This window comes from Humulus lupulus, chromosome 6 (assembly GCF_963169125.1).
Source record: "Humulus lupulus chromosome 6, drHumLupu1.1, whole genome shotgun sequence".
Lineage (NCBI taxonomy): Eukaryota > Viridiplantae > Streptophyta > Magnoliopsida > Rosales > Cannabaceae > Humulus > Humulus lupulus.
Window position 1 is genome coordinate 93,360,099 of NC_084798.1, and position 72,089 is coordinate 93,432,187.

The following is a 72,089-nucleotide window of genomic DNA, read 5'->3' on the forward strand; positions in this document are numbered from 1 at the left end:
CCATTCAGTCAAATTAATATTTTCCAAGTGATATCCCCTACAATCCATGGTTATCTCTTAATAGATTAACTCTCTCGCTCTGACTCATGTTGAAGCTTCCATACAACGAGCTCTATTGTTCTCACTACAAATCTCTTGATTACTTGTATCCCAAATCCTCTGCCAGAAGTTTCCAATTCCTCCTCAGTAAATACTACTTTCTTCAGCCTCTCGCGTCGTACCCTTGAGGCATACTCTCTCTATGTCTGAATCTTTGTTGAAAGATACTCAACACTGAACTCTTCCAACTTGTTATGTAACCAGGCATTCCAGTCTTTTGTTTCCCTCACCATGGGAAATCCATCCTAACATATTAAATTATTTCGTGTAGAGGTCATGCCCTCACCCAACATCCTCTCAAGTGGCGTCCTCTGCCTCAGGTGCATACCAAATAACCTCCCTGGTTCCCGCCACCATCCTGACAACTATCTTTTCAGCCAGACCCCTTTCCTATCACAAACTAGGTGCCCAAGAACTATCCGGGGTCCTTTTACCTCAATAATCGAGAATCTGTCCTTACTGAATTCTACCAATAGAAGTACAATCTTCTGCATCCCTTGCCCTGCAACATTCATGCTCTATATCTCATTCCACAGATCTCAAATAACATGGCCCTCTCTGTTACTCAAATGCAACCGAAGATCTAAAACATTGGAGCGGCCCTGTCACCCTGGACCATTCCAGAATTTAACCTTTACATGGGTCATTATTCCCAACTACCACCGCTTATATCAATTTCCAAAAAGAAAGTATCCAACTCTTAACACTCATTAACACATGTTGTCGTTGTCTTATCATTTCAAATCAAGCTCATAGATTTAATAATCTCCGCAGCTCAGACTGTATCCTTATAACTTCTTTTATTGAATCCCCACTTGAGTTCTTTCCAACCCATCATGCCAATATCTCAATCTGAATACCATTTCCTAGCATCCTCCTGCCACAAGTACTTAGCACAATCCCTTAATTATGACCTCTCACCTTTATATAACCAAGAATAGATTTAGCTTTGCCCATCCACTAAATAATTCTTAAGCAAACCCAAACCTTCCTCTTCAAACTAGAGGATAACACCTTTTAGGCCTTCCATTTAATATCTTTTATCCGTCAGTATCCCTATACTGAACCAACACCATTACTCATACGCTAACGAACATCTCTTTCAGGGTAGATGGAGGTTTCCAACCCTAGTCATCATCTACAACCCTCCTGTATTACGATGCCAGGTCTACGAAACCATCCTGGATGCAAACATTCTGAGTTCATCTGCCACTGCTAACTAAACTTCTCAACCTTGAGGTTCACACTCCGAACCAAACCATATCCAGGTCCAAGTAATCACAATATTCATACACACATAGAACATTATAGACATTAATTCACATTTCTATTCACTTAGCTACCAAATTTATTGCTACCACGTTTATTCACACCTTCTCATGCTTCCTATAAATCATTAGACAAGTATAACATATAAATTCAGCTTGGGCAATCACCCACAAGCAATCAATATGCAAACCATTGTTCAAATATTCATTCACATGCAACAGCAATGCTGATCAGCATGCCTCCATCACATCATGCAATAGTCAAGGGCCAGGCCCTATCAGTTCTTATGCTCCCTAAGGTCATACATCATAATACATTCATATTTTAATCAAAAGCTTAAGCATATAGTTTCAAAAATTCAGTCATAGAACCCTGAGTCGAGCTTGTCTTTAGCGGCAAGTGTACATGTCTAGCCTATCTCCAGGAACCCTTAAACCTAGGACGCTCTGATACCAAGTTGTAACGTCCTGGATAACCAAGACCATTACACTGTGTGTTTGAAATAGTGCAAGACTTGCTAATCAAGTCATTTAAATCAAAATGTGTTTCTAATGACACAAACAGATTAGGTTAAAAAGAATTTTTGTTATAAACGATTAAATTTTATTAGAAATAGATGTTTAATACATGGGATCCCAAATCAGGGTTTAAATGACGTAAATACAAAATTCTTAATCACAAATAAGTAACCCAGCCACTCTAATGGCAAAATATACGTTTTAGGTCCCTGTCCCTGTACAAATCCTCAACCGTGGTGGCCGAACAGCTGACAATGTACACCTCGCCCCCAGAGCCCTCCAACCCATGGTAAGCTTGCCTTACATGCACCATGTAGCACCCGTGAGCCGAAGCCCAGCAAGAAAACATAATATCATAACATAACAGTATTAGCAGCTAAACAGTTCACGGATCATAATCCAATAATCACAAAGCATTAATCAGTTCCATCAAGCTATAAAATACATTCAAGGCTGCACACTGGTCAATAACCAATAATTCAGCTCCAAACACTCATCAAATCATAGACAATAATCCACAATAGACACATGTCAAGCAATAACTAGGGTTAATGCCCGCAGGCCGCACCCTCTATTTAATTCACTGCCTTTGGCTCGCTTAGGCCAAGCCCAGTGACATACCCACTGACTCCAGCCAGCTTAACCGAGCTTAGTGATTAATAAGCTGTCCTCGGATACCAGTGTCCGAGCCGCGCCATGTGCGCAAATATTGATTTCGGCTCCCTTAGGTCGCTTATCTCTTGTCCCTGTGGCATAATACCGCCTCATGACATTTATACAATTATAGGGAACTCTTAGTCCCAACATATTCACATAACAATACATTCAAATATAGGTAACACATAGTCCCATCCTATCCACCTACACAGGTGCAGTTTTCTTACCTTAATTCCAAGTACTTTAATTAGAAAGGGCGACCCCCGAGCACGATCCATTTCTCGAGCCTTAGCTTATCACCTAGTCACAACCAAGTTAATGGATTCCATTAATATTCAAATATAGGTTTTCGTGTACAAAACTAGCTTCCGGGGAATCGAATCCCACCAAGCACGGTGGTGAGATTGATCCCGAGCACCCTAGACTCAATCCCCGTACTTTAAAACCTTAAATGATCAAGTTTGCATCTAAGGGTTGCGGCCCTTGAAGTTTAGCCGCGACCCTGCCCTCAAAACAGAACCAAGGCCCTCCCTGAAAGAAGACACGCGTCGCGGCCCTTGCTTGTGCACCACGGCGCTCGCCCCTGGCCGAGCCTCCCTGGCTCATCTTCAACCTAGGGCCGCAGCGCTCTGGAACAGAGTCGCGACCCTTCCCTTCGAACCCAGAATTTCCCCCACTTGTAACATCCAAAACTTTATCCAAACCCATTTTAAACAATCCCAACAACACAACTCAATTATCCCAACACTCTAGCATACTTCCAACAGTAAAACCCAGCACGAATCTAGGTTAAAAACCCCTCAACACATCATTTTAATTTATGAAACTCTCACACCCAAGAACTACAAAACCAGTCAGAAAATCTTAGAGATACAAACATTAAAACTTTAATTTCAAACTCAACTTTGCTGCAGAATCAATTCCCCAAGTAAAACTGAGCTAACTCCCAAGCCCCAAGCCTCAATTCAACCCCTAAATGTCAAAATCCACAGTCTCTTCAAAACCCAGCACAATCACAGAATTTTAACCATCATGAACAAACTTATAGCTTACCTTTACTCTTGCTGGAAATCCTCTGCTAATCCCTGAGTTAAGCTCCAAAATCATAGCTTCAAATTCTCTGAACTCCAATCAAATTCCCCTTAGTTTTCTGTAGTTCTTCTTGAGAGAAAGAGAAAAGGAAGAAGACAAGAGGGAAGGCTGAGGCTAAGTCGGTTTCTCTAAGTTTCTAAATAATTCCTTTGTTTTGTTTTATTAACTTAAGCTTTAAGGTTACCTCAAGGCTCAGGGTGCCAAAAATGTCCCCGAGGCAAAAATGGTAAAATCCACCAGTATTCCCACCTAGACTTCCTAACCTCGAATATATCTCCATATATTTATTTTCATAACCCGATAGTCTAAATAACTACCCAATACCTAAAACACCCCTGACTTGTCCAAAGTCAACTGTTAAACCCCTTTGTGAGTTTTCCCGCTATCAAGCTCTAGGATCACCTCGTGCCGAAAGCTACAACCACACATATATGCATATATATATCCACCTATCCACATAATAATGTGGTCTCAACAATTTTATCACACACAATGACGTTTACGCTCTAATGGGCCAAAATTACAATTATGCCCTTACCAACCAAACGGGGCCCACATGCTTATCCAATACCCATATTCATGCTTTCTTACCATTAATTCTCTTAACCTCCAATTATGCCCTCCCGACACACTAATCAAGGCCCTTAAGCCTTAATAGTAATTTTGGGTCGTTACATAAGCCAGGGGAGGTCGAGCCGTTAATCCACCAGACCCAGCCGAGAGAGTGGCCATTGACCAAGAGGTAGGTTGTGGCTGAGGCAGAGGAAGAGGTCGAGGCCGAGGGAGAGGCAATGAACAAAGAGCACAGCCGAAACCAAATCTGGCAACTCCAATAGAGGATCTGAAAGGACTGTGCATGAGTAGAATGCAAGGAATGCCCAGATGTTTGAGGCACTAATGTGGAGTGTAACACCCTGGATAACAAAGACCATTACCCTATGTGTTTAAAATAGTGCTTAACTTGCTAAGCAAGTTATTTGAACATAAACGTGTAATTAAAGACTAAGTCAAGGTCAAGTATTAAAAGATTTGGTTAACACAATAATTATTTTTCATTAAAATATTAAGTTTATGTATGGGATCACCAAAATCAGTTTACAGACTTGTAAAACACAAATAGAATACAATGAAGTTGTCCTAAGCGGCAAATCGGGGTTTGACCCTAGTTCCTCCTAAGTTATCCCGACCGCAACGATCGAGCAAGCTGCATATGTACACACCGCCCCTAAAGCTCTCCAACTCATGGCTGGTCCCGCTATCTCTTTCCCGTGACCCAAGGCTCAGTAAGAAAACTTAAACCAGCATGCGCAACTAAGAAACAATATAAAAGTAATAAATATAAATCATCAGATTCAATTAACAACAAGATATAACTATCCAACCAGCAGTATTAATCAGCTCAATCAAATATATAAACCAAACTCATCAAACAATCACAATGATTAAGTATGAACCACACTTTTGTTTATGGTATAATATCCAGGCCTGGTGCCCTTAGGCCGAGTTCCCTGGTCTCTTAGTTGACCCCAACACCCTTAGGCCAGGCTGTGTTCCACATGCTTGCTATCAGCCCCCACCACCCTTAGGCTGGCCAGTAAACATATATAATCACAAGTACACATTGCATAGCATATAGTCAATGGCAGCATATACAAGCATGCCCATCCAGATATTCGCAGTTACAGATATGTTCATATTCATAATATATTCATACAAGGGGTTTAAGCCCCAATCACAACTCGGTGCAATTTTCTTACCTCATGTCTCAAGCAGCTAGCATATGGCAGCCCCAAGCACGATCCCTAATCCTTGAGCCCTTGCGGTATAACCTAGTCACAATGCAATAGTGGATAACCACTAACATCCTAAACCATTAAAAATCTTTTGAATCAAATACTAACCTCTGGGACCTCGAATCCTACTAAACCGAGTAGTAGAATTCGTCCTAAGTGCTTAAGTTTAAGTCCCTTGAGCCACCGCAAGCCTAAAAAAAACTTTGGTTTGGGCTGCCTAGGCGGGTCGCGACCTAGCCCTAAGTGTCGTGGCGTGCCCCCAAGACAGAGGTGTCAGCCCCCAATTCCTTGAAGCATGCGGGTCGCGACCTGGCCTTGAGGATCACGACACGCCTGTGAGACAGAGAGCCCCCCAAGCTCCGGGGCCACGCGGGGCGCGACGCTCATGAACATGGTCGTAGCGCACCCCCGCAAACCAAGAAAAACCCAGTATTTCCTGTGTTTTTTCACAAACCAACCTCATCCAAATTCACCCTAAACATAAACTAACGCCAAAATTAAGCCTCTACTTCTCAATCCTTCATCCAAAGTAGTAAAATCATGATAACTACTAAACCAAAACTCTAACACAATTCAAAAATCATAAATTCAGACTCTCACCAAAACTCAATCAGAAAATTAAGAAAATCCTTAAGTATTTACCTGACCTCTGCCTAAGTAAACTTCCCAGCTGATCCTCCTAGGCTAACAACTTCAAGATTCATCAAGAGCCAACTTCAATCTCACCAAGATGCCCTTTAAACTCAAGAATCCCCAAGGCGTTTTCCCAATCCATGGCTAGCTTTCCACCAAGAGAGGGAGAGAGACTAGGCCACAAGAGAGAGAGAGAGAGAGAGAGATGGGAGAGTTGAGGTGTTTCTGTTCTAATCTTAGTTTTCTTAACTTCTAATGAAAACTAGTACTAAGGCTGAGTCTATCTTTTGATAAAAAGACTATAATGTCCTTTAGTCACAATCCTATCCTTTAAGGGCCCTAAGGGCAAAATTGTCATTTGCCACAATTCCTGCTAATCCTCGAGTGGCCCCTATAAATTCCTAATTAATCCTGACATGACCATTTAATCACCCAATACTTTACTCGTTACTCAATAAGTCCCAAGTATATGTTAAACTTCCCAAAATACCCCTAGGCTCACCCTGAGCTGAGTATTAAACCCCGTTGTGACTATTCTTCCAATTCGTTCACTAGGATCACCTCGAGCCGTATACTGCAAATATATCAACATAATAATGTGGCCTCAATCATCAACACACATATAATCACATTTATGCCTGCAATGGGCCAATATTACAAATATGCCCTTACTATCAAGAATGGGCCACATAAACATGCATTTAAATCCATATCATCATATAAATCATGTATGTCACTTAGTCACACATTTAATCAATTAATTCAACATATATCCCATTATGCCCTCCAAGAACAGTAATCCAAGCACTTAGCCTTAACAGTAAATTCGAGCCGTTACAACTATCCCATCCTTATTGGAATTTCGTCCTCGAAATTTATTCAATCATCTTGGGATACCAATCCCACAAATCTGACTATAGCCACAGAATCAAGTCCTTTATCTCTTTATCCCTTAGTAACACTCTCACTAGAGTGGTAGTCTTATTCCATAAGACTTTATCTTATATATCACAAATTCCATTAACTTTTCCTTGGTCGATAAATTCCACTGAAATTTCAGACTTGATTAACCAAACTAGGTAAGGTTAATCTGTAGGCCCCTAGCCTAGTCCTTGGTAAAATTTCGGAAGTCTATTAAATCGGGAGTCAAAACTCCTCTTTCCTTCCTAAAAATATTTTATCTTTTCTAGTCCACAATACTCGGAGAGATACAAAAGTCTCCCATCCTGGAACTCTGTGTTCTCATGCTTGAATTTTGCGAACTCTTATGTCCTTTTAAATAGGCAGACACTTCTGTCCTAATATTCCTAATAACTTCATTGATCCCCATGGACTAACTCTGAATGACCATATTCTCTGCCTTTCATGTCATTCCTTGAAACAAGTACTTCTCGCTCCCTACCTTACTATATCTTGTTTGGAGTCACCCTAGTCGTTGACTGGCCTCACCACCGTGACTATTCAATCGAGGGACTGTACTTATCTCAATGCCCCAAACACTTACACATTAGATGTATAATTCTCCAAATCTGAGTCACTCCTTCAGATTGTCAATTTATTTGAAGGTAACCAATAATTCCTAAGTCTCAATCTTATACTCACTACCCTCTACAACCTTTTTCCAGAACTTGGGAAATAAAGGGTCTCAGTCCGACACCATCAACTTCGATGTCCCACAGAGACATATGGTCTCCCATCGCTCATAGGCATTATTGTGATACCCGTTCACACGAACCAAGGTGTGTTAACTCAATCTGTTGAGTCACAACTTTTCATATCCAATCAGCTTACTTGCACTCTAATGTAGTCCACCCTCACGGTCCACTACTATACCCTTTTACCTTCCAATACAAAAATTGTTGATCTTAACATCCATTTAAAAATCCTGGATACACAATTATAAGGAGATAGCATAAATCTCATATAAAATCCCTACCTCAATGCCAGGTTCCATTAGATCACTCATCTGATCTTCATATCTTAACCCATTCATACTAAAATAGTAGGATTCTTAACCATTCCCACAAGACCTCTTCCCTGAACTTCATTGTCCATAGAGTTACATCTGCCGACTATCAACTACAAATACATACCAAACTTAATCCTTACCCCGTCTAACTTTACTGTAATCGTGGCATCTTATCCAACTGGCGTAGATCTTTCCAGCTCAAAATGTTAGCTTCCATATTAATTTTCTCTATGCAATTGAGGGTTTCCAATGTGAACCACCCATTACTTCCAATTAGGGCGTTAATCTCAAGTTTATTCCTCTACAGATGACCAAACACTTTAATTCTTTGCGCTAATACACTCACTTCTATTCCATAGGTGTCATCACTGGATCCTAATCGTGGCTATCTAGCATTACTGTCAATTAATTCTCCATGTACAACATTTTTGTTCTTATTCTTTCATCTATCATGAAGCATAAACATCCATCCTTTTTAGTCTATACTTGGGCGTGTCCTAGTCTTCGATGCACCGCCCTATCGTTGCATGTCTTAAGCAAAAACAATATCCATCATTTCGTCCTCCCGTATCCGTCCATTGCATACAGATTCTAATACCATAGGGTGCTAACCAATCCTTATTCTATCTTCTAAAAATCTGATACGAAACTATCCATTCATACAAACTTTAAGTTCTTGTGTTACCTCAATCTTGGGTATAACTGTCTTCAAAGATGCTTTAAGTAGCAGTTGACGTGTCTTACCGGTCTCTCTATACTTCTCACCCCTCAAGCGTTCTTCGGTAATTTCTTTGTGGCTTCTAATTGAATTCCTTCATACATGATCCCATCACTTCCTATAACGTGACCTTGAATACCCTTGGAGAAATCAAAGCTTACATTTTCTTGAGCCTTACGTGTAACCCTGTTTCATCAGTCTTAGTATTATCAACGAAGTGGTCATTTGAGTTTTGCTTCTAGCTAGGAGTAGACCAACAGATTCCTAATCAATCTGGATATGGCTTATCCATGTCATTCCTATACTCTCTGCTTGTCAAACTTACATATGTCATTGAAGCATGAGTCAGTTAAGAACCTTCACTGATAATCCATCACATCCTACTTGGTGCAAGAAGTAATAACCAGATCGAAGATCAATTCCTGAGAACATTGCCTTATCTTGCAACCGAGCAATTGAACCCTTCATTCTTAGAAAATAGTGTTGACGTGTCCCATGATGAGATGCTCTATCTAATCAACCTTCAAATCAAATACCTTTTCAACTGAACCATTAATTCTTCCTGCTAAACTAATACCGTTCTTCATGATGTCCCTGATACCGATTCTGTCCTCACCTTAATCCCATCGCGTACTCAACGATTCCTTGTATACCCATCTGAAACCTTACTGGCCAATCCAGTTTCCATTCAGTCTAACTGATATATTCCAAGTGGTACCTACCACAATATCTAGGCATCCCGTAGACACAACCAGGTCCCTTCCTTCTTTAAATCCAGATGTTACCACCATTTCTTACAATCCATAGTTGTCCCTTATTCAACAGATTAATCCCTACTCAGGATCATATCAAAATCCTTTTATGACAAGCTCAAAAACTCCACTGTAAACCCTTTAGCAATAGTACTCTAATCCTTCTCTTGGAAGTTACTAACTTTTCCTAGCAGGTACTAGTATCTCAAGCCCCATTGTATAGCAACCTTGAAGCATGTGCCTCATATCTGTGTCTCCTCTGGGAGATACGTGGCACTGAAATCATTCAGCTCAATACACAACAAGAAACAAGAACTAACAGGTCAACCGGTCGTCTCTGATGGACTAGCCTCGGGCTCTAACCATATCAAGGCGGACCCCGAACTGGGGTTGAGTAGTCTGGTACACTATTGTAAATTCTTGAAAAGATGGTATTATGCCATGCAAGCCATTTAGTGAACCAACGGCCTAAGGGTGCCAAGGGTTTCGCTAGCGCACAGGGCGCGGCTCGGCCACTGGTAGCTGAGGACAGCTTATTATGCACTGAGCTCGGTTTAAGTGGGCCGGAGTCAGTGGGTTAAACAGAGGGTGCGGCCTAAGTCGTCGGCCCTGAATATTATGTGATATGAGTGAAATACATGATAGATTGTATCTTGAATCTGAAAGTATGTGCGGAATATCTATTGTGAGTTATCTGATGGAAATACGTGCATAATGAGTTAATTGTCTATTTTCATTGATTGAGTTGTGTATGATGTTTTCTTACTGGGCCTTGGCCCACGGGTGCTACGTGGTGCAGGTAAAGGCAAGGGAAAATTAGACCAGCCTTGGCTGGAGAGCTCAGCGAGCGGAATGTACATAGCCAGGTGCTCAGCCGCCACGGTTGAGGTCTTGACAAGGACGTGAAACCTGAAGTCTGTTTGTTTTGCCTTAGTATGGCTAGTGAATACTCATGTACTTTTGGGAGTCTGTGAACTTAACTTAACTTTGTTTTCTTATGGGATCCCATGTTACTACAGTTTAGATATATGAAATGAGTCTTTTGAAACAAAAACCTTTTTAACCCTAGCTCTTACATGTTTAGTGACACGTTTTTAAAATGTTGACTTGATTAACGAGTCTTGCACCTTTATAAGTACACAGTGTAACGGTCTTGGCTATCCAGGCGTTACAACTTGGTATCAGAGCGTCCTAGGTTTAAGGGTTCCTGAAGACAGCCTGGATATGTACATTCGCTGCTAGAGACAAGCTCAAGTCAGGGTTCGGTAATGTGTATGTGTGTGTTTATGTGCCTGAGATGAGTTATACATGTCGTTATTCATTGAATTGCTAGGAAGTATGAGATATTGATAGGGCCTGGCCCTTAACTGTTGTGTGAAAATATTGAGGCATGTTTATTAACATTGCCGTGCATGTAAATGAGTATGTGGATGATTAATTGTATATGGTGCATGGATGCTTATATGTATTGGTTACCTGTGGTCGATTATGTTCTATTGATGAGTTTTGGAGAAGCTTTTACCCTGTCATCATGGTCTGACCGCTGAGTCGTTATTTGCAGATTGAGTTGGATAACTATGCGTCCAAGAAAATCTTCACGGCTAACCGGCACTAGGTCCGGGACCAGGGGTGATGACCAGGGCCAGACTCCCCCGCCAGTCCCTGAGAACTGGCAGCAGTTAATGGCTGAGATGCAGGATCGATTACAGAGTCAAGATGAGCTGTTCCGTATTCTGCAACAGCAGGCTTCATCAGGGAGTGCTGCCCCTGCTTTACCATCTGCAGTGGTACCAGCTGTGCAGCTTGGGGAGGTTGTTAACAAGTGGGAACCGTTATATGAGCGGTTCAGGAAGCAACAACCCCCAATCTTTGAGGGTGGACCAGATCCATTGAAAGTCGAGCAGTGGCTAACTATGGTTACAATAATTCTGGATTTCATGAGAATTGAAGGATAGGATAGAGTGGTCTATGCCACTTATATGTTGAGGGAGGATGCCCGCATTTGGTGGGAAGTGGCATCGCAGACCAGAGATGTTACCACTTTAACTTGGGAAGGTTTCAAGGATTTGTTTGGCCAGAAGTACTACAATGTTGCTGTCAGGGCAGCAAAAGTCAATGAGTTTGTGAGTTTGGTACAGGGCAATATGACTGTTACTGAGTATGCCCTGAAATTTGATAGACTTGCGAAGTTTGCACCAGATCTTGTGCCTACTGATGCTGCTAGGCAAGATCGCTTTATCAGGGGGCTTAATGCTATGATAGCCCGGGATGTCAGGATCACAGCGGTACCTAGAGGAATAACGTATGCCCAGGCCGTTGAGAGGGCTCTTACCGCTGAGGAAGTGGAGAACAAGATATGGAAGGAGAGCATAGTGAGGCGTGAGGGCTGCAGGGCGGTGCCTCCTTACTCAGGGGCAGGTAGGGGCGGAGGCCCCAGTGACTTCAAGAGGAAGACTCCTGACACTTTGGCCACTCCTGGTCCTGATATGAGGGGTCGAGGTGGTCAGGGAGGCTGTCAGGGCGGCGGTGAGGCATGGCGAACCTATCCAGAGTGCCCGAGGTGTAGAAGACGCCATCTAGGCGAGTGCCGGGCCAAGGCGTGTTTCGTGTGTGGGGCAGTGGGACATCTCAGGAAAGACTGCCCAATGGTGAAGAAGGGTGAAGCAGGAAAGGTGGATAGCTTGACCCCAGCTCGAGTATTCACCTTGACTCAGGCGGAGGCTGAGGCTAGTCCCTCAGTAGTGACAGGTCAGCTTTCTAGTGCTGGCTTTCCTCTTACAGTATTGATTGATTCTGGTGCTACACATTCTTTTGTTTCTAGTAGAGTGATTGATAGACTATGTAGACCTAGTGAATATCGGACTGCGGGGTTTGGGACTTTGTTGCCTACAGGGGAACTGGTAGTCTCTAGGAGATGGATTAGGGCACTGCCAGTGATGGTTGATAGTAGAGAACTCTCGGTGGATCTGATTGAACTGGATTTGGAGGATTTTGATATGATCTTAGGGATGGACTGGCTGGCCAGATATGGAGCTACGATTGACTGCAGGAAGAAGATGGTTACTTTTGAGCCTGAGGGAGAGGACCCTTTTGTCTTTGTGGGTGCGGTGTCTGGACCCCGCATACCCATGATTTCAGCATTGAGAGCTAGGGACTTGTTGCAGGGGGGATGCATAGGTTTCCTGGCCAGTGTGGTGGATGCCACTAGAGTTATGCCGACAGGGCCGGGAGAGACCAGGCTGGTGTGTGAGTTTTTGGATGTCTTCCCTGAGGATTTACCAGGGTTGCCGCCGCATAGGGAGATACAGTTTGAGATTGAGTTGGCACCGGGGACAGAACCAGTATCAAGGACACCATACAGGATGGCACCAGCAGAATTAAAAGAGTTAAAGATACAGTTACAAGAACTTCTGGATTTAGGGTTTATCAGGCCCAGCTATTCTCCTTGGGGCGCTCCAATGTTGTTTGTTAAGAAGAAGGACGAGACTTTGAGGATGTGCATCGATTATAGAGAATTGAACAAGTTAACTATTAAGAATAAGTACCCTCTACCAAGAATTGATGACTTGTTCGATCAGTTGCAAGGTAAGACAGTGTTCTCAAAGATTGATCTTCGATCTGGTTATCACCAGCTGAGGATCAAAGATGAGGATATACCGAAGACGGCTTTCCGGACGCGTTATGGACATTATGAGTTCTTGGTCATGTATTTTGGTCTGACCAATGCCCCAGCAACTTTTATGGATCTAATGAACAGGGTGTTCAAGGACTTTTTGGATCAGTTTGTCATTGTGTTCATCGATGACATCTTAGTATACTCCAGTTCAGAGGCAGAACATGAGCGGCATCTCCGACAGGTTTTGTAGAGGTTAAGGGAGCATCAGTTGTACGCCAAGTTTAAGAAGTGTGAGTTCTAGCTACCAGAGGTGACCTTTCTTGGACATATAGTTGGGGCAGAAGGGATTAAGGTGGATCCGTCCAAGGTAGAAGCAGTTAGAGATTGGGCGAGACCGAGGAATGCCTCGGAGGTGCGGAGTTTCCTTAGGTTGGCTGGTTACTACAGGCGGTTTGTAGAGGGGTTCTCGAAGATTTCTTCACCGATGACAGAGTTGACAAGAAAGAATCAAAAGTTCATCTGGTCAGAGAAGTGTAAGAACAGCTTTCAGGAGTTGAAGCGACGGCTTATTTCTGCGCCTGTGTTGAGTCTTCCTTCGGAGGAAGGGAAGTTTGTGGTTTACTGTGATGCATCGAGGTTAGGTTTAGGATGTGTACTGATGCAAAATGAGAAAGTTATAGCCTATGCATCTCGACAGCTGAAGGAGTATGAGCAGAGGTACCCGACGCATGATTTAGAGTTAGCGGCAGTGGTGTTCGCACTGAAGGTATGGTGTCATTATCTGTATGGAGAGAAGTGTGAGATCTACACTGACCATAAGAGTCTGAAGTATTTCTTCACACAGAAGGATTTGAATGTGAGACAGAGACGTTGGTTGGAGTTGGTTAAGGATTATGATTGTGATATCCTTTACCACTCTGGGAAAGCCAACGTGGTGGCAGATGCATTGAGCCGGAGGGGCCCAGGACAGTTGTATAGTTCTACTCAGATCTTGAGAGAATTGGCTGATGAGATGGTCAGGGCAAAGATAAAACTGGTGGTGGGCCAGTTAGCCAATATCACTTTGCAGTCGACCCTGTTAGAGCGGGTCAAGGAGGGTCAGTTGACAGATGTGCAGTTGCAGGATACTAGGCAGCATGCCTTAGCGGGGATAGCTAAGGATTACTCAGTTTCAGAGACAGGTTTGCTCCGATATCAGGGACGGATATGTGTTCCGGCGGATGAGGGGATTAGGCGTGAGATATTGGATGAGTCCCACACTACACCATACTCACTTCATCCGAGTACCACGAAGATTTTTCAGGATCTACAAACATTGTACTGGTGGCCCGGGATGAAGAAGGATGTAGTTGAGTATATATCTAGGTATTTGACATGTCAGCAGGTTAAGGCTGAGCATCAGCGACCAGCAGGGTTGCTTCAGCCTTTGGGTATCCCAGAAGTGAAGTGGGAGGATATTACGATGGATTTCGTGGGAGGATTACCCAGGACAGTTGGACTTCATGACTCGGTGTGGGTGATAGTGGATAGATACACCAAGTCAACTCATTTTCTACCAGTGAGGTCAACTTATACCGTGGAACAGTTTGCAGAACTGTATGTGAGGGAAATAGTTCGTCTCCATGGGGTTCCAAAGTTTATTGTATCTGATCAAGACCCTATCTTTACCTCTAAATTCTGGGGAGCTCTGCAGAGAGCCATGGGGACTCAGTTGAATTTTAGCACAGCTTTTCATCCTCAGACTGATGGACAGTCTGAGAGGACGATTCAGGTATTGGAGGACATGCTTAGAGCATGTGTGATTGACTTCGAGGGTTCGTGGAGTAAGTATCTTCCATTGATTGAGTTTTCATATAACAACAGTTATCAGTCCACGATTGGAGTGGCCCCTTATGAAATGTTATATGGAAGGAAGTGTAGATCGCCTATTCACTGGGATGAGATGGGTGAGAGAAGGTATTTGGGGCCAGATATGGTCCAGAAGACTAATGAGGCCATTGAAAAGATTCGAGCTAGGATGCTTGCCTCGCAGAGTAGGCAGAAAAGCTACGCTGATCCTAAGCGTAGGAACGTGGAGTTCCAGGTTGGGGATCACGTATTTCTGCGAGTTTCACCGTTGAGGGGTGTGAGGAGATTTGGGGTGAAGGGCAAGTTGAGCCCTCGGTTTGTTGGACCCTTTGAGGTTCTAGAGAGGGTTGGGCAGGTGGCTTATAGGCTGGCCTTGCCACCGTCTCTATCAGGAGTTCATAACGTGTTCCATATCTCTATGTTGCGAAAGTATGTTTATGATACAACACATGTGTTGAGGTATGAGGACTTGGAGCTACAAATAGACTTGTCCTATGAGGAGAGACCAGTTCAGATATTAGACCGGAAGGACAAAGTTCTGCGAAATAAAACGATTTCGTTAGTGAAAGTGTTGTGGAGGAATAGCAAGGTCGAAGAAGCGACCTGGGAGTTAGAGACGGCAATGCGGGTTCAGTATCCCGAGCTATTCAGGTAAATTTCGAGGACGAAATTCTCAGTAGGAGGGGATAGTTGTAACGACCCAAAATCGCTAATAAGGCTTAAGGGCCTTAATTAGTGTGCCGTGAGGGCATTAATGGAATAATTGTGGTTTAAATGAGTAACTATACGTTTAGTAATGCTTATATGATAATTGATGATATTATGTGGTAATGTGATATGAAATAAATATGAGATATATGTGAGAACCACATTATTATGTGGACAGGTTCGCAGAGCATGACTCGAGAAGATTCTAGGGTCAGATAGCGGGAAAAGTCACAACGGGACCTAAGATATGACTTTGGATAAGTCAGGGGTATTTTTAGATAGCGGGTAGTGATCTGGACTATCGGGTCATGAAAATAAATATATGGAGATATATTTGAGGTTAGGATGTCTAAGTGGGAATAATGGGGGATTTTACCATTTTGGCCTCGGGGATGGTTCCGGCACCCCGAGCCTCGGGATTAACTTAACCGGTAAGTTAGACATAAGGAAGCCTTTAGAAGAGAACACAAACCGACTAACACTTTTACCTCAGCTCTCTCTCCCGTTCAAGGAAAACAAAGGGAGGGAAGGAAACACAAAAAACTTAAGGAGACAAGCTGGAATTTCTGAGACTTGTGGTGAGGATTTGGAGGTTTAGCTCAAGAGAAAATCAAGGAACTAAAACAGGGATTAAGGTAAGCATCTAATCTTCTTTTCTGTGGTTGAATTCTGAGTTCTAGCTCGGTTTTGGTTAAGTGTTGAAGCAAACATGATCTTGATGTCTTAAGGCAGGATTAAGGAGGAAACTTGGAGATTTAACTTGGCTTCGGTTTGGTGAAGTGATTCAACAGAGAAGGTAAGTTTCAATTCATGGTTTAGAGGTTTTAAATTGGGTTTGAATGGCTGGTTTGAGTGTTTACACCTCTTGGGTTTCATAAATTGAAAAGAGAAGATTAGTGTGTGTTAGGCTGTGTTTTCTGTGGAATTATGTTGTTTAGATAATGCTAAAGGAGTGGGGTTTAATTGGTTAGGAGTTGGGGAGCTTTGGGATGGTTTAAGGTGAGGTTTCAGGCTTAGAAATGGTGGGTTTTCTGGGCACGAAGGGGAGGGCTGCGACTCTGTTCTAGAGCGCTACGGCCCTAGAATGAAAAAGAGCCAAGAAGGCTCAGCCTGGGGAGAGCGCCGCGGCGCCCAAAGCAAGGGCCGCAGGGCGTGTGTGGTTCAGCATGGATGTGGTTCTGTTTTGAGGCTAGGGGCGCGTCTAGGCTTCAGGGGCCGCAGCCCTTGGTTGCACACATGAGTTTTTGAGGGTTTTAGGCACAGGAAAGTGGTCTAGTGTGCTCGGGTTTGGTTTCACCACCGTGCTTGGTGGAATTTGGAATCCCGGGAGTTAGTTTTGTAACTGGAAACCTATATTGGAGTATTAATGGAACCCTATACTTTGGTTGTGACTAGGTAATAAAGGCTTAGGCTCGGGAACGGATCGTGCTTGAGAGGCGTTGCTCGTAATTCAATAACAACACAGATTAAAGGTAAGAAAACTGCACCTGGTTGAATATATGAGACAGGACTAAGGGCTCCCTATTGTAAGTGCTTGAAAAGATGGTATTATGCCATGCAATCCATTTAGTGAACCAACGGCCTAAGGGTGCCAAGGGTTTCGCTAGCGCACAGGGCGCGGCTCGGCCACTGGTAGCCGAGGACAGCTTATTATGCACTGAGCTCGGTTTAAGCGGGCCGGAGTCAGTGGGTTAAACAGAGGGTGCGGCCTAAGTCGTCGGCCCTGAATATTATGTGATATGAGTGAAATACGTGATAGATTGTATCTTGAATCTGAAAGTATGTGCTGAATATCTGTTGTGAGTTATCTGATGGAAATACGTGTAAAATGATTTAATTGTCTGTTTTCATTGATTGAGTTGTGTAAGATGTTTTCTTGCTGGGCCTTGGCTCACGGGTGCTACGTGGTGCAGGTAAAGGCAAGGGAAAATTATACCAGCCTTGACTGGAGAGCTCAGCGAGCGGAATGTACATAGCCAGGTGCTCAGCCACCACGGTTGAGGTCTTGACAAGGACGTGAAACCTGAAGTCTGTTTGTTTTGCCTTAGTATGGCTAGTGAATACTCATGTACTTTTGGGAGTCTGTGAACTTAACTTAACTTTGTTTTCTTATGGGATCCCATGTTACTACAATTTAGATATATGAAATGAGTCTTTTGAAACCACAACCTTTTTAACCCTAGCTCTTACAGGTTTAGTGACACGTTTTTAAAATGTTGACTTGATTAACAAGTCTTGCGCCTTTATAAGTACACAGTGGAACGGTCTTGGCTATCCAGGGCGTTACACTGAAGGGGCATGATGCAATTTGGGTTATCTTGGATTGATTAAAATCCACTCATTTCTTACCCATTAAGACAACAGATGGTGCAGATAAGTTGGCAGACTTGTACATTGCATAGATAGTGCGATTACATGGGGTTCCCATCTCTATAGTGTCCGATTGTGATGGACTATTTACCTCCGCGTTTTGGCAAAGAATGCAAATGGGATTGGGAACTAAACTCAAGTTTAGTACTGCCTTCAATCCACAGATGGATGGCCAGAGCGAACGAATGATTCAGACCTTGGAAGATATGTTGAGAGCTTGCGTGCTAGATTTTCAAGGTTCTTGGAGTATGAAACTTCCATTAATTGCGTTCGCCTACAACAACAGTTACCATGAATCGATCAAGATGGCTCTGTACGAGGCACTATACGAAAGAAAGTGTTGATCTCCAATCCACTGGAATGAGACTAGTGAGAGGAAATTCTTGGGATCAGAAGAGGTAGACCAAGCTACGAAAGACATTAGATCAATCTGTCAAAGGTTGTAGACCTCTATAGATCAACAACGCAAATATGTCGATCATCGTCGGAGACCATTAGAATTTGAATTTGGGGACAAGGTACTGTAAAAGATAGCTCCACTGAGAGGAGATATGAGGTTCGAGAAAAAGGGCAAACTAAGCCCTAGATACATAGGACTGTTTGAGGTTCTAGAACGCATTGGAAAGGCAGCTTACCAACTAGCCCTTCTGCTTGCATTCTCTAGAGTTCACGATATATTCCATGTGTCAACATTATGGAAGTACATGAACGACCCCACTCATGTGCTAAGTTACGATGAACTTAGCATAGATCCTCAGCTAAGCTGTGAGGAAAAACCGGTCACGGTTTTGGATCGGAAGGACAAGGAGTTAAGGAACAAAATAATACCTTTGGTAAAGGTGCAGTGGTGTAACCACGACATTGAAAAGGTGACCTGAGAGATGAAAGTCGAGAGGCGAGAGCGGTACTACCATCTGTTTTGAGTTTTGGGGACCAAACTTCTATAAATTGTAGGTATTGTAACATCCCGTATTTTGAACACCGTTAGTAGCCGGTTGGAGCAGGTGAAGAATTTTGTGAAATATTATTTCGATAAATAATATTATGTGAAATTATGTTATTTCGTGAATTTATAGCCGCTATGCTAATTTGATAAATGGGTTAGGTCTATGCAAAGAAAATTGGTCTTGAATCGAGGGGCAAACCCTAATAATGGAAAAATCTCGGATTAGGTAAAATGAGGAATACTATGGCATAAAAATATTTGGAAACTGGGATTGTATAGTCGAGCAAGTAAATTTAAGAAAAATTGATTGAGGATTTAATTCCAATCTACCGGGTTTAAGAATGGAAATTCTTGCCCGAGCCTCTAAGGGCATTTTGGTCAATTTGAGTAAATTACCAAAATTATGTGTTATGTGACAAAATTTATTTTTTGGTCACATTTTTTTATTTTAGCTTGGAGATATTTAAAAACTATAGGGTAAAATTTTGGTTAAATTTGGAGAGTGAAATTACCAAAAAACCCTTGAGTGCATTAGAAGTGTGTTAAAGGGGCAAAGGCATTTTAGTCATTTTCAAAGGAGGAGAGAGGGTGTGATGGCAGCTAGGTTATGCTCTAGTGTACTCAAGTGTCTATGACACCTACCTAGGAAAAGTAAGAGGATACCTCACTCATTGGCTAAATCTCCAATCATTCCTTTTTACACATCCAATCATTATTATTTTTTTAATTTCCTTCTTTTTCCTCGAGAAAACAAAAAGGAACTCCCTCCATTTCTCTCCCCAAAACCAAGATCCCTCTCTCTCTACCCTCCATGGGTGCCATTTTCTCTCCTCAAGCTTAGGCACTCACTCTCCATTGAAGGAAGAGAAGCTCAAGGAAGACTAGTGTACAAGTAAGTCTGAAACATTGTTACTTTGTTTCTCTTCTTCTTCAAATCTGAAACCCTAATGGGTGGATATGCATGCGTGTGATTCTAATGGACATGCATGGCATGGATATTGTATCCTAGGGTTCAAGAGAGGTGGTTCTAGGAGGATCTCAAGATATGAGGCTTGTTGATGATTAGTGAGAACAAAGGTAAAGATTTTAGAGTTTTGGTAATTTTCCACGCATCTCCATCTTATACCCTAACACTCTTTTAAAAAATATATGCACACTACAACAATTTTTAGTATATATTACATTAAAAAATAAAACTTATTTTAAAGTGCTATTAATAAGCAATTAAAAAAACACACGGCCATATGTGAAATTTCATTTGGCGCCATATGAAATATATAACTAGGCGCCAAATGAAAATAAGAGACACGGAAGCACACAGTAAACTAGTCTTAGCCTCCGAACCCCTAAGCCTCCATTGAATCCCTAATTTCTGGTTTCGTCTCTTTGCCTCTCTTTCTTTCTTTCGTCTCTTTGCCTCTCTTTGCTTCTCTTTCTTTCTAGTTTCCTAGTCTCTTTCTTTGCTTCTCAGCTTCTCTTTCTTGCTTCTCAGCTTCTCTTTCTTTCTCTTTTTTTTTTCGTCTACACAACCAAGCAGAGCATCACTCAACAACCCTTTTATTCAAACTTCACTATTTATTCTTCTATGTCGTCTAAAATTATGAAAAACCCGAAGAACCATTTTTTCAGGATCTGGGTTTTCACTTCCTCGCCTTTTTTCTTCATGGGTATGTCAATTTCTTTACTGGGCTTTCATTTTTTTTCCATCTTCTTTATTGTGTTTTCTTGATCTTTTGTGCTCTGATGTGTTATGTATAGCTTTAGGTGAAACCCATTTGGGAATTTCACTGTTCAGGTTACATTTTTTTTCTTTCCTTTCTTTACAGTGTCACTGCATTTTTAAGCTCTTCAGTTTTTTTTTTAGTTGAGTTTTTTTGAAATTGGACCAAGCGGTCTTGGGGGTTCTTAAAAGGTTCCAAGCTTTGGTTTAGCTTTTCAAAAAATGTGAGGAATTTTTTTATAGGTGAAAGTAATTTCATTTTAATTTTGGAGCTGAGAAATTTTCATAGTTGGCATCTTGATGCTTTCCATTCCTTAATTCCTTTAGATTTATTCTTTATTTGCTTGATCAGCCAATTTATGGTGTTACCTTTATTCAAGCTTATTGAATGCTAGTAAATTCCATGTCTTTATCATTTATTGACCATCACGAGTATTTACAATTTCTAAAGGTGTGGTTGATTATTTTTGTCCAATATTTACATTATCAATCCTTTTATGCTGTAATTTACCTTGGTCTGTAATTTGAACAAGGAAAATCTCCATATAATTTTTTTATAGGTTAACATTTAGCTCAAAGTTGTTCCTTTAACCCTTTTGATTTGAACTTGTTGAGTTTTATGGCTTTCAATATATGTAGAAAGCTGATGGCACAACCGAAGTATTGATGAAGAAAAAAACTTAGAGGTGAATTGGTTGAACTCTGAGGAATAGTTTGAATGATCAAGTTGAAAATGGCTACAAATATGACGACTGATCAAGGTCCTGATAGAAATGGTACTGTGTGGACTATAGATCAGAAGCTTGATCAACCCATGGTCGAAGAGGCTAGAAAGCTTAAAAACATGTGCACAGAAAAGGTATACTTGTTTCTTGTTCTTGGAGATCTCTTTCTCTTAGTCTTTCATCCTTTTGAAATACCTATCAAAGTCAAACTCATGATACCTGGCAAAATGTTTACTTCAAAAGCCTTGGATTTTTCTCACAATATGGGAAATCGTCAAAATGGATATTACCGATATAGAAGGGATTGTTGCAATATAGTTGTATTCTTGTGCTCAGGGTAGATTACAATTCTCTAGGCCCTATTTTAATTTACTGTGGGATGTATTCTGAAAATGGCGGGCAATGAGATTAATGAATTTGATGAAATTGAGCATATTATGATAGTTGCATGGTTCCTTTACTGAATTGTTTTTGTTTTGTTTAGAAAATATTATCACTGATACTTCTGTATTTTTCACTTCTGAGCTAGACGTTATTTGTGCACATCTTACTTCATAGAAAGAATGTAGAAATACGCTTCTCTCAAAATTTTATTGTTGATTTGTATGTTCTACTTTAATCTTCTTGTGCGATGCATTAAAAATGGCCAACTACTAGCCATGAGAGTAAACAAAAATTTATAGAAATTTAGCATGTGATGCTACGTATTTAGTTCCTTTGTTGATTTGGTTTTGTTCTGTCTTGTCCAGAAGCTTTCAGCAGTAATGCTTGTGCAACTTGCATTCCAGAGCCTTGGAGTGGTATATGGAGATTTAGGCACATCTCCGTTGTATGTTTTCTACAACACTTTCCCTGATGGAATTAAAGACCCAGAAGATTTGATTGGAGCTTTATCTTTGATAATATACTAGCTTACTCTTATTCCGCTTCTCAAGTATGTGCTAATTGTTTGTAGAGCAAATGATAATGGTCAAGGTAAAGTGTTCTCAACCTGGAAAGTTGATTTGCCGAAGTTAATCTTCTAATGCTTGCATATAAATTTTATATATTTCTTGTTAAAATAAATTGAAAAATGAAGATACAAAGAAACAGGGATTATTTGTGAATAGCATGATTGAAAAATGAAGATACAAAGAAACAGGGATTTAAGTATTTATGTTTCAAAGAAGAAATATGATAATCTAGATGTTGTTTATGTATTTTACAGTATTTCATAAGAAACAAAACTTTCATTAAATTTCAAAAATTATGTATTTATAGTTACAAGAATGTGATGTAGTATCTTTAAATACAAGAAATCGAAAAAACTTAAACTCTATTTAAAGAAACCAAACAAAGCTAACACCACTAAAAAAAATATTAGTCCAAGTAAGAGTAATTAGAGAAAGGAGAAAATCCTTGAATTTCATTTACTGAAGCTCAATGGTAAGTTGATAACCTAATCCTTTTCTACAATGATATCATATCTTTGATGACCTCAAAAGCTGCATCATCACATTGTTCCACATTACAGCCACGATCTCGCTTTTACCAAAAACATATAGGTTCTCCATCTATACTGTCTCACATATTTTAGGTAATACCCAACATAATCAACTTCATTCAAAAATTCACATCATAATGATCTAGCTTTGCTGCAATGCTGAACAGATGATCCAATGTTTCAGTTATGTTTATACAAAACACACCACAAAGGTGAGAGGGTTAAATGCAAACTAGTTCACAAGTACTAGTCTTATAATAAACTAGCCGAACAAAAGCGTCAACTCTGATTGGAATGGATGGTATTAAAATGCTAATAAAAATAAGGAGATTGCCAAAGAATATTAATGTCAGACTAAGATTTACAAGGATAAAAAGCCCAGAATTTTCACATGTCCAACAATTTTTTATCTAGAAAGGATTCCCCAATGTAAAAACTTGCCAAAATATTCAACAACAAAATTAAATTCCCTGTTTCTGTCGTTTAAATTATGGTTGATTAAATTTCCAGTTAGAATGCATTACTATCGAGTGTTTATGTCATTTAATATGCAATGGTCTGGATAGTATTACTGTATATTTTCTCTTGTACTTTTGAAGCCATTTGAATTTTTTTAATTATTTTTAATCTGTAAAAAGGTGGTAGGTTGTATTACTGTAGATTTTCTCTTGTATTTTTTAAATTTGAATTTTTTAAAATTATTTTTAATGTGAAAAGGGGCTTTATGAACAGGTCATCTCTGCTTATGGAAATTGATTAATGGGAGAGTTTTCTTGAAAAAATAAAAATATGAAAGGGATGTTGTATGAATTTGTGTTTCGTGGATATACAAATTTCTGGTTTCATGGAATTGGTCTGTTTTTGCTACTTTATGGGAAATTTGGTTGGAAAGGAATAAGAGAATTTTTTAAGAGGTCTAATTTGATGAACTTGTTTGGATAAATTAAGAACAAGGTTTTCTTGTAAGTTTGTTCATTAGAAATAATTATTTCTGTTCTATATGTAATATTGCTACCAAGGCAAGATAATTAGATCTTGGATTAGTTTCTTCTGCAATTTTTCAATGTGTCAGCCTTTGGCTTCTACAAAAGTTTAGATTTACTTTATCAAATTATTAACAATTCTATAAACATAGATATTCCTTGTAAGACAGGTATGCTCTCTGTTTGTTTTTTTCCCCGAATATTATGCCCCTTTGATATCATCTGCTTGTTTGATAATCAATTACATAGCAACTTACTCGTTATGCAAGCGGAACTTTTGCTATCTATTCATTACTCTGCCGACATGCAAAATTGAGAACTATTCCTAATCAAGACCGAAGTGATTTGGAACTTACAACATATAGCCGTTCTACATTTAGTGAACACTCATTTGCCGCAAGAACCAAGAGGTGGTTGGAGGGATATGCATTTATGAAGAACACAATGCTTATTCTTGTCCTTATTGGCTCTTGTATGGTAATTGGGGATGGAATTTTGACTCCAGTCGTTTCAGGTCTATATTTCTTTGTTCTGATTCTCTTCAGGAGAGAGCAGAAACCCATTTTAATAACTGTTTAAGGATACCTTCACTTAATTCCTTCTAATCTTTTTGTCTCTTGACCAAAATTTATAAAAAGAAATTGATATAAAAGTGTTGTCCAATCATAGTACCAGCTGTCAGCTTGCGGCCTTTTACTTTTTCCCTGAAAGCTCCTTTGCTATTAAATCTGCCATATATACCATACAGCTTTTCAAGGACCACAAGAGTGACAATTTGTATAGCCATGCCCATTCTGCCCCATATACATACACTATTCCATAGGCCACCTTTCAAAGCGTTTCACTTGACTATACTTATTGATGATCTCCTTCCTACCCTTTCAAACAAGTCAAACTTTCTTGGTTCAATTAGAAGATACTTTTTCTATTAAAAAAATGTAATGTTTATGAGATACTTAACTGTAATGTTCTTTTGCAGTGTTGTCAGCTATTGGTGGGATTAATGTTGGCCACCCCATGATAAGTAATGGTATCTACATTCATCCGAGTTTGAATATTTTCTATTATTTGGTGCAATTCTATCTTTTCCAATTCTGAAATTTATTTTGTTTCCGTGTCAGACATAGTTGTACTTGTTGCTGTTATTGTCCTAGCCATTTTGTTTAGCATTCAACACCATGGTATAGATAAAGTTGGTTGGATTTTTGCTCCAATTGTGCTTCTTTGGTTTCTCTTAATTTGAGGAATTGGCATATACAACATATGGAAGTATGATAGCAGCGTTTTGAAAGCTTTTTCACCTGTGTACATATACCGGTATTTTAAAAGGGGAAAGAGAGATGGTTGGAATTCTCTAGGAGGCATTATGCTCAGTATAACAGGTAAACTAAAGTTTCTTGCAGTTGATGTGTTTCTCCTTTCCAAACCTAATTTTGGTCCTTGAAACTAAAATAAAAAAATCCTGACTGTTTATTCTGTACAATATACAGGAACCGAAGCACTTTTTGCTAACCTATCCCACTTTCCAGTTTCATCTATACAAATTGCATTTACTGTAGTTGTATCTCCTTGCCTTCTTTTAGCCTACTCTGGACAAGCAGCATACCTTATGAACTATTCAGATCACATAGTTGGTGCCTTCTATCATTCTATTCCAGGTTCATTTTACTTTTAATTTTTAAAATTAAAGAACAGGAAGTCTAGGTTCTGCAATTTCGTGTTTTATCATGCAAATATTAGTACAGACTCTTATCGTACTTTCTTTAGAGGCATTTAATAAAATCTTGCTTCTTGTGTTCGTCACAACACGAAGAGTACATATCATAGGTCATTGCTCATTGAAGTTAGTTTCTCAATATTTAAATTTTGGTTCTCGCAACCTTTAATCTCTAGAATAGTGGTAAAGGTGAAAAATGGGCGGTCTACTTGCCAACAACATTTTATTCAACAACCATAAAATCGATTTCCTTTTCATTGTCAAAAAAAATTAAATTCTATGTTATCCACTAATATTGATCAGGAAAATGATTGAGTTGGGTGTTGGGAAGTGTGTGTGTGTGTGTGTTTCTAGAAAGAAAAAAACAAAGTAAAAAGGAAAAAGAAGGAAGAGAATTTATAGTATTGTAGGTTTGTACTAGTCAGCGTGCTTATAAAGATTATTTCATTATTGGTTTTGCAGATTGCATATATTGGCCAGTGTTTGTTATTGCAACTGTAGCTGCTGTGGTTGCAAGTCAGGCCACCATATCTGCAACTTTCTCATTGATCAAGCAGGCTCTTGCTCTTGGCTGTTTTCCAAGAGTCAAAGTTGTGCATACATCTAAAAGGTTCCTGAATCAGGTTTATATTCCAGATGTAAATTGGATCCTTATGATTCCTTGTGTCATTTTCCCATCACAGCATAAAATATACCCTCCTGATAGTCTTAATCTATTTATAGTATTAGCGTTTGGATGGTGATTTCATACCAATGGGTATTGTGCATATATTTGTAGATCCACATGTAGCGTAAGCTTATGATTTATATGTACATATAATCATGGAGACATTTGTATATACCTTTTATTAAAAGCGGTAGCATAAACAAAATGATTCTCTAAAAGTCCATTTAGATTTAGTGTTCTCCTTAGCCTTATTTTTTTTCCCTTGGTGGCGGACTGCTCACATAACATGAATGTTGTGCTTGTGCATTAGTTGCACCACATTGACAGGGTAAAGAGTCATTCAAAGGGTCATTATTTGTTTGTTTAAAATTTTCTTTTTCTTTAAGATTCTCTTCCTCATCATACCATTTTTATCTCATCACTTGACAAATATTGATGTTCTCACTTTTACATGGATTTTTGGGTCAGCCTTTTCTCTTCTCTCAAAAGGCAGTATGTTCCTAGGTGGGCCCAAATAAAAGTTATTGTCCCTGACATCTCAAATTGTTTTTTTTTTCAACATCTCTTATTGACTTGCATTAGAATCTACTTCCCCAAGCTGTATCCAGTGAAGTGATTAGAACATAACTTTTTGGAAAATCTAATTCAGACAGGGCAGCAGTATATACATGCACATCGTAGTAATCTTAATTTTGACATTTTGTTTTTGTACGTGAGAGCCATGCTAACATTTCGATTTTCCTGAAAAACGTAGGGACTGACTTCGGTAATTTGAATTCTGCATTTTACAACAGGGACAGCAGTTGTAATAGTCATGTTGGTGACAACCTTTCTCATGATTTTAGTGATGATACTAGTGTGGCGTTGCCATTGGATTCTTATCTTGATCTTCACTGTCTTATCATTAGCAGTGGAGTGCACTTACTTCTCCACTGTAGTCCTCAAGGTTAATCAAGGCGGGTGGGTTCCTCTCGTGATATCAGCAGTATTCTTCGCCATCATGTATATATTACATTATGGTACCCTGAGACGCTACGAGATTGAGATGCATAGTAAGATTTCAATGGCATGGATTCTTGGACTTGGTCCTAGTTTAGGGCTTGTTCGTGTGCCTGGAGTAGGATATGTGTGCGTGTGTCCCTGAAATCTATCACTTCTTTTATCTAGGAGGTATGTTTTTCAACCTGATTTGAGTATCTCTGTTTTGGTAGGGTGTTTTCATAAATCCAGCCTTCATTGAGCCATTTGGACTTACTTTAATTGAGGTGATTATTTTTAACTTTGGTTTCAGATATTGATTAATGTGAAGTCCAACATGATCTCTTTTATTTATTCTACAAAAGGGAAATAAATAGCTAATACAGAAATAAAAAAGTTAAATATTGCAATTTTGTGGTGCTACTATTTTGTGTTCTCATTAACTGGCCTTTTCTTTTTATTTGCTCATAAGCAGTTGCTTCAACTAAATTGGGGAAGATATTGAACTCCTATGCCATTTTAACTTGTCCTTTCACTGTGAATCTCTCCTATGCATTCCTAGTAAATCTAACTTGTCGGATACAATTGTTTAAATTCTGCAGCCAGACTTGAATGTGAGGGAAAAGATACTAATCCTAATTGACACATGGCAAGAAGCCTTCGGGGGACCGCAGGGGAGATATCCTCAATACTATGCAGCATATAATGAACTGAAGGTTGTTAGTTTATTAAATGTTATTTTAGCATGTTAAGCTTGATACACAATTTTCTCTTGTTAATTACTTGTCAGCCAAGGCATTTGGGCAAAAGCTTATTTAAGTTTATTAAAGTGTAAATATCATATGATCAACCTTTTTTTTTGTTGCTTTCTGCTTTATGTGAGATATGCAATAGCATGGGTTGCAGATGAATGTGAATGTTAGTTATACATGGTTATACTAGCCTGCAAGGTATATATATGTTGAAGTTGAATCCCTTAGTGTTGTCCTTGATGCTTAAGTTATGATGAATGTTTTGCGTCTGTGTTTGGATGGGTTGTATTAATTCTATGTGTTCCTTTTTCTATTTAGAGTTTTTATAGCTAATGTGCTACTACAGTATTTGGAAAGGAACCTATTTTGATTTCTTAACTCACTTTTATAATAAAGTATTCTAAGTAATCTATGTATAAATATATAACACAGGCTGCTGGAGTTGAATTCCCACCTCGAGAAGAGAACAGTGTACCATTCTTTACTCCACCCCAAACCCAGCCAATAATTTCTCCTGTTACTGAATACAATGATGCTGCTATTGAGGCCTCTTTACAGTCTGATGCTTCAGGCCTTAGGTACTATCTCGATGACAACTGACTTTTGTTTGTCATAAACATTTATTCAAATTCTTGGTACTTATTAGGTTTTATTTTCTTATATTAAACACAAGATAGATGCAAAATAAAGTTATAATATATAATTGCATGGTCAGCTGATAAAGTTATAATTAGGTAATTAACTTTTTTTATGTACTCTTTTAGTTTACTATAACTTTAAGTTGAAGCATTAATTATTTAAATTTTGTTGTAGCTAAGCATATAGACTCACAACAAAGACAAGTGCACAAAGGATGATGAATTGAAGGATGGAGAAAGTTTGGTTTACTTTTGTGTATCTTGTAATGTTTCTATTTTTCATTTTTTAAGTAAAAATTGTTCAAGATTATAAAATTTTATTATGTTATGCTTTCAAACTTAAGCTAGAACTAAGATGTCATGAAGTAGACACATTCATGGTTTGAATTAATTATTGTTTAATGTAATACTTATGGTTTATCAATCTATTGAGAATTACATTTTATGATTAATTTTGATTTTTTTTTATCAAAATACAATAATAAAAATCTTTTAATTAAAAAAAAACCATATAAGTACACTTATCAAAATAAAATTTAAAATTTTATTACTATATGTTATGATTTAAAAACATATTATAAGCGTAAAAAATTGTTATGGTTTATATAATATAACACACTAAAAATGTTATCAAAATAATCAAATGTAACAGTTGAAAAGTGTTATGAAAAAAGTATAAGATTAAACTTCAAATTTATAACAAAAAACTCTATCTAAATGTTATTATTTGAATATTATAGCACCTAAAAATGTGTTATTGAATAGTTTAAGATAACACCGAACATAACATTCAAATACTGTTATAGAAAACACTGGACTTTTAATAACAGGGGCTATGTTAGCATTTTCAGAAGTGTTATCAATAGTTCCGGTTAGCAGTTTTTAAGTGTTATGAATACTATTTTTTCTTGTAGTGGCATGTGGAACCTTGGGGCTTAGTTTGAGTGTATAGAACAGAAGGAGGAAGTTTGAAAGGCTAAGGAAACCTCATCTCCAAGCTAGAACCATCAAAGGTAGATTTTTGGTTGGTTTTTGAGTTGTTTTTTGTTATTGATGTTAGATCTGGTTGTATAGGATGTTTTGTTGGTTTGTGAAGTTTATTTTATGCTTGAGGGTTAGATTGGTTGATTTGTTGATTTTCATGCATGCATGTGGCTAGGGTTTTGCTAGTGGTGTGTAGTTTTGCTAGAATGTGTAGAAATGCATGCTGCCAAGTTTTCATGGTCTTACTTCCAATGGGTCTGATCGTACCCTAGTACCTCTGTTTGCGAAAATAATTTGTATGGTTTCATAGCTCTAGATGAGTACCTGAGTTTGGGCCTTTAAAAAAAAAAGGAGTTTTCAAACCAAAGTTATGAATTTTTTGGCATCTTGATGCAATCTGGAAAATTTCTGGGCAACATGCACTGCCCAGATAGTTTTACATATTGAACATGTTTTACTAAGCCAAAAGCCATGAATTTTAGTAAATTGTTAGTTTAAATATGTATAAGTATCCCTAATTATCTGAAAATGAAATTTCTGGGCAGCAAACACTGCCCAGATTGTCTTACATTTTTAATGGGTTCCCATATCCTAAAAATTATGAAATTTTTAGAGAAACTAAATTAGATATTATTTAAGACCCTAGTCAAAGTTTAGGAAAAAATGGGCTACGGTGTAAGAGAAATAATTTTTCAAAGAATTCTAAAAATCTGAGAAAAAACTCCTAGGTAGCAGGCACTGCCCAGATTTATTTGACTTGTTTAATGGGTTTTGCCTTCCCAAAAAGTAATGAAACTTGGTGAGAAAATTTTTAAGATAGGTATTAAGGCCCTAGTAAAATTTTAGATTAAAATATATGACGGTTTAAGAGTAGTAATTTTTCTAAGTTACCTAAAAACAAAGAAAAATAGTAATTTCGAACCTTAACAAAAAATGAGTTTTGGGATGTTAGTTCTCCTAACCTAAATTGAATTTTTGACGTGAAGTTTCACCTAGTTCCCATCATTAGGATGCATAATACGTGAATGATATTTTAAAGGGTTTTGGTTGGAGAACCTAACATTGAATATGAGCTTAAAAGCGGGATTATTATTATGTTAAAATGAATAGTGAAAAATTTTAGGTTCAGAATTGGAAATGAAGTTGTTTTCAAAAATAGCTAAAGTTTTGGATATCAAACAAATCCCAAATTAGTTTGAGGTTATTGAGAATTCATTTTTACCAATTTCTAAACACGGGTCCAATTGCCCTTTCTTTTCGAAAATGACGTAATAGAGATCCTTGGTTATAGATTAAAGATGGTAAAAATGGGAGTTAGATTTTATAAAACTATAAATCAAAAAGTATTATCGTTAACGGATAAAAAATTGTAAAAGGTCAAAACGCGGTATTTTTGCGTAAAGAATGGAAAACGGTAAACTCCGTACTTGAGTAGAAAGTGGGTGGTTTTCTAAGATCAAGAGTCGTTTAAAACTCCTTTTATAAGTAACCAAAATATGCATAACACGATTGAGAGAGTCTTCTAGAGATAGAATATTAAAATGCACAGCATAGAGAGCATGTTGCGGTAAGGACAATTTTTCTCAGGAAACTGTAAATTGATTTAAAGCGTAATCTAGTCTTATACACTGTAAAGTGTATAAGAGAAATGTCAGTAAAGAGTCTCTAAGAGAACTTTATTGAATGTAGCTATCATAGAATATTAGTTATACGAGTATGTCATAGTTTAATCCGAGTACACTTTATTAATTACAATAATCGCAAAAAGGAAAAACGAATATCGGTGTTAAAGATCCAGCTAGGAGCTAAGGACTCCAAGTAAGTTATCCTTTCTCTTTCTTGGCTTCACCATGAATATACTAGTATGTGCTTGTAGTAGTAGATTACACTAGTTTTTTTTGGGTTGTTAAGACCAGGGTACGCTTAATGCCTACCTTTACAATGCTTATGCATTCTGCGGCTTAATGGTAAGTGAGTTCGGGTTGAAGCTAGAACCTTATTATAATTATAGTCTGGGTTGGAGCCAGGACATGGTGAAATTATAGTTTGGGTTGGTGCCAGGACATGGTAAAGTTTTAGTCCAGGTTGGAGCCAGGACATGGTGAAATTATAGTCTAGGCTAGAGCCACGACATGGTGAGATTATAGTCCGAGTTGGAGCCAGGACATGGTAAAATTTTAGTCTGGGTTAGAGCCTGGACATGGTAAGATAAAGTCCAGTTTGGAGCTAGGACATGGTAAGATAAAGTCCAGGTTGGAGCCAGAACATGGTAATATCATCTAGGTTGGAGCCAGGATGCTGAGAGTGAATCCGGATTTGAGCCAGGATCCTTTGCGTTTGTTTAAATTGATTCAAGTTGTATAATTATATATCTTGAATGTTCTGGGATTTTTCTGAGTCCAAGTTGATATGATTTGTATGAAATGGGTTGTTGGGCGCAACCAATGTGCTTGATTTATGTATGGATATTATTATGAATTGTATGATAAGGTTGGAATTTTATCCAATACCCTAGTGATCGGTAGTGATATCTTCCTAAGGGCAACCTGTTACTGGGTTTAGTATATTTGTGTGCAAGACTACTCTTACTAAGCGTTTTTGAAATGTTGGGAGCGTGTTATTTCTTTTATGACATTTATTTTGCTTTAACTCTGAAAAAGAAAAGTTGTAATTCCGTTTGCTAAAACTAAATGTGTGCGCACACGATCTTTTTTTTTTTTAAAATTATATGGATTTTAAGTACATTGAATTAAAGTAAAAGTTTAGATTTCCACATGTTTTGGTCTTGTATGTTTTGAGGGTCATAACAAGTGGTAGGTGTAAATTCAGAGCTCGATATGAGCCGATTCTTTAGACAAACCCACATGTACGTTCTGCAAGATAGAACGACACTCACTGTAAGTACTGTCTTTTCATATCTTTTTCCTTTGCTTTCTTTATTTACCTCAATCCTATAAATTGTAGGTCTGGTGGCAGATTTTCCAGAGATAGTTTATTCGGTCTTAGAGGACCCACTCTTCGTGTATCCTCTCGCCCAGGGACTCCGCTTTCACCAAGCCTTCCATAGCACATTCCCGCGTGTGTTCACTGGGGAACATGCCTCTTTTCTTAAAGTATGGGAATGGACATACACGATTGATATAATCCTTCAGGATATGGAGATTCCACCTGCCAAGCAGGTGAGGCTGGCTAGCCTATACTTGAGAGACGAGGCATTTCGCTGGTTCTAGTATCACTATGAGGACCCCAACCACCATCTTCTGGCCAGCATTTTGAGCATCTATAGAGCTCACGTTCGGACCGCACTTCCACATGTCCCGATGGCAGGAGAGGTACCAAGCGGAGCAGATAGCACCTCATGATCCACCCCCACCCCGCAGAGGCAGTTGCAGCAGATGTTGAGGTGGTGAAGGAGATGGTCGAGCCAGTAGTGGACCTAGTGGGTGACGACAGGGTGATCCAGAAGGGGATCCCGAGCAGCCAGACAAGTATACAGACCTAGAGTTGGATATGCTAATGGATAGTGTAGATTAGGTTTTGTTTTGAAATTCTTGTTGATACTTTTGTAAAGACTTTGCAAACCTACAAATTTGTAGAACTTTTGTATAGTTATAGCAGGCGTATGCGGAAACCCGATGCATAGTTAGGGTTCTCTTTTGTATTTATCGTTCTGCTAACTAAAATTTTATGGCATGATCTCTCATGATCATTTTGTATTGCTAGGTTATCGCCTTGAATGTTATGACTACTTGTTTTGAGTTGAATCGTTATGGTTTTCTTTCCATTTCCTTGTGCACGGGAAACTTGTATGTGTTGATGGTGAGAAATCGTCAACTAAGTCGAGTTGGAACAAATTATCAAGTAAAGATAGTCAATAAAAAGCTGTAGAAATTTAAGTAATAACTCAAGAACAATGACAGAACAACAATGGAGAAATCTATCTTTCATTCACTCTCAAGCACTTGCTACAGTAAATTTTCCAACCCCCTCCCATGTGGGAGAGGGGTCCTTCTTATAGTAGGCTCCGATGGCCTGGGATACATGGTGGTCCAGGAAACCAAGTGGTACACAAGTACTCTGTCAAGAGAGTGGTATCAGGCGTAGTGGTGTCGGCTCTGGTACACCGTTAGGGTCCATGGGAGCACCTCAGCTTTTGTACCCGGACCTGACTCCACTACTTGTCTCGTACGGGTGTCAGAGACGTGGTGGTGGTGTAGCCACTCCTTGTACTATTCCCAACCGCCACTACTTGTCGGGTACCGGTGTCAGGCCTGTCCCATGATCCTTGTAGGCATGTACGTACCCCTTTAGAGGTACCTCGTTCGTACTCTTTTTGTCTCTTGTGGGCCACCTTGAACACTAGCATCATGCACGCATGGCCCTTGGGATGAGGCCCTTAGACGTGCGTGGCCCTTGGGCGATGCCCTTGGGGGCGAGGCCACACTATGCATGCGTGACCCTTGGGCGAGGCCCCTTGGGGGCGAGGCCACACTATGCATGCGTGACCCCTGGGTGAGGCCCCTTGGGGGCGAGGCCACACTATGCATGCGTGACCCTTGGGCGAGGCCCTTGGGGGCGAGGCCACACTATGCATGCGTGACCCTTGGGTGAGGTCCCTTGGGGGCGAGGCCATTAGACGTGCGTGGCCCTTGGGGGCGAGGCCACTAAGCACGCGTGACCCTTGGGAGAAGCCCTTGGGGGCGAGGCCACACTATGCATGCATGACCCTTGGGTGAGGTCCCTTGGGGGCGAGGCCACTAGGCACGCGTGGCCCTTGGGACGAGGCCCCTTGGGGCGAGGCCACTGGGCGTGCTTAGTCCTTGGGCGAGGCCACTAGGCACGCGTGGCCCTTGGGACAAGGCCCCTTAGGGTGAGGCCACCGGGCGTGCTTAGTCCTTGGGCGAGGCCACCCTATGCTTGCATGTTACTTGGGTGTGGCCCTTGAGGGCGAGGTCACCCTGCACGTGGATCCTGGTGGCGTCGCGCGGTGCGCGCGCGCGGAGCAAGAGTGTCGTGAGGTGCGCGCGCACGGAGTAGGGGCGTCACATGGTGCGCGCGCGCGGAGCAGGGGTGTCGCGCGGTCAACGCGCGCATGTCCTTGGCTGCACGTGAGGGGCTTTTGGCACTTGTTTTGGGCCTCCTACAAGTACCCGATTTTTAGCACTCATAGTATGCTAAAAGGTTTTAAACATTGTTGTATAGAGACTTGCGATTGTGCCTAACACTCAAGCCAGGGGAGGTCGAGATGTTAATCCACCAGACCTAACCGAGAGAGCATCCATTGACCAAGAGGCAGGTCGTGGCCGATGCAGAGGAAGGGGTCGAGGCCGAGGGAAAGATCGTGGACAAAGAGCACAGCTGGAACCAAATCTAGAAACTCAGATAGAGGATCTGAGAAAGACTATGCATGAGCAGAATACGATGAATGCCTAGATATTCAAGGCACTGATGTGGAGATTCTTGGAAGTGCCACACAACCCTACACCCTGGCACCCCGGGAAGACATTCCCGAACAACAGGAATTCCCGGTGCAAGAACACCCACTTGTGGGAGGAAATCCGCCAGCTGATGCATCTGGAACAGAACAGCCGAAACCAATCTCGGAACGATTTAGCCGGTGATATCCACTTGTGTTCGAAGGAACTTCGGACCCTCTAATGGCAGAGGAATGGGTCAGCATGCTGGAGAGAATCTTTGACTTTGTGACGGCTACCGAAAGGGAAAAGGTAATATGTGCGGTATATATGTTAAGGAAGGGCTCCCGCATTTGGTGGGATATTGCTAGGAAAGGACGTGACATGGCACGAATGGAATGGGCAGAATTTCTGGTCCTGTTCAATGCTAAGTACTACAACCAAACGATGATAGATCAAAAGGTGGTTGAGTTCGCCAACCTAGTCCAAGGGTCATCTAGCGTACAGGAGTACGTGCGCAAGCTTGACCAACTCTCAAGATTTTCTCTGGATCTGGTACACACTGAAGCCAACCAGGTACTCAAATTCATGATCGGTAGTGATAACTACCTTAGGGAAACCCGTTATTGGGTTTAGTATATTTGTGTGAAAGGCTATTCTTACTAAGCGTTTTCGCTTACCTAGTTGTTTGATGTTGTAGGTAAGTGAAAAAGCAAAGTTGAGCAGTGAGCGTCGGAGTCTACTTGTGGATATGTACATGTGGCCCGACCTGGGGAGGTTTTTGATGGAACACCATTTTGAAAAGAAACGTTGGGAGCGTGTTATTTCTTTTATGACATTTATTTTGCTTTAACTTTGAAAAGGAGAAGTTGTAATTCCAATTGCTAAAACTAAAAGTGTGCACACACGGTCTTGTTTTTTTTAAAAAAATATATGGATTTTTAGTACAATGAATTAAAGTAAAAAATTAGATTTCCGCATGTTTTGGTCTTGTATGTTTTGAGGGTCGTAACAGTGATTAAATCCTTGGACACTTTTATGTTTAAAAGTACTCAATAAATATATGTCTATAATTACCAGAGTACAGTCTCATAGTTTTAGTAGAATAATATTGAGATTAATAAATTAAGGTTGTTATATTAAAGAGTTTTAATTAATAATCTAAATTTATTGGAGCTTGAAGTTCTGTGTCCATAGGTCACCGAGAGGGCTCTATCAACACTATTCAAGGTAAAAGTGGAAATTAGGAAAATTCAAGAAAATGACATATTTGGAAGAAATTTGTTCTTCAGGGTCAAATATGTAATTGAGAAAAATTATTTAATTGAGGTGGCAATTTTTGAGATTGACATTTTAATTAAAGCAATTTTAGAAATTAATTTGTTTAAATAAATGTGAAAAGGATATTTCTTATAATTAAAATTAGTTTTGAATTTGAATTAATATTTATTCTTTAACTAATCTAATAAGATAAGTTATCATGTTTAGATATTTTTTAATAAATAAATTATTAAATATAATTACAAGAAAATTTGTTGTAACACATCCCTAAATACAGGGATGTTACACGACAACTACAGTCCAGGGACTGTAGTTGGCGTGTACATTATGTAACAGATCAAGATTGGATCTTGATATTTTTCTTTTAGTCATCTAATAATAATAGATTTATAGTTTGAATTTTAAAATTTGAATTTAAGTAATACTTTTTATAAATCTATCTGAAATATAGTTTTCATAATATACGTAATATTCTAGAGAGAGAAAATATATATAATATTTTCCTATCCCTGAAATCTGTCTCAGAACTCTGTCTCAGACCTAATATTCCAAGATCTCATGTGTTGAGAATATCTTGTGAATCAGAAATTTTCCTACCATTACTCTACATGCCCACACACATCTTGAGGTGTGGAGATAAATCTTGGAAGATCTTGGTCTGGGCATTTAAAGAATTGCTTTGAATTTGATGTTCATAGGAGATACAAAAAGATAGCAAAGATTCTTGATAGTTCTTCAACTAGTGAATCCTCATCTTTTTATTTCTTTATGATTATTGTCTTTTATATTAATGGATCCAATTATTCAAATAATTTTTTTTTAAATCTCTGGGCCTAATAGGAGGATAACATGTCAGCATGCGACTGATAGATGATGAGATTCGATACCCTCAGATGGAGAAGCTTTCATACTGCTTAGTGCTGGCGTTCCAAAACTATAAACGTACTTCCAAGCTCAATCGATCAAGGTGTTGACAGACCAAACCCTTCGACAAGTATTGCAGAGACCTGATGCCTCAGGTCGCCTGTTGAAATGGGCCTTTGAGTTAGGACAGTTCGAGATCACCTATCAGTCAAGGACGATGATAAAGAGAAAGGCCATCACCGATTTAGTCGAATGCAATCAGTGATCGAAGGCAGTGGATGATGACCAACAACCGAGGGAAGACTATTGGCAAGTATATTTGGATGACACCTCCAACAAACATAATGTCTTGGCAGGCCTTGTCTTAGTAACCCTAGAAGGTCACCGTATCCATTGTGTATTGAGGTTTGGTTTTGATGTAACAAACAATGAAGCGATATAAGGCATTACTAGTAGGATTGGGCATGGCGAATGAATTGAAAGCTAAGTGTCTAACGATCAAAAGGGACTCGCAGCTGGTGATCAACCGAATCCTTGGCGAGTACCAGGCCCGCGGACTACACATGATCGCCTACCTTAATAAATCCAAAGACATGCTTGCCCAATTTGATCGCTACACGATCGAACAGGTCCCTAGAGAACAAAATTCCAACGCCGATGCATTAGCAAAGTTAGCAAGAGCAAGAGATGCGGAGACCCTCAATTTTGTTCCAATTGAGTTCTTAGTAGCACCTAGCATCAGGGCCGCCATGGATGACGTCGTTGGCTAGCGAGCCATTAGTGATCATACCTTTGGCAGCCTTGCCATCGACGACCATGCCACTAGTAATCGCGCCATTGGCGACGCCACCGGTGGCGACCACAACACCTCAATGTTAATTGATGAGGAAGAAATATGGATTTCCCCCATCATCAAATATCTAATTGAAGGTGCCCTCCCATCGTATCAAAACTTTGCAAGGAAGATGCTTTACCAAGCATCTCGGTATGTCATATAGAACGATCGCCTATACCAAAAGGGATATTCGATACCACTACTACAATGTGTTACCAAAGAGGAGGCCCAAACCTTGCTGCAAGAGGTTCTCGAAGGATTTTGTGGCAACCATGTTGGGGGGCAGAGCCTCTCCAAGAAGATACTGTGGCAAGGGTACTTTTGGCCAACCATGAACGAGGACTCCATGGAGTACGTGAGAAAGTGAGACAAGGGACAAAGGCTCGCTAAAATCCCGAGAGCTCCTCCAAATGAGCTAAAGTAGATGGAGATTGATTTGATAGGACAACTTCCTACAGGTCGGGGCGGAGTCTGGTATGTGGTGGTCGTCGTCGACTGTTTCACTAAGTGGTGTGAGGTAGAGCCACTGGTGACCATTACTTCCAAGAAAGTATTGGAATTTTTTGTGAAGAACATCATTTACCGCTATGGGTTACCGTACAAGATTGTGTCCGACAATGGAACTCAATTCAGCAGAGAACACTTCATAAACTTTTGTATTCGTCATGGAATTATGAAGAGTTTTTCAGTAGTGGCACACCCCCAGTGAATGTACAAGTAGAGGCTACCAACAAGACCGTCAAAGATACTCTGAAAAAGCGTCTAGAGGAAGCGAAAAGAGCTTGGTCAGATGAAATTCTAGAGGTACTATGGTCTTACAAGACCACAACCCAAACTTCTACCTACCACACAATTTCTGCGCTCGCCTATGGCGACGTGGCCAATTTACCCGTTGAAGTAGACATCCTATCGCACAAAAGAATAAACTATGATCAATGGCAAAATGAGGCACTGCTTGCCAAGTCCCTAAATCTCATTGAAGAAAGGTAGGAGCAAGATAACTTGCAGGTGGCAACCTACCAACAAAGGGTGGCTCGCTATGCTCGGGTCAATGACAGAAATTTCTCTATTGGCGACCTCGTCCTGCGCTGCATGTTCCTCAATACGGGAGACCCATATATTGTGGTCCTAGGTCCGAACTGGGAGGGGCATGTCTTGGTAGAGGGGGACATGCAGCCAAAAATGTACAAGCTAATGAGGCTCAATAGCAAGGCAGTCTCGAGGCATTAGAATGGAGACCACCTGAAGAAGTACTACGAGTAACAAGGTCGGTGCCCAACTTTTGTAACCAAAGACTTGCCTCCAAGCGATCACTCTTAATATTATTATTTTGAGTTTTTTGGCTTCACCCTCGGTGACCTTTATGTAACGGCCCATAGGCCACAATTTATGAGAATCAAAATAGACATCCTCAGGACAATCATGATTTCTCTAAGTCCCTTACAAGGTATAATATCAAATGGCACAACCCGTTGAGTTAGGCCAGCCGATCAAAAGACCCAAGATGCCTCAACCTAATCTCAGTTCTGGTCGTGGGAACATGAACGCCATTCTAAGCGACCGGGTAGAACATAGGCAACTTGTCCCCCGTGCTAGCCACTACAAGTGACTGGGCATAATAAGCAATTCACTCAAATTTCACAAAAGTCGTTACATGCTCGGGAGAGGCCCTTTGTAGGTCCCCCTGTCGTTCAAAGGCTCGGTCGCAACACAAGTGACTAGGCTCCCTTGCTCTCCTAGTCGCTTGAAGGGCATATGGGATCTCATATGTATGGAACGAAGTAGCAGACATGCAAAGTTCATGAGAAGCTTGTATGGAACAAAACAAAGTGCATGTAAAGTTTGCGCGAGGTGCATACAGAATGAAGCATGCAAATGAACAATAGCAAAAAAATGAAATTCAGAAACTTTTGCGAATCAACATCAAGCATGGATACAATAAGCAGAAGCCATCATCAATGTAACACCATACTAAACCAACACCGTTACACCGTGCATAAAATCGTGCTTAACTCGGTAAGCGAGTCATTTGGACTCAAAAGTGTAATTAAAACTAAATGATGGTTTAGGTACAAAAAAGTTTGGTCAACAAACTCGAACTTCTCATTTAAAAAGGGTTTGACTAAACATATGGGATCCCAAAGTTTTTTTATCAATAATAAAAATTTATCATAATTACATAATTAGATGACCTAAGCGGAAAAATCGAGTTAATATCCCATGTTCCTCAAAATTATCTCGACTATGGTGGCTGAGAAGACTGAGTATGTACGTGCCTCCCCTAAAGCTCTCCAACTCATTGCTGGTCAGTTTTCGTTTGCCCTTACCTGCACCACAAAGCACCCGTGATCCAAGGCCCAACAAGAAAACTTAATCAAGTAAGACAGATATTCAGATAAGCATTCCTATCCAATTCATGCTTTATAAATCATAACCATATATGTGTGGATAATTCAAGAAGTATGAAGACTCATGCCGAATAGATGCACATCGCATCCATGTAATAGTCCCACCACTACGGCCTAACTCCGCCACTACGGCCTACATTACGCATGTAGTGTCGATAAAGACCTCAAGGCCGATAAGGCCCCACAACTATGGCCTACATTATGCATGTAGTACCGATAATGACCTCAAGGCCAATAAGGCCCCGCCACTACGACCTACATTACACATGTAGTGACGATAACGACCTCAAGGGAAATAATGGTCTCCCGATCAATCATAAACAACAATCAATCACTACCCACATTTATAACAACAAATGTTAATATAGAGAAAACATTTACTCTAAACAAATTCACAACATGTCATACTCGTGCTCAATAAGCAAGGACTCATGCCCTACACTCGGTGCATGTGCCAGTTTGCTTACCTCAAGTCTTGTGCTGACGACAAAGCGACCTTGAGTGAGACTCTTTTTCCAAAGCCTGGTGGAACCCTAGTCACAACATCAACGATGAATCCCATCAAGAATTAAAACCAATAAAGATCTTTAAGACCAAGCCCTAGCCCTCGGGAATCCATATTCCACCCAAACAAGTAGTGGAACCATTCCCGAGCCCTTAGGTTTGGGAACCAATAACCCAAAATCTGATTTTTGACTTTTTCCCAATTTCAGTTGCGGCGCCCCCACAAAAGAGCTACGATGCCTGACTTGACAGAGAGCCTCAACCCAAAGTCCCCTACACTTGCGTCGTAGCGCAGCCTGCCAAGTGCTGCAGCGCTAAGGCGGTTAGAGGCACCCCTGCCTCGATTGAGTTCATGCGGGCCGCAGTGCTCCAAGAATAGCGTCGCATCGCTACCCCCGCGAACATAGAATTATGCGATTTCAGAAATCGCAAACTAACCCAAAACCTTACCAAAATTGCATTCCAATGAACTTTCGACCACCAAACGACACTAGCAACTCAGATACACAACATACAATCACCAAAAACCACCAACACACACCCAAACCCAAAATCCAATTATTTCTCAAAAACACAAAAAGAAAAGCTCAAAAGCTTAAATAACTTAATTACCTCTTAGATTTCGAGCTCCCCAACTTGATTTCCCTAGCTTAGCAAGTCCTAATCCTCAACAAAAAGCGTCCAAATCCACCAAAGATCACTTCTAGACTTAAAATCCAAATGTTTTCCCTTTAAGGCCTAAGAGAGAAATTATAAAGGAGAGAGAGAGAGAGAGAGAGCGAGTAAGAGAAATGAGAATTGTTGTTTTTTGGCTTCATACTTGGCTAAGTCTTAGCTAATACCATGGCAAAAGACTATTATGATCCTGCCTATTAAGTCCCTCACCAAAGCTCACAAGGGCAAAAACGTCATTTGACACCACTTCTCTGCTAAACCTCAAATTACACGTAAAAATACCACTTAATTCCACTAATCTTCCTAATACACATATTCTTCCCAAATATATCTCATACCCCAATAATTCCCAGTAATTCACTAAATTACCAAAATATCCCTAGGCTCACCCCGAGCTAGGTATTAGTCCCTATTGTGACTTTTTCGCTAATTTGCTCAAAAGGACTGACTCACGCTGAATATCTCAAATATATCCACATAATAACGTGGTCTCAATCATATAACATATAAAATCACAATTACACGCTCAACAGATGAAAATTACAAAAATGCTCCTTTCAACAAAAGCAGACCTTGCATATTTAATACACCTAAACATGCATAAACAATCATATCATGATATAACTCATATAATCTACATAATCACATATTTATTTAATTAATTACCACATAATTACCCCACGTGCCCTCACAGCACGCTAATCAAGGCACTAAGCCTTAATAGAAATTTTGGGATGTTATAACTATCCCCTCATATAAATTTCATCTTCAAAATTTATTCAAACATCTCGGAATACCGGTCGCACACATCTGACTCTAACTCTGGAGTCATTTCTTTATCTCGTTATTTCTTTATAATTCCCCCACTAAGGTTACAATCTTACTCCTTAAGACTTTAGTCTTTCTCTCCAGCATCTCTACTGGCTTCTCCACCACATTATACATCTTACTGTAATTCCAGGGTCTTTTAACCCAACATGTATGACGCTAGATACATATTTCCTTAACATTGACACCTGCAACACCCTATGAACCTCCACCCATGCTGGGGTAAGGCTAATTTGTAGGCCCCTGGCCTAATTCAAGTTAGGATCTCAAAGGCCTAACAAACCTAGAGCCCAATTTCTCTTTCTTCCCAAATTATCTTATCTTTTTAATCAACAAAACTCGAAGAAGTATAAGGTCTTTAATCCTGGAACTCCACGTTCCTATATTTTAATGTGCATCGCTTTTATGTCTTTTCAATAAAGCTGATATTTCTGCTCTAATGATCTTCAATAACGCCATTGGTCCTCTGAACCATTTCAGGACTAGAATACTTCCTGTCTCTCATCTTATTCCTAGAAGCGGGTGATTTCCACTCCCTATCTCACAACATTTCATACGGAGTGACCCTAGTTTTCGACTGGTAATCATCGCTGTAACAATTCAATCAAGGGACTGTACTTACTCCAATGCCCCCAAAACTCACATGCCTGAAGCATAACATCTAATATCTGATTTATCCTCTATCATTACCTATCTGTCTGAGGATAAAATGTATTAATAAATCTCAATCTTGTACCCATCGCCCCTTGCGAGCCTTTCCAAAGCTTGGAAATAAATACAGGGTTTCAATCTGGCACTATCACTTTCGGTGCCCCATGGAGACGTACGGTCTCCCTTCACATATATTAATTCATATAATAATTCGTTCATAGAAACAAGAAGTGTGTTAACTTAGTATATCGAGTCGCAACCTCTCATACCAAAATAATCTTACCCACAATCCAAGCCAATCCATCCAAAAGGCCTATAATTATGTCCACCCATGTTAACTCTTGAATGCCCTAAGGTCATAATAACTCTGCGAACCTCTAATATGCAGTCCTCACTTGCTGAAGGATTAGGCACTTAACCATCAATATACATAGATTTCAGGTCTTGATACCCATTCATAATTCCTAGATATAACAAGCATGGGGTGGTATAAAATTCATCCATAATTTCCATCTTTATGCTAGTATCCATCGGAACACGTAACTGATCCTCATATCTCAACCCATCCATGTTAAGATAGCAGGGTCCTTAACCATTCCTATAAAATTCTCTTTATGTATCCCACTGTTTGTAAAGGTATACTTACCAATTATCAAACACAAATCTCATGCTAATTCTAGTCATTTCCTCGACTAACTTTGCTGCAGTCTATTTCGAATCATACACCTGATTCATACCTTTCCAACTCAAGACATCGTCTCCACGTTAGTTTTCCCTCGATAATAAAGGACTTCACTGTCAAACATTCACCAATTCTCACCAACATCTTCATCTTATACCCAAACTCGTATGGATAACAAAACACTTTAAACACTTTAAATTGTCACCACTCCTTAAACGCAACCATCATTACTATCAACTCCCATCTCAGGTATGGCGCTGAGATACCATGTTCTCATTCTTTTGATCTTTGTGAAGCATAAGAATCTTTCTAGTCTACACATGGGGACATCCTAGTTCCTAACGCGCTGAACTATGAATTCCTCGTTTCTAAACAACAAGGACAGTATTCATTATACAATCCTTGTATATCAGTTCCCCCACATGCTTATATTGATACCATGGCATGATAACTAACCTTTATTTCAACTTTTGGAAACCCTTTACTCAACTCTCTATTCAGAGAAACCTCAGGTCCTCACATTACTTTAATCAAGGGTATGACCGTCCTCAAAGATGCTTCAGGTAAATGTCAATGTGTTTCGCCAGTTCCACAGTATTTCTTACCTCTCGAGCATTTCTTTGGCCAATTCCTTATTATTCCTATTTTAGCTAAAGCATGCACGATCCCGTCATTTTCCCATAATGAAACTTTGAACATCACTCAGAGAAATTAGAACTCGTTCCTTCCGAAACCTTACATGTGACCCATGCCTCCTCAACCTCTATAATATCAACAGAGATATTCTTTGTGTTATTCTTCTATCTCATGCAGATTTCAGTCCTTGGAATGTCCTCTTCCATGATCCTCAGCTGGTGATAACCATATTGAAGATCACCCTTCAGAAATCTTGTCTTGCCTTGCAACTAATCACTCAAGACATGAACGTTTAACTGTGAATACTTTTCCTTGATAGTCACCTTATCCAATCCTGGTAGTCAGTACACATCTACAACAATTCATCTCTCTTCTTCATAAATAATATTTGTGCACCCCATGGGAAGAAACTAGATCTAATAAATTCTACATCAAGTAGTCCTTGTAACTAAACCTCCATTTCTTTTAACTCTGTCGGTACCATTCACTAAAGTTCCTTAGATGTCGTTTCTATTCCCAGCACCAATTTTGTCACCCAATAGGTCTCTAAATACGGTAATAATTCAAGTAAATATTTTGGAGACATTTTTAGAACCCCCCAACCAATTTGGTCTCTTCCAATTCAACAGTTCCCGTAATAGGTTTCTGGCCTTCAACACTGAAGTCGTCAAAACACTAGGTCCATCCCTAGCACTCATAATCACAAAAGGATATTCTCCCACAAGCTCAAAATTACCATATGATTCCCATCGGTCATGATTTAATCCAACTCCTAAAGGTTACTAACTCTCTGATAGATAAAAGGCACCAAACCTCACACCATGCTAATCACAAGGTCTTAAAAATTCATTTATCACCACACTTGTTACAACCAGAAAAATGGCACTAAATTATCGTCTATGTGATGTGCCTTTTATTTAAGTTCTCCAATTCTGTTTGCCACCCTGACACTTGCCTTAGGTATACAAAATCGTTTATCTAACCTAGCGATACCACAAATATTCATACCCTTTTCTTCAATTAAATGGGGCCATTACCCTTACTGGATCCTGTAAACAGAGGAGTCGTTCTCTGAGCATCGTGCCTTACGACTCCCTCTCCTGATCCCTTGTTCTCTATCCTATTAACAATACATGATTTCTCTTCCACCCGAGCACACGCAGTAATTCCCAATGCAAATGCGACCCTCTATCGCCATCCATCATAAGATTCAACTCCCATACACATCCTTCTTTTCTTGTGATGTTGGCACTATACCATCTGTAATCCCTGACAACCTATTACACTTCTAGGAATTTTCAGTCGCAGTACTAGTGCCGCATTCCAACTAGTGATCTTATCCACCTTTGCGGTCCGACGGCGTCAATATAATACTTTCTATTTAATATTTACTGGAATCCTCCCCGACTCACTATTGCAATATTCTTAACCTGGGTTATAACCTCCCACCATATCAGAGCAGCATCCCGTGGCATAAACTTGGTATAAGCCATCCTATCACAACCCACCATACTTTTAAGATCTAGGATGGAACTATCCATACTTATTCGTTGTTCAGTTCCGCTCTAACTGAATCTGTAATGCCCTGAAATCCCTAATGTAGTTTAATGGCTGAATTAGTAAGCCGGGAGGGCCATAATTGTGTAATTATGCCATTAACTGATAATATGCATGTTTAAGTGAATTATATTATAATATGATGTTATAAGCATGCATGTGGGTTCACATTTGATTATTAGGGTGTTTTGGTAATTTGGCCCATTGAGGGCATATTTGTATATTTGTGTGCATATTGTGATTTGTAAATGAGATCCCATTATTATGGAGACATATTCGAGCTATTCGGCATGGGACGGTCTTATATTATAAATTAGCGGTTTTGTCATAACGGGGGGGGGGGGGGGTCTTTTATTGGGATATTGAGTTATGAGGATGTTATTTGATGATAAATTGGGAGTTGTTGAGATTAGGGGGAAATTCTGGGAGTTTTGACTATAATGTCCCAGGGGTATTTTCGGGACCCCGAGCACTAGGTTTTATTTGAGGTTACTTAAGCTTGAAATAGCTTGTCAGATAGAACTGTATGTTAGAAAATCTCTCGTTCTCTCCCCGTTAGTTCATTTTACTGTTCGATGCATTTTCAAAGAAATCTCGAGTTCTAGGAGTCAGAATCAAGCGAGGATCGAGGCATAGCAATCCTAGGAAAGATTAGAAGCTTCTTGACCGAAGGATTTGACGAGAAACAACCCAATAAAAGGTAATCTAAGTTTTAAGTTTTGAGTTTTTAGAGTTTCTATGCTTCGAATTGGACTTTGTGAATCGTTGAGTTTTTGGTTCGTTTGAGCCTCGGGGTTTGATGGTTTTGGATCATTGGGAACTTTGATTTGATGATTTGGAAGTGTTTAGGTATGTTTTTGGGGTGTTTGGAATGATGGAAAATGGGTTTATGGCTGGTTCTAGGTTGGGGGTCGCGGCCTTGTTCTTGGGCGCTGCGGCCCTAGCTCGAAGAAGCTGGTGGAGCAAGTTTGGCCTTGCTGGGCACCACGGCCCTTGCTCCTAGAGTGGCTGGGGGCTGCGGCCCAAGGTGTTAGGGCCGCAGCCCTTGGATAGGTTTGAGCCCGTTTGAGTGTTTTGGCCCTGGGAACTTGGTTTTAGGCCTCGGGATTATTCTTACTACCTGGATTAGTGGGGATTGAAGTCCCAGAGGCTAGATCTTAGTTTGGGAACCCTTGTTGTTCATTTTATTAAAGGAGTCCCATATTTGGTTATGATTAGGTGACTGCTAAAGGGCTAAAAGTCAGATTGTTCTCAAGGGTCGTTCTTTTATTCAAGTTTGCTCGAATCAGAGGTAAGAAAACTGCACCCTGTGTATATATGACATGCATGGTTATTCTTGATGCATGTTGGATGGTTAAATGTGGCACGCATGGTTATTTTTTAGGCATGTCGAGTGATTAAATGTGATGCATGTGATGCACGAGAAACATGTGATTAGGGCATGCTATGAATATTGATTATGAGATTGATCAGAGCTTGAGTCTCTGTAATTGTGCATGATTATAATTATGATTTTGATTACTGAGTGAGCATGCTAAATGCCTTATATCTGAGTATTTGACATATGATATATGTCTATTTGTATTACCTAAATGATGAAAGCACTGACTTATTAGTCAGGGATTGGCAATGGTGTCAATATCAACTGTGAAGCTGTGACTCATTAGTCAAGTTCGACAGTGGTATTGAGCACTGGTCACATAGGATTGACTTATAAGTCAAGTATGGCCTTAGCATGTTTAACGCAAGCCAATAAAAGATTAGATCTAATCGACATCTGCATTGAATGACTCAAATGAGCATTAATGCCGGACCGACCTCAAGTTCGATGAAAATTAGAAGCACTTGTCTAGTCTATGGGCTAGTTAATTAGAGCCAGAGCCAGAATGGCTAAGGTGGCCTACATGTCACATGGCTAGGAGGGTATGGGACCTCCAGAGCGTGACTCATTAGTCACCTATACAGGGTATGACTCATTAGCCATCCACACCGAGATTTGACTTATTAGTCATCTATACCAAGTGTGACTCATTTGTCACTAATACAGAGTGTGACTCATTAGTCACCTATACAGGGTATGACTCATTAGTCATCCATACAGAGATTGGATTATTAGTCATCTATATAGAGCGTGACTCATTAGTTGCCTATAAAGAGTGAGACCCATTAGTCTCCCATACAGAGTGTGACTCATTAGTCACCTATATAGAGTGTGACTCACTAGTCACCTAGACAGAGATGGACTTATTAGTCATCTGCACAGGGTATGACTCATTAGTCATCTATACAAAGTGTGACTAATTAGTCACTTATACAGGGTGTGATTCATTAGTTACCCACTCCGAGATCGACTTATTAGTCATCTATCCAAGAAGCAGGTCCTCAGAGAATGACTCATTAGTCTTCTATTCTGATGCAGGACCCCGAGATTTGACTTATTAGTCATTTATTTGAACTTATTTGCATGCTTGACGGAAGCTATTATTGCTAGGCATGCACATTATGATTCGATGACATGTTATTACTGTTCATGAGCATGTGGAGTTTTCTTGCTGGGCTTCGGCTCACGGGTGCTATGTGGTGCAGGTAAAGGCAAAAGAAAGCTGGACCATCCTTGAGTTGGAGAGCTTAGGTGACGACGTGTACATATGCGGCTGCTCGACCGCCACGGCCGAGGGTTGAAAGAGGAACTAGGGTTTAACCCTATTTTGCCGCTTAGATCGACCTATTGTAAATATTTTCTTGTAATAGACCTCTAAATTATATTTTTGGGATCCCAATGTATACAATAAACGTTCTAATGAAACGTTATATCTTAACCAAAAATTTTAATCCCTAAACTGCTAATCATACTTAGTTACACAATTTTGGCCAAATGACTCGATTAGCGAGTTTAGCACTGTTTACAAGGCACACCGTAACGGTCCCTGGAGTTTAGGGCGTTACAGAATCTATGCCTCCCTCAAACAAAAGGGTGTTGCTTTTAGAACCTTTCTCACAATGGTTCCAACTGATTCCCTCACTTCAAGTTGCACCACCAAACCTATTGGTGTAAGTATCACCTGCTGGGCAACATTCTCTGACAGAATTTATTGCTTCAACTGCCGAGTCCCTCCTCCTATCTCAGTCATTTAACTTGCACCTCAGTTAACATTTACTCCCACTCCATGAGGACTAATATGAGGTTCCACTATAACGTACTCCACCTCCCTACTCATGACACAGAGTCTAATTAATCACCTCAGAGGCACTAATACCAATATTTCTACACTCAATGTTTCTGGTTGTCAAGCAATGACACCAACCTCTAGACCGTTCAACGGTCAAATTCAAACAATTAAAGCATACACATGCAGCAAAAATGCTAAAAATCATTTCAATATCCTCCTTATCTAGTAACAATGCTAACAAGCATGTCTTTTCTTATTCACATAGCAGTCAAGAGCCATGCCCTATCAGTATAGCTAATGCTATCTATTCTAGCATGCAAATAAGGCATATTATTCAATTATGTAATCAAAAATATATTCAAAACATTAATTACCAAACCCTGAGTCAAGCTTGTCTTTAGCAGCAAGCGTACATGTTCGGTCAGTCTTAAGGAAACATAAGCCTTGGCCGCTCTAATACCAAGTTTAATGTCGTACTAAACCAGGACCATTACACAGTGTGTTTAAAACCATGCTTAACTCGGTAAGCGGATCATTTGGAATCAAAAGTGTAATTAAAACTAAATGATGGTTTAGGTACTAAAAAGTTTTGTCAACAAACTCGAACTTCCCATTTAAAAAGGGTTTGACTAAACATATGGGATCCCAAAGTTTTTCAATCAATAATACAAATTTATCTTAATTATAGAATTAGACGGCCTAAGTGGCAAAATCGAGTTAATATCACATGTTCCTCCACACTATCTTGACCGTGGTTGTAACACCCTCCAAATCCAGGACAGTTACATTGTGTACTTAAAATTGTGTTAGACCTGCTAATCAGGTCATTTGGCTAAAATCGTGTAACTAAGGTTAGTGACAAGGGTTAGGGTTAAAACTTTTGGTCAAAGAATCATTGATTTTTATTTCAAAAGTGTTATACAACATGGGATCCCAGGATATTACAACACAACTGTTTAAAAGGGTAAATACATAACAAAAGTTACATCAGCCGGCCTAAGTGGCAAAATAGGGCTATAACCTTAGTTCCTCTAAGATAACCCCGGCTGTGATGGTCGAGTAGCCGCATATGTACACGCCGCCACCGAAGCTCTCCAACTCATGGCTGGTCAAGCTTTCCCTTTCCCTTACCTACACCACAAAGCACCTGTGAGCCGAGGCTTAGCAAGAAAAGAGAACGTGCAACAACAGAGAATTTAACTTAAAGTAACCATTCAACAAAATCAGCAACATCAATTCATAACCAATATTATATAAGTTCAATCGAGTGATCATTGGATCAACCTGGGGCCGTTGCCCTATTCAGTTAGCTTTTAAGCCAACTTTCGAGCCTATGCCCTACCTACATGACTATAGAGTCACCTAAGGCCTCGGCCTTAGCTCTATCTCACTAGCCATAGAGCTAGCCTAACCCTCGTGGTTCACCTTCGACCTTAGAGTCGATCAACGTAATAGTACGTTGCTGGTTTATGCCAATGCCTTTCGACCAGCGCGCAATGCACTATTGCCATCCTTGACTCATAAGTCATGCCCTAATCTAGGATTTCATACCTTACTTATAAGAAACAGATGTGGATAGGCACATACCTACAATTAAGCACATAATCATGCTAATCACATAATCCCATTGGATAACCATTTTCATAATACTAAACATATTCACTTAACGGGGCCACATGCCCTAACCATAGAATTCATGTAACGAATATAAGCACTTTAAGCATTTATCAACAAGCATTTAGAATAATAGCCTAACATATCAAATCCTGGGGCCCAAGCCCTAATCATATTAATATACAATAGACGGGCCAATCCCTAATCACATACAACACGTTCTAGGTGCAGTTTTCTTACCTTAGGTCCAAGCAAGCGTAAATAAGAGCGAGCCTCGAGCACGGTCCCAGTTCCGAGCCCTTAGCAATACCCTACGCCACAACCATAAAATAGGATTCTATTAATATTGCATGATCAAAGTCTTCCGGACGAAATCCTAGCCTCCGAGACCTCGGGTTCCACCAAACGGGGTAATGAAAACAATCCCGAGCCCTAAGGAAAAAGTTCTATTTTGAAAAAAAAAACTCCTAAGGAAAAACTGCCGAGGCGGGCCACGACTTGCCCCCGTGGATCGCAGCGCGCCCCCTGGCTAGGCTCTTTCCCCCTCTCTGTCCAGGAGCACGGGCCGCGACTTGGCCTATCAAGTCATGGCGCCCCCCCCCCCTAGGCAGAGGCCTCCCAAAGCGCCTGGTTCAAGCTAAGTCGCAACTTGTCAAGAACAAGCTCGCGACTTGGTCCCTCAAACCCAAAAATAATCTCCAATTCAACAGTCAAATTCAATCCTAACCATACCAAATTTCACCCTTAAACATAATTCAACTATCCCAATCACTCTAACATGTTCCCAGTAATAAAACCCAACATAAAACTAGCTTAGAAACTCATCAAAATCACACTTCAATCTTTGAGCTACAAAGGCTCAAGACACTTAAAAACCAGCCAGCAAATACAAAATTTACATGTGTTGACGGTGAAATCTCGTCAACGAAATTAGATCGGAAAACTCAAAGGTAAGTCAGGTGATGTTTATATTAGAACTGTGAATAAACTTTAAGGAAAAGTAAACACAGATAAATGATAGAGCAAGCCTTGGTATATTTCTCAATAGCCTCTACTTACAATGAATTTTCCAACCCCCCTTCAGGTGGGGTTAGAGTTCATTTTATAGTAGGCTCTAATGGCCCTGGGTACATGGTGGTCCAGGAGACCAAGTGGTACATAAGTACTTTGTCAAGAGAGTGGCTTCAGAGGTTGTGGTCGTACATCCAGCACAGGGGCAGGCGTCAGGAAGATGTCTCCACTACTTGTTCGTACTCATGTCAGAGGAGTGGTGGCAGACGTAGTGGTGCAGGTGGTAGTGGTGTCGACTCTGACTCTTGGCCGTAAACGTACGGGCCATAACTCCTATCCTTGCATTCCCACTCCCCCACTGGTACGGGTGTCCGTATTTCGACATACAAGGTCTTAAGGGTCGTACCCATAGGGGTATGAGATCGTACAATTACGTTCCATTCAACTCATACCCGGGCCCCTAAGCATTGGGGTCCCAAGGTATAGGGGACGGGACATTTGGCGCGCGTAAAGGTGGTGGCGTGAGGCGAGGCTCTCGGGTCCCTGACACGAGATGCCTGAAGCACCCCGAGGTCACCTGCGTGCATAAGTGATAGGCATAGGGCCTTGACAGACGGGTGCGAGGTGAGATGACTTCCTCGCGAGCCCCTTGGTGGTGAGGCTAATTTGACGCATGCCCCCATTCGTATGGACACCTGATGCTGCGGGCGTGGCTGCGCGAGGCCGAGGGCCTGCTGGGGCGCGAGGCCGCCTGGTGTGCGGGCGTGGCTGCGCGATGCCGAGGGCTTGCTGGGGCGCGAGGCCGCCTGGTGTGCGGGCGTGGCTGCGCGAGGCCGAGGGCCTGCTGGGGTGCGAGGCCGCCTGGTGTGCGAGTGCGGCTGCCCAAGGCCGAGGGCCTGCTGGAGCGCGAGGCCGCCTGGTGTGCGGACGCGGCTGCGCGAGGCCGAGGGCCTACTGGGGCGCGAGGCCGCCTGGTGTTTCGCATCTATGCTTTGCGAATGGGGGCCACATGGAATTGATCCCATAAGGCATGGATCCAGACTCATGACGTGATGGTGTGACGACTTCCCGAGACGATGATGGCCCGAGGGCCTCACATTGATCTCATATTTTCCCTTGGTGAGATTTTGAGCATCAACACTCCTGCATTTAAAAAGGGCCTACAGGCTCGAGTCCAATTGCATGATTAAGTGGCCTTTATCCCTCTGTTCTAATCAGGGACTAGAGATTTCTTATTTGGTGGATTTTTGGCATCCACACTTGCCCCCCAGTCTATAGGGAGGCCTTTAGGCGTTCTTGTAGACTCTTCCGTTCCTTTTTATTATCTCTCTTTTTTCATTTTTTCATTTCATTTTTTTGTTTTTGGCATTTATCATGCTCGAGGTCCTTTGGAGCACACGCGAAAGGGGGTTCGATAGGTCTCTCTTTGGTGCACCTTGATTGTATCTATAAGGATATGTTGACCCCTTGGGTTCTGGTTATCCTTTTACATACTTTTGCGCGCGCTTATTATTTTTTGCGAGAAGCGTCCTTCTCGTCATTAGGCATAGTACTATTTTTGCAAGCGTCTTCTTTGAGACCCTTTTTGCAAGCGTCTTCTTTGAGACCCTTTTTGGAAGCGTCTACTTTGAGACCCTTTTTACTCACGTCTACTTTGGAGACCCTTTTCTCAAGCGTCTATTTTTGGAGACCCTTTTCTCAAGCGTCTATTTTTGGAGACCCTTTTCTCAAGCGTCTATTTTTGGAGACCCTTTTCTCAAGCGTCTACTTTTGAGACCCTTTTCTCAAGCGTCTACTTTGGAGACCCTTTTCTCAAGCGTCTACTTTGGAGACCCTTCTCTCAAGCGTCTATTTTTGAGGTGATCTCCCCTCGGGTTGCGACTTTCATGGCTAGATGGTCTTCGTTCAATCTCAAACTTGGTTAGCGACCCCTCTAGCGCGACGCCCCCTTCTATATGGAATCTTCAAACGTGTTAGTAGTAGGGCAACTGGAGGAAGGTTTGCTTTCTTCCACATAGAAGTTCTTATGGCCCTCTTCCACACGTATGTACTTCTGTGCTCTCTCTCGAAGTCATCCAAATCCGTGACTTCTCTTTTGAGCATGCTCCCCCACAACTTGCTTCCTGGACGAACTCCGGCTATAATAGCCATCTTGTGCTCTGCTTTGGTCAAACCTCCCACCTTTGTTGCTTCTATACTGAACCTATGGATGTAGTCCTTCAGACTTTCATTCTCGCCTTGTTTTATGTTAGCGAGGCTGGTAGTTGGCATGACGTAATCACACGTTGCATGGTGTTGTTGAAGAAATTCATTAGAGAATTTTTTTCCATGACTCAATTGTTCCTGGCCTTAACCTCTTGAACCACTTGTACGCCACTCCTTTGAGCGTAACGGCAAAGCAATGACACTTTGCCCTGTTGTTGACCCCTCTTAACCTCATCAAGTTATTGAAGGAGTCAAAATGATATTTTGGGTCTGTAGTACCCTCGTACGGAGTCATGCGAGGCTCTCTGAAGCCAGTGGGCATTCGCTCAGCTTGAATCTCCCATGTGAAGGGTGAATCACGGTCAAATTATTCGTCATCCATGTGCCCCCCAAGTGCAGTGGGGATCTTGCCTCGAGGGCTTCGTATTTTGGTGTCTAGTCCCCTCCTCTTTTTGCATAAGGAGTTTTGCGGGTTCTCGAGTTGATCCTTTGCCTTGGTTGTGTCCCTTGGGGGAACCGCGGGGGGTACGTCTCTCACTTCTGACCTCTCTCCATGGAGCTCTTTTCTTAGGCCAAGGGGTGCCTCTTTTGAGGGGACTTCGGCGTCATTCTTACGATCATCACCTTCCCTCCACCTTTGCTCCTGGGGACATTTCGTTGGCCTAGGTCCCCCCTGGTACTTTGTCTGGGGAGTTTTACTGGTGGAAAGTTGGGTTCCCCCATCGTCTACAGGGACAGTGCTTTCCCCTTTTTCATGCCTCTTCCCTTTATGCTTAGGGAGGGGTACGCTTGACTTCCCTTGCAGTAGGTCGTTTAAAACCTCCTGCATGTTCTCTATCATGGTTTCCAGCCTTCGAGTCTTTTTATGCAACTCATGAATCTCGTCCTTGTAGAGGCGCGTCCTTGAGCTGGAACTTACCGAGCGTACCCTGGGACCCTTGCCTGGCCAGTGCGTCGATGGACCGGGGTCCTGGTGGCCTGAGCGTGGGGTCAACCGGGGCCAGTTAAGTGGATACACTAGTGCCTCTGAATGTCCTCCGTCGGGCTAGATAGTTGGGGACGATGCTTCCCTCTCCTCCCCTATGCGAAGAGGTTCTTTCGGTCCACCTCCATGCTCGGGCGGAGGGGGGTCTTCCTTGGAAGCCCTCTGCTCTACTTCATCTCGGCGAACCTCAACCTCTTGTATTTGCCGTAGGCGTTTTGAACGCCTTAGCATCTTTCTTTGTTCGAAGTGATGGAAGAACACTGGCTTGATGCTTGTTCTTCCCACAGATGGCGCCAAACTGTTGACGTGAAATCTCGTCAACGAAATTAGATCGGAACACTCAAAGGTAAGTCAGGTGATGTTTATATAAGAACTGTGAATAAACTTTAAGGAAAAGTAAACACAGATAAATGATAGTGCAAGCCTTGGTATATTTCTCAATAGCCTCTGCTTACAATGAATTTTCCAACCCCCCTTCAGGTGGGGTTAGAGTTCATTTTATAGTAGGCTCTAATGGCCCTGGGTACATGGTGGTCCAGGAGACTAAGTGGTAGATAAGTACTTTGTCAAGAGAGTGGCTTCAGAGGTTGTGGTCGTACATCCAGCACAGGGGCAGGCGTCAGGAAGATGTCTCCACTACTTGTTCGTACTCATGTCAAAGGAGTGGTGGCAGACGTAGTGGTGCAGGTGGTAGTGGTGTCGACTCTGACTCTTGGCCGTAAACGTACGGGCCATAACTCCTATCCTTGCATTCCCACTCCCCCACTGGTACGGGTGTCCGTATTTCGACATACAAGGTCTTAAGGGTCGTACCCATAGGGGTATGAGATCGTACAATTACGTTCCATTCAACTCATACCCGGGCCCCTAAGCATTGGGGTCCCAAGGTATAGGGGACGGGACATTTGGCGCGCGTAAAGGTGGTGGCGTGAGGCGAGGCTCTCGGGTCCCTGACACGAGATTCCTGAAGCACCCCGAGGTCACCTGCGTGCATAAGTGATAGGCATAGGGCCTTGACAGACGGGTGCGAGGTGAGATGACTTCCTCGCGAGCCCCTTGGTGGCAAGGCTAATTTGACGCATGCCCCCATTCGTATGGACACCTGATACTGCGGGCGTGGCTGCGCGAGGCCGAGGGCCTGCTGGGGCGCGAGGCCACCTGGTGTGTGGGTGTGGCTGCACGAGGCCGAGGGCCTGCTGGGGCGCGAGGCCGCCTGGTGTGCGGGCGTGGCTGCGCGAGGCCAAGGGCCTGCTGGGGCGCGAGGCCGCCCGGTGTGCGGGCGTGGCTGCGCGAGGCCGTAGGCCTGCTGGGGCGTAAGGCCGCCTGGTGTGCAGGCGTGGCTGCGCGAGGCCGAGGGCCTGCTGGGGCGCGAGGCCGCCTGATGTGCGAGCGCAGCTGCGCGAGGCCGAGGGCCTGCTGGAATGCGAGGCCGCCTGGTGTGCGGGTGCGGCTGCGCGAGGCCGAGGGCCTACTGGGGTGCGAGGCCGCCTGGTGTTTCACATCTATGCTTTGCGAATGGGGACCACATGGCATTGATCCCATAAGGCATGGATCCAGACTCGTGACGTGATGGTGTGACGACTTCCCGAGACGATGATGGCCCGAGGGCCTCGCATTGATCTCATATTTTCCCTTGGTGAGATTTTGAGCATCAACACTCCTGCATTTAAAAAGGGCCTGCAAGCTCGAGTCCAATTGCATGATTAAGTGGCCTTTATCCCTCTATTCTAATCAGGGACTAGAGATTTCTTATTTGGTGGATTTTTGGCATCCACAACATGCTAGAAAAATTAAATTTAAAACTTACCTCAATTCTTGATTGAATCCACAAGCTAACACTGAGCTAATCTCCAAATCTAGAGCTCCAATTCTTGTGAACCTAGCCCAAAAATCCCTTAGTTTCAAAGGTTCAAGCTTGGAAGTCCTTGAGAGAAAAAGAAGAGAGTATAGAGAGAGAGAGAGAGAGTCGGTCTTGGCTGAACACTCTATGGTTTTCTAACTTTTTGTTTTTTCTACATTAAGTTACTTAAGTTAATCCCAAGGCTAGGGGTACCAAAAACGTCCCCGAGGGCAAAATGGAAAATTTCCCCAATATTCCCTCCTAAACACTCTAACTCCAAACATATCTCCAATTATTTATTTTCATAACCCAATAACCCAAATAAATGTCTATTACCCCAAATACCCCTTGACTCGCCCCGAGTCGGGTATCGGGTCCCATTGTGACTTTCCAGCTAACTTGCTCCCTAGGATCGCCTCATGCCGAGTAACCCAAATTAACCCACATGATAATGTAGTCTCTCACATATATCAAATATATGCACATAAATTCACAATTATGCCCGCAACGGGGTAAATTACCAAAGTCGCCCTTCTAATAAGAAGCGGGCCCACATGCATATTTAATACCCGAAAATATGCACATCTAGTCATATTATTACGTAATTCACATAATTAAAATTAGCATAGCAATTAAACATATATTTTCACATATTGCCATCCCGGCCCCCTAATTAAGTCCCTAAGCCTTATTAGGTAAGTTTGGGACGTTACAGTGGTGGCTGAGTAGGCTGAGTATGTACGCGCCACCCCTGAGCTCTCCAACCATTGTTTGGTTAGTTATCCTTCGCCCTTACTTGCACCACAAAGCACCCGTGAGACAAGGCCCATCAAGAAAACTTAATCAAGTAAGACAGATATTCAGATAAGCATTCCTATCAAATACATGCTTTAAAAATCATAACCATAAATACGTGGATAATTCAACAAGTATTATGACTCATGCTGAATAGATGCACATCGCATCCATGTAATGGTCCCACCACTACGACCTACATTACGCATGTAGTATCGATAACGACCTCAAGGCCGATAAGGCCCCGCCACTACGACCTACATTACGCATGTAGTACTAATAACGACCTCAAGGTCGATAAAGCCCCACCACTACGGCCTACATTACGCATATAGTGTCGATAATGACCTCAAGTTCGATAAGGCCCCGCCACTACGGCCTACATTACGCATGTAGTGTAGATAACGACCTCAAGGTCGAAAACGGTCTCTTGACCGATCAATCACAAATAGCAATCAATCATTACCCACATTTATAACAACAAATGTTAATATAGAGCAAACATTTACTCTAAACAAATTCACAACATGTCATACTCATGTTCAATAATCAAGGGCTCAGTCCAAACACTCAGTTCATGTGCCAGTTTTCTCATCTCAAGTCTCGTGCTCACGACAGAGCGACCTCGAGTGTTATTCTATTTCCCAAGCCTTGTGGAACCCTAGTCACGACATCAACGATGAATCCCATCAAGAACTAAAACCAATAAAGAGCTTCAAGACCAAGCCCTAGCCCTCGGGACCCCAGATTCCACCCAACCGAGTAGTGGAACTGTTCCCGAGCCCTTAGGTTTGAGTCCCTATAACCCAAAACCTGATTTTTGACTTTTTCCCTATTTGAGTTGCGACTCCTGACTTGACAGAGAGCCTCGAAGTAAAGTCCCCTGCACTTGCGCCGCAGCGCAGCCCGCCAAGCGTCGCGGTGCTAAGGCTGTTCGAGGGACCCTGCCTCAACTGAGTTCATGCGAGCCACAACACTCTAAGAACAGCGTCGCGATGCTACCCCACGATTTCAAAAATCGCAAACTGACCTAAAACCTTACCAAAACTACATTCCAATCAACTTTCGACCACCAAATGACACTAGCAACTCAAATACACAACATACAATCACAAAAACCACCAACACACACGCAAACCAATCCAATGATTTCTCGAAAACACAAAAAGAAAAAATCAAAAGGTTAAATAATTGAATTACCTCATAGATTTTGAGCTCCCCAACTTTGTTTCTCAAGGTTAGCAATTCCTAATCTTGGGCAACAAGCCTACAAATCCACCAAAGATCACTTCTAGACTTAGAATCCAATATTATCCCTTCAAGGCCTAAGAGAAAACTTCCAAATTAGAGAGAGAGTAAGAGAAACGATAATTGTTTTTTTTTTTTTTTGGCTTCAGACTTGGCTAAGTCTTAGCTAATACTCTGGGAAAGACTATTAGGCCCTTGCCTATTAAGTCCCTCACCAAAGCTCACAAGGATAGAAACGTCATTTGACACCACTTCTCTGCTAAACCTCAAATTACACTTATAAATCCCAATTAACTCCACTAATATTCGCAATACACCTATTCTCCCCAAATATATCTCATACCCCAATAATTCCCAATAATTCACTAAATTACAAAAATACCCCTACGCTCACCCCGAGCCAAGTATTAGTCCCCGTTGTGAATTTTCCATTAATTTGCTCAAAAGGACCAACTCAAGCCGAATATCTCAAATATATCCACGTAATAACGTGGTCTTAAACACATAACATATAAAATCACAATTACACGCTTAACGGTTCAAAATTACAAAAATGACCCTTTCAACAAAAGCATTCATTTAAGCATATTTAATACACCTAAACATGCATAAACAGTCATATCATGATATAACTCATATAATCTGCATAATCACATATTTATTTAATTAATTACCCCAAGTGCCCTCCCGTCAGGCTAATCAAGGCACTAAGCCTTAATAAAAAAAATTGGATGCTACATTCAACATATATATCAAAAAGCAGTTGAGTTAAGGCCAGTGTTCATACGGACAAAAGCAAAGTTCAATGTAAAGGACAACAAAAATAAAGAAACATAGTGATGAGAAGCCTATGCGGGATCAATGGAGCAGTCGCCTTTGTCGGGACCCATCTCGCCAACAGCGCCCTCACCAGGGGCCACCTCACCAGCATGGTCCTCTCCAAGAGTGACCCTCTCAGCACTACCTCACTCTAGAGTAATCTCATCAGTGGCATCCTTATCAACAACCTCAACAACGGCTTTCCCCGAACCCTCGGCGGCTTCATCATCGAATTCTCCCTAGCCTGTCTCTTCGGCTAGGCGAGCCTAAAAGTATGTCAAAATTTTCATAGCAGCTGGCTCTCCCATGAAATTAAATTCGAGACTGCGGTTGAAGCGCCAGAGAGAAAACAACATGTTGTTAGCCTTCTCGCTACCATCCCTTTGAGTTGCCTCAACCTCACAATGGAACTTGCTGCACTCATCCATAAGTATCTCATCAATTGTGTCGTATTGAATCTTCCAAGCCTCAGCATTCTGATGGGCACGCTCCGCCGCTCTGGTGCTATCCTCACAAGCAGAATAAGCCTTCGCAAGCTTCTGCTCCGAGGTAACAAGTGTAGTGCGAGCGTTCTCAAGGTTAGAAAAGGCACTCTTGAGGTTCGAGTGGGTCTTATAGAAATCCTCAGTCTCTCGCTCGAGTTGGCAATGAAGGTTCGCCACGGCCAGTGCCACCTGAAAAGCAAAGAAAATTGTGAGGAACATACTCATAATAGGAAGAAGATGAGACAAGTCAACGCGATTACCATAACTGTGTTCTCCATCTGTTAGCGGGACAAGTTGAGAGAGGATCCTGTGGTCACCAATGGCCAATTAAGGAGGATGCAAGGGCCTAGGGCTGCGGACTCTAGCATCCTCTCCATGTTGATGTCCGTCTGAAGAGGGAGGTGGCAACTCTGAGGAATTCGGTATAGCAAAGGGCAACTCTGGGATGAAGGTCGTTTCTTCTGCCTTCCAAACCCCTCTAGAATTGTCAGGGGCTGAGAAAAATACTTTGCTGGGTCCATAGCTCCTAAAATTTAGAAATCAATTAGTCAGTCAGACAAGCCAGAAGTAACATCCTGACATCACATAAATAAGCTCAAATAAATGGCTTTTGCAACAGATGGGCGCTAAATACCCAATGAATCCATGAAAGAAGGACCACTAAAAGGCACCCCTCCACTCGAATGAGGATCTAGAAAACTCATATTGACCCGGTTGCCAAAGAGGGACCCCACTAATGCCTTGTCCTATATATTAAGCTTGTGGTCATCCGGATCGGTGGAGAAGAAGGGCAATGACGCAAGCTCTGCGAAGACCGCGAAGACTCCCCATGTATCTGAGTAGGCCTCGAGGGGCCAACCGCGGAGGAGGACCCACAAATTCCGACCTCTGGAGGCGCTGGAGTGTCGCATAAGCCTCGGGACGACGAGTATACTGGGCAGGGAGCTAAAGAACCTCCCACCTAAGGGATCGTCGGTCGCCAACTATGACGGGCTCATCGTCTCTGGTAGCCCCTACGCATGCATCGTGTATTTTCGAGACCCCATATCCTATGACATCAACATTAGTAAGCCTAATGATAGGAAAGCCTCGTGGATTAAAGTGCTCGATAGGTGGAGAGGGCTTTGCTATGTTCAGGAACTAATGAGTACCCAAGAAGTTACAAAGCCATAAGCTTTCATCGAAAAGGAGAAAGTGCGGGGTCTTATACTTAGCCGCTACTCGGGTCTGCAGAAACTCTAGGCGGTCCTGATATCCGGGCCACGCAGTCAGACGAGTAAGGGAACATGTCAAAAATAACACATGCGTTAGAAAGATGCAAGTTAGGAACATTAAAGTGACCCTCACCACCTTCGTGGAGGATCTCATCAGTTGCCAATGGTGAGGACTCCCATGCTGGATGTGGAAAATTTCATCCAGTACTCCAAAGTAGTAAGACATAAGGAAGGGGAACAAAGTACTCACCAACTCTCATAAAGACTCTGTGGGTGGAGTTGATGCCCTTCGTAAACAAGTGTCTATAGGAGTATTTAGCGGTGTTGGACTTCCCGTTAACTACTAAGTTCGACACCCCAGTCTGAACACGAAGATGGTAGAATTCATACATCTTCCCATCTGGGTTGAACTGAAGGTGGTATAAATTATTAATGTCTCGAGGTGAAGGAGGCTCCCAGCCTAAGACGCGGAACAATACATGAAGCCCAAGAATGATTTGGTATGTGTTGGGCGTCAACTGGAAGGGCGCCACCTGAAAAATAGTCGGCGATGGTGATCAAATATTCATGCAACAAAGGGATAGCCCCATGATCACAGTGTCGCGAGCTCCACAGCTGCCATCCCAAGGCAAATCTAAAGCTCCAAAGATGGGACCCCCCCGTCGCCACCTTATAAAAACGAGTGCCTAGGTGGCTCCCTGCCACCACCATTGAAGGGAATGCTAAGGTGGGACCCACTCTCTTTTGATGGAAAAGGAAATGCTCAATGTCCAAGGGACTCCTAAAAATGGAAAAACTGCGAGTGGCACAAACAAGTAGGCCATGAACGAGCTCCCATAGGGCTCACCCGAGCCCCCGTTGCCAGTCATCAATCGGTACCTTGCCAATGGCGACCACATTCATCTACAGTAAAAAGGTGTGAGAATCAAATCCTTTTATTAGAGTCAAACTAAGCGGGTACGAGCTGAGCAATCATCCCATCAACAGTCCTAGATGTCAAGACACTTATCATCCCCCTAGCCTTGCATAATAAGGGCAGTACAGGTCTACAGTGAGCAAGAATTCATGCCCTATAAATATGAGTTAGCCATGCACCACCAGAAAAATGATCCACCCAAAATAATATACCATTGCTCTCTTTATGATCAGCATTACTCAACTTATGTGATCCCTCTTAATGAAAATGATTGGAATACAGGCACAAGTTAGAAAGCAAAAAATGAGGAGAAGACAACACCCTCCATGAAGAGCAATCTATGCCAAGCAAATTCTGGGTCATTGCTTGTCTGCTGTTGCAAAGACCAATCAGGTCCAAGCATGAAAAGCCATCAGCTAGTGCCTTGAGTTACTGAGGAAAGGGGCAGGGGCCCCAAGAGGTCGAGAGCGCTGGTGGGGAATGACCAGAGGTAAGGGTCCTATTTGGGCCACTGCCGAACAAGAAGCCAGCGTTTCGAGCGAAAGACAGATCCATCATCGCTCACTGGTTGAATCCCGACTTCCGACCGAGGGAGTGCCTTGGGCCAACCACCTATGGGTGACCATCAAGGAAATGGGATTAGTAGAATTAAGACATTAGTTTTAATTAATGCAAGTGGGAGTTTTTTGGGGTTTTATGCCCTAATTAAAACCCAATTTCTTTGTAATCTCATTTTATTATCAATAAAAGAATAGAAATCATTTTTGACTTGGTTAGTAACTTTGCTCTCATGTTTTATTTTCATGTTTATTTGTTTAATATGAACTTCTATTAAACCTCGAGCATATAGCTAGTCATATTTATAGTGACGTAATCACAGTGGAATATAAATATGATTATATGTTCAAAAATAAGTTAGTCCTAAGATTAGTCAGTGCACAGGATTTACAGTGACTTGCCAATCTATGAAATGATCTACTTACACATTGTAGTGTTATGTTCTTTCCAGAACATTAGCAAAGTAGATAAAATCGGATGTATTTGTTACATCGGACGGGACCGATATTGACAGTAGAAAAGATAAGAAGACATACTGTTATTATCTATTCTAGTCACATCATATAGTTGACCTCAATTCAATCTCAATTCTGAGTGGTTAGTATTCTAACTGATTGTATTATTTGAGTTCTTTGACTTGTTCGTTACCAGCTTACCCTACGGACTAGCCCATTCTTACATCTTGGGAACTCGGTAGTATTATTGAGTGGGAGTATTAATCATAGATATGAACATTTATAGCTTTTGATGAAGAAGTAAAATGATGGTTTCCTTTTAGTTTGGTTTGAGGTGCTAAATGGTAGAGATCTCATTTCGGGTATTTATATTAGTTTACTGAAATATCATTTATAAAGAACTAAGTGTTTTAAGGATAAAATACATTAAGGGGAAAACAGTATTTTAGTCCCATCTCGTTGTAGACCGTCTATAGAGGATTGAGTGATAATTATGGTTGTAACAATGGATAACTAATAGTGTATCTATATTGCTTATAGAGCGCTCTATGAATTCAAGAGTGCAATTCTGAGTCTTTAGTGGAGTCACGAGGAATTAATAAGTTAGTAAATTTATTTGTTAACTTTATGATAACTTATTGGAGCTTAATTTCATAGGCCCATGGTCCCCACAGTACCTTGGATAAAATCATCGAGATAGTCTCAATTAATTGATTTAATCATCAATTAGAACTATCAAAGTTGATCAGGTCAATTTTGGATAATTTCATAGAGTTATGCAATTTAGAGAATAAAAAAGATTTTAGGGCAAATTTATTAATTAAGAGAAATTGTAATCTAAATTAATAAATAATTTTAAATCAAGGTTCAAATTATAAATAATTAATTTTATGGAGGATTCAAATAATTATTTAATTAATTAATCAATAGAAAATAATACATGCCTTGAATTTAAGTCCAACGGGCTTATAATTAAATGGGAAATTTCACTGGCCTATAGCCCATGAGAATTTCGACCTAAGGGCTGTAATTGCTTCTTATTTTATTAATTTTTTAAATTAAATAAATGACCTAATTGAGCCTTAAAAAGGAATGCTAAGTTTGAGTTGAAAATAGATGATCAGAAGATCTAGTTTTGATGCTTTAGGGTTTTAGACTCTCTCTACAACAAAAGTCATTTTCTGAGCCTCTATATTCTCTTCTCTTCTTCTCTCTGTATCTATATCACGTGTTGAGAATTTCCCACTCTAGGCTAGATGATTCTAAGGATACTGTGGAAGACTGTGAAGAAATTTGAAGATCGGTTCAGTTTCTTGGTTTCTGAGCATGTGTTGTCTACATTAGTGGAAATCAGCAAGTATAGCAAGCTTATGGGATATTAATTGATTGTTTGATTGAAGTGAAAAAATTTGGTGAGCATGAATTGATTCGAATGCATTTTATTTATTAGTCATGATTTTGAGAGCTTTTATTTTTGTTTGGACTTAAGTGAATTGGAAGAATATTTTGACTGAAATTCTGGATTAAAAGTTTATTTTCCTAAAGATTATATAAGTGTGTTAGTCATCATAGCTTAAGGCTTGATTGTTGTAGTTAGCTTGATTCAGTGGTGTTTGTTGTGTAGGATTTTAGTCGAGTTTTTTTATTTTTATGTTCTTTACTCGAGGGCCAGTAAAGAGTAAGTTTGGGGGAATTTGTTAGGTCTGTTTTAGAGTAGATTTTAAGGGTGTGTTTTTAATACTTTAGGTTGTTTTGGTGCAGAATTATGCTTGTGTTTTGTGTGTTTTTAGGTTTTAGTGATTATTCAAGGGTTGGGATGGATGTGGTGTAACTAAGGACTAATTCGAAGATAAATGGCGTATTTCTTGCGCTAAATGGTGTTTGATCGTGTCGGGGAACTTTAGAAGAGATCGAGGGTCGAAAGGAAGCTTAAAATGTTGATTTTTAAGATGGAGCTATTTTGAGTCACGACTCTTGAAGTAGAGCCGCGACGCATTCAAAGTCAGAGAGGATGCTAAATTCTAGAAACGGAAGGGTCACGGAGCTTCAATGCTAAGCCGCAGTGCTAAATCATTTTGAGCTGCGGCGCAAGAATGCTGTGTCGTAATGCCATTGAAGTCAGAGGCTCCTTGATTGGGGATTATCGTGTTAGGGCCGCGGTGCCTGATGGATGGGTCGTGACACTTGAGTTCGTACAACATTTGGAAATCATATTTTTATGGGGGACAGATGGTCTTTTCCCAGGGAATTACTAAGGTTATTATAAAAATATAATTATGAGTGATTCAAGCTGCTTTTGGCCGTTGGAGAACAAGAGCAACTGAGATCAAGATTGAGGAATTCACCAAGAGTTTTTCTTCTTTTCTTCTTGAATTTCTTTTTCTATGTTATTTTCTGAATCAATGGATGTTATGAATTTGATTATGAACTAATTTTATTTTCAAGGGTTTTAATATAGTCTCTTGATACTTTAATTTTAGTTAATGCAATTTCTATGATTTCTTCTTCTTCATTGTGATCTATTCAATTTGTTCTTAATGAATGTGAGTAATTTGACATCATTATTTATATTGTTTATGAATTTGATTCAAAATCTGATAGGTGAGAGTTAAATATGTTATAGTTGAATAAACATAGATTTGGATATAGGACGAGAGTGCCTACATGATTTGTATAGCTTTTAGGATTTCTATTCGTAATGCTTGCCTTATGTTGAATTTATCACAGAGATGTAGAAGATTCACATATAAGTTGAGAGATTTATATATCATAATAAGAATATAGATTGTATTAGTAAATCTGCTATCACAATAAGAAAAAGAATAGTGAAATTGTATTGATGAAGTAATTAAGTGAATAGATGATGAAATTCAATACCCTAGGTTTTTATCCATTGAATTAATTTTGCTTTTATTTGTTTAGTTAATTGTTAGTTTTGTTAATTCTTATTTCTGTTCTTGATATTCTTGAATCTAAGTTTTATTAGCCAAATAGAATTAGAAAATTAATTATTGGTAATTAATAGCAACCTATGTTGGACGATACTCTACTTAACTCTATTATTACTTGTCACACAATTGTGTATACTTGCACATTGAAATTATTGCAACAAATGTGCACCTACGCGTGTCACCCTTGTCGCACGCGTGCATGCCTCAGCGTCGCCCCACCCAGCGCGCGCGCATCCCTCGGCAGCCAGAGCACTTCCGCGTGCGCGTCTCCCCTGTATGGCTGCGATGAATAGTACTCGTTACAGGTACTATTCATATAGATTTTTTTATTTTTATAAAATTAAAGATAATATAATATGAATTTGATTTTTTGTAACAAACCCAAAAATATTAGATTTATTTTATCATTTAAAATTATTTTTTTAAAATAAGATATTTTTGTTGTTTGTTATTTGAAAATTAGATATTTTCTGCAAACTTTCAAATTCAAATTTAAAAATACGTTAACTACTCAATTTTTTTAAATATTTTAATATATTAAAATATTATAATTAAGTTATGAGATATTAAGGATATTTTTTTAAAATACTTATTATTTTTTAAATCTTTTATTTAAAAATATTAATATTTGATTATTCTATAGATTTTAATATTTAAATTATTTAAAATTTAAAAATTTGTTGACTAGATACTTTTATTGATATTTGAATTTGTTTAACTGTTTGAGATATTTTAGGTTTGTTATAACTATTAATATATTTTTTAATAAATGGTTAAGATATTTGCTTATAATTGTAACAACACAAGATATTTTTTTAAAAACAGCTAATGATATTTGTTTTAAAATTTATAATTTGTTAAGTTTTAAAAATATCAATTTTTTTCAAACCAATTAACAAAATATTAATTTTTTTTAATTGTATATAAATGGGATTTAAACTAACTTTAGGTTAATTGTTGATAAATCTTATTTAAATTAAATTAATATTTTTCGAAATGGCCTAAAATAAGTCAATTGTAGATAAATGAAATTTAAATTTACTTTTGTTAATTGTTGATAAATTTCATTTAAATTGACTTATTTATTTTTTGCAAAAAATTAATTAATTTGAATTTTGTATAAATTCTAGAATATTAATTGTGGTTTTTTTTTTTTTTTGATGAAAAATATGAATATATTGAAAAACCAACAAAGCAATTACAGAACAAGCTCATCTGAGCCAGGAAACAAACTTACAACTGAACAACACTCTCAAAGAAGGCTAAATTAGCTTTCCTAATTTTCAACTTAGGAAGTCTATTTCTCACATAATACTTGATCAATTGAATAACATAACCAACAGACAAAGAACTAAGTTCAAAAATACAGTTGTTTCTATTCCTCCAAATCATATAAACAGCAGCTGCCAAAACTGCAGCAGCAATCTGTTGCTTCAGGCTCTTAGGCTTACCAGCCATCCAAGAGCACCAATTCTCATACATGCTCGCCCAAATATCCCTACCCAGCCAGACCTCCAGTTGAGCTCTAACTTGATGAGAGAAAGGACAAGCAAAGAAGAGATGAGAGTGAGATTCCTGCTCCTCTTCACAAACCGGGCAGAGTAAAGAAGACAACTTCAGCTGGCAGTAGTGTAATTTGTCATGAGTGAGAAGGTGACCAAGAGTAGCTTGCCACAAGATGAACCTATGTTTAGGCACAGCCAAGGAACACCCGACCGCATTAGCAAAAGTTACTCTATCTTTATTAAGTAACCGGTTATATAAATCTTTCAAGCAAATCTTGTTGTTCTTGACAGCCTCTTCTAGGCTTTTAGAAGGGAAAACAGCTCTCAGATTAACTATTTTTCTCCAATACCAGCTCACATCCTGAGGAACTATATAGGCCCAGAAATTCTGACCCTTCAGATAAATGGAATCAACCCATTTCACCCAAAGAATGTCTTGCTTAGATGAAACAGCCCAAACAAATTTAGCAAGGAGCACTTTGTTCCAGTTGTGACTCTCCTTAAAACCAAGAACACCCATGCTCTTTGGCAGGCACACTTGATCCCATGCAGTAAAATGCATTTTACTACGATTGTTGTTACTGTCCTTGACCCCCCAGAGGAAGTTCCTGCATAAACGATCTATTTCCTTGGTGATACTCTTAGGGAGAATGAATATGCTCATCCAAAATGACCTGATACTCAGTAGCACAGAGTTAATCAATTGAGCCCTCCCAGCAAAGGAGAGGTGATGACTAGCCCATGTGTGAAGTTTCAGCTGTATCTTTTTAATGATGATAGCACAATCTCCAGCCTTCCATTTCGTAGTTCGAAGAGGAACTCCCAAATACTTTAAAGGAAAACACCCTTCTGAAAATCGGAGCCTATCTAGCAGTTGATGAGCCTCTCTTTCAGCCAAACCCCCAAAATAGACCTATGATTTCTCCATATTGGTAGACAGACCAGACGCCAAGCAAAATTCAGTGAAACAGTCCTTCATAATCTGAACTGAGTAAGAGACTCCCTTGCAAAATATGACCAAATCATCGGCAAAACATAGATTAACAATCTTCAGAGGTTTACATTTAGGATGAAACCTGAAACCCTTATCCATGGATGATTGACATAACAACTGGGTACAGTATTCCATAGCTAACACAAATAACAACGGAGAGATTGGGTCCCCTTGCCTTAGACCTTTTTTACCTCTAAATCCCCCTTAAATCCTACCATTCATTAGGATCAAATAAGTAGGCTCCTTCAAACAAGTCATTACCCACTTGATGAACTTGTTAGGAAAACAAAACTCAGTGAGAATGCCCTCCAAAAAATTCCAGTCCCACATGTCATAGGCTTTACTCAGGTCTATCTTCATTACACACCTAGGAGAAATATTTTTCCTTTTATAACCTTTGATAATATCCTGAAGAATAAGAATATTATGCGCCAACAATTTGTTTTTAACAAACGCTCCTTGATTTTGATTAACTAGACTAGGAAGCACCTTCGCCAATCTACCACAAAGTATTTTAGAAATACATTTGTATATAGAATTGCAACACGCTATTGGCCTATAATCCGCTGCCTTAGTTGGGGTATCAATCTTAGGAATCAGGGAAATGGTAGCCCTATTCACCTCTTCTGGAAAAATAGCCCGCTCAAAGAAATCAAAGATAGCCTCTGAGATTTCAGCCCCTATATCACTCCACATGGCTTTGAAAAAGCCCGACCCGTACCCATCCGGCCCCGGACTTTTAATTGAGCTAATGCTAAACAAAGCGTCTTTTACTTCCTTACTAGTAAAAGGCCTCACTAGCCCGATCTGTTGGTCCAAAGACAGTCTGTGACCAAGTCTGAAACAAGAATGTTGAATAGGCACCGAAGCATTACTTTGGCTTCCCATAATTTTTCGAAAATAATTCACAAAGTGAGCCACAACATCATCAAATCTCTCAATTAACTTACCAGAATCTGCAACAACTGAAGTGATACAATTTGATGCTCTTCTTTGCTTTAAACAAGCATGAAAGTAAGCCATGTTATCATCACCATAACGAAGCCAATTAACTTTGCTTTTCTGCCTAAGGAAACTGTCATAAGTTCTAGCATGATAAGCATAAGTTTCACCTGCTCGAGTTTCCTCTCTTTGTAACTCTGTCGAGTGAGGGTTACTCTGAAGAGACAATTGAGCAGCTTGATAGTTATCCTTAGCCGAAATATATTTATGTGCAACATCTCCCACAGTATTCTTGTTGAACTTGCGAAGAACTATCTAAAGCCTGCCCAATTTCCTAACAATACGATCAAGCCCATACCCTTTACTAGGCTTGCACCAGCTCTGCATTACAATGTCTTTAAAGTTACCATGTTCAATCCACATATTAAAGAATCTAAAAGGCTTAATACCACAGTTTATAGTAGCTCCTAATTTGATAATGCAATAACAATGATCAGAGAGTATCTCCTAATTAAAGACAGCTTTAGCTTGAGGGAATAAGTCCAACCACTCTTCATTTTTAAATATTCTGTCCAGTTTAGAGTAGATTATGTCCTCATTAGCTTGCTTGTTAGTCCAAGTGTAATGAGACCCTCTAGAGCGCAACTCATCAACCAATCCCAAGGCTCTCCAATTTTGAGCATCCACCAATTCAAGGGCAGTAATGGTGCGGCCACCAACTCTGTCTGTAACCTCAAAAACTGCATTAAAATCCCCAGCCACAAGCCAAGGAGTGGCTGGGAAACACAACCCAGAGAGATCCTCTCAAAGCGGCAACCTCTCCTCAATCGAATTTTTACCATAAACAAACGTAACATAAAACATCTTATTAGACTTCACTTCTTTAACACAGACATGGATTAACTGGTCACTCTCCTTCAAAACCTCAACAGTAACCCAATGTCGCTGCCAAATAAGAAGAACTCTGCCTTCAGAAGCTGACCCTGAAAAATAACTCCAGCCAATGAAGAACGAGCTCATCATTTTCTCAATTTTATCACCACACAGTTTAGTCTCTAACAAGGGTCCTAGACCAATTTTATTCACAAAACAAAATGAACTCAAGGATTTCTGTTTCTCCCTTTTATTAATACCCCTTACATTCCAACTAAGAATGTTGTGACTCTCCATGAAATAAACTTGTTGTTGATAGTCCCAAGTTTGTAACCTCCAATACTTTCTCTTGCAAAGCACTATAGGAATTCTTCAGTTTGTTCTATGCCTTCAGTGTGGTCTTCTTTTTTCCCCCTACCCGTTTTGGGGTAGTCCATTCAGAAGTAGACCTATCGCTGGAATTCCTATCAGGTTTATCAACTTGTTTCATTGAATCTGTCAAATGACCATGTTGCTTGGACACCTCCTGGGAGTCAGACACATCATTAGCAGCTGGTTTCTGTGCATCCACATCAATACCCCCACTGGGAGCATCTTTATCCTCTGATAATGACTTCTGATCCACAGGATCTTGCTTAGTCTCTTCCTCACCATTTCAGCTTTTTTGTCTCCAAGTCTCAGATTCCTTCCTGTTACACATTCTTTCAGTATGACCATAAACTCTGCAACCTCTACATTGAGTTGGTAGCCATTCAAATTCCAAAAGTTGTTCCATTAGTTGTCCTTTCTCATTGAAAAACTGAATGGTTTTAGGGAGCTCCTCTGTTATTTCTACCTCCACTAACACTCTATCAAATTGCACCATAGTTTTGTCCTTAGTAACTTTATCTAATAGAATCGGGTTCCCAATTGTGCTCATAAGGGCACTCAAGCACTTAGTTCCCCAATATTGAAGCCCAAGTCCTGGCAATCTAATCCAAACTGGGACAGTTTTTACTACCTTTAGAGTGTCTAAATCAACAGACCAAGGCTTCACTATCACTAGTTTTCTATCAAAGTGTAGAACCCCAGCTTCCAAAACCAAGCCTCTAGTTGCTTCATCTCGAAATTTCACAAGTGTAAATCCAGCATTCAGTCGAGCAATTCTATCAATACCTAGCTTACCCCAGATCCTCTTAATAAAACCTTCAAAAACAGCAAATGGATGGTTAGCTCCAAGAACCATACATACCATGGCTGAGCTCCAGAATGACGTTTCAACTTGGATCTCCTCCAAGTCTACCTGAGCAATTCGTTGGCCCTCTCGAACGAGGGGTTCCTCAAACTTGAGTTTAGCCCCTCCTTGATTTGGTAATAAGGATCGAAATTGAGTCCATTTGTCCTTCGCCTGACTGTGAAATTCACTTTCACCAACAGTCATTTCCTTCAAGTTCTCTTCGTTTCTCTTACCTCCAGACGATTCCTCATCGATTTCCATTGGTCCTTGACTCCCAATTTCTAGAAAATCCACCATCGAATCCTTGAATACTTCTTCCATCT

General features: G+C 40.7%; 1 pseudogene; it reads left to right on the forward strand.

Moving 5' to 3' along the window:
* The first annotated feature begins 20,332 nt into the window (after positions 1-20,332).
* Positions 20,333-27,592, forward strand: LOC133784121 (potassium transporter 10-like; annotated as a pseudogene).
* The last annotated feature ends 44,497 nt before the right edge of the window (positions 27,593-72,089 follow it).